Source organism: Sciurus carolinensis, chromosome 13 (assembly GCF_902686445.1).
Source record: "Sciurus carolinensis chromosome 13, mSciCar1.2, whole genome shotgun sequence".
NCBI lineage: Eukaryota > Metazoa > Chordata > Mammalia > Rodentia > Sciuridae > Sciurus > Sciurus carolinensis.
In genome coordinates, this window is record NC_062225.1 from 311,889 (window position 1) to 372,836 (window position 60,948).

Here is a 60,948-nt window from a genome sequence, read left to right on the forward strand (position 1 = left end):
GGTGTGGGGATGGTGAAGGGACTGAGCAGGCATCAGGTATGAGGACGGTGCAGGACTGAGCAGGCATCAGGTATGAGGATGGTGCAGGACTGAGCAGGCATCAGGTGTGGGGATGGTGCAGGACCGAGCAGGCATCAGGTGTGGGGATGGTGCAGGACTGAGCAGGCATCAGGTATGGGGATGGTGCAGGACTGAGCAGGAATCAGGTATGAGGATGGTGCAGGACTGAGCAGGCATCAGGTATGGGGATGGTGCAGGACTGAGCAGGCATCAGGTATGAGGATGGTGCAGGACTGAGCAGGCATCAGGTATGGGGAGGGTGCAGGACTGAGCAGGCATCAGGTATGAGGATGGTGCAGGACTGAGCAGGCATCAGGTATGGGGATGGTGCAGGGACTGAGCAGGCATCAGGTATGAGGATGGTGCAGGACTGAGCAGGCATCAGGTGTGAGGATGGTGCAGGACTGAGCAGGCATCAGGTATGAGGACGGTGCAGGACTGAGCAGGCATCAGGTATGAGGATGGTGCAGGGACTGAGCAGGCATCAGGTGTGGGGATGGTGCAGGGACTGAGCAGGCATCAGGTGTGGGGATGGTGCAGGACTGAGCAGGCATCAGGTGTGGGGATGGTGCAGGACTGAGCAGGCATCAGGTATGGGGAGGGTGCAGGACTGAGCAGGCATCAGGTGTGGGGATGGTGCAGGACTGAGCAGGCATCAGGTATGGGGATGGTGCAGGGACTGAGCAGGCATCAGGTATGAGGATGGTGCAGGACTGAGCAGGCATCAGGTGTGAGGATGGTGCAGGACTGAGCAGGCATCAGGTATGAGGACGGTGCAGGACTGAGCAGGCATCAGGTATGAGGATGGTGCAGGACTGAGCAGACATCAGGTGTGAGGATGGTGCAGGACTGAGCAGGCATCAGGTATGGGGATGGTGCAGGACTGAGCAGGAATCAGGTATGAGGATGGTGCAGGACTGAGCAGGCATCAGGTATGGGGATGGTGCAGGACTGAGCAGGCATCAGGTATGAGGATGGTGCAGGACTGAGCAGGCATCAGGTATGAGGATGGTGCAGGACTGAGCAGGCATCAGGTGTGAGGATGGTGCAGGACTGAGCAGGCATCAGGTATGAGGACGGTGCAGGACTGAGCAGGCATCAGGTATGAGGATGGTGCAGGACTGAGCAGGCATCAGGTATGGGATGGTGCAGGGACTGAGCAGGCATCAGGTATGAGGATGGTGCAGGACTGAGCAGGCATCAGGTATGAGGATGGTGCAGGACTGAGCAGGCATCAGGTGTGGGGACGGTGCAGGACTGAGCAGGCATCAGGTGTGGGGATGGTGAAGGGACTGAGCAGGCATCAGGTATGAGGACGGTGCAGGACTGAGCAGGCATCAGGTATGAGGATGGTGCAGGACTGAGCAGGCATCAGGTGTGGGGATGGTGCAGGACCGAGCAGGCATCAGGTGTGAGGATGGTGCAGGACTGAGCAGGCATCAGGTATGGGATGGTGCAGGGACTGAGCAGGCATCAGGTATGAGGATGGTGCAGGACTGAGCAGGCATCAGGTGTGGGGACGGTGCAGGACTGAGCAGGCATCAGGTGTGGGGATGGTGAAGGGACTGAGCAGGCATCAGGTATGAGGACGGTGCAGGACTGAGCAGGCATCAGGTATGAGGATGGTGCAGGACTGAGCAGGCATCAGGTGTGGGGATGGTGCAGGACCGAGCAGGCATCAGGTGTGAGGATGGTGCAGGACTGAGCAGGCATCAGGTATGGGATGGTGCAGGGACTGAGCAGGCATCAGGTGTGGGGATGGTGCAGGGACTGAGCAGGCATCAGGTGTGGGGATGGTGCAGGACCGAGCAGGCATCAGGTGTGAGGATGGTGCAGGACTGAGCAGGCATCAGGTATGGGATGGTGCAGGGACTGAGCAGGCATCAGGTGTGGGGATGGTGCAGGGACTGAGCAGGCATCAGGTGTGGGGATGGTGCAGGACTGAGCAGGCATCAGGTGTGGGGATGGTGCAGGACTGAGCAGGCATCAGGTGTGGGGATGGTGCAGGACTGAGCAGGCATCAGGTGTGGGGATGGTGCAGGACTGAGCAGGCATCAGGTGTGGGGATGGTGCAGGACTGAGCAGGCATCAGGTGTGGGGATGGTGCAGGACTGAGCAGGCATCAGGTGTGGGGATGGTGCAGGATTGAGCAGGCATCAGGTGTGGGGATGGTGCAGGACTGAGCAGGCATCAGGTGTGGGGATGGTGCAGGATTGAGCAGGAATCAGGTATGAGGACCGTGCAGGACTGAGCAGGCACTGGGTAGGTATGGGGACGGTGCAGGGACTGAGCAGGCAACAGCCCTGCCTCAAGTCTAGGTGCTCCTGAGATGTCAGACAACACACAGTAAGAAAATTACTTAAGCACGGTAGTGAAAGAAGAAAACAGTGCGCTGTACAGAAGGTAGCTTGAGACAGAGGCAGGGCAGGAAGGGAGTCCCTGCAGGCTGGCGGTGGGACGGGCCTTGGGGAGGTGGCCCTGCAGCAGAGCTGTGGAGGAGGGCAGCCAGCATGTGCTGAGTGACCTGTTGCCGCACCACAAAGGATCCCAGGCCGCAGGCCCTGTACCATCCTGCAGTCTCCGGGACCAGTGAGAGGGCGTGACCTGCTGGGTCCCGCTCAGGGTCACCTGAGCTGAGTGCCAGCTCTTGCTGGGTCCGAGACAACACAGGTCTGTGGAGGAGGAGGATGGGGGTCCGTGCTCAGTCTCAGGGTCTGGGTCAGAGCCCCAGCTCCTCGCCACGTGGGCCCCTCCACAGGGCAGAGTGAGCTGCCGAGGGGAGAAGGAGGGAGTTGCACCAGAGTGGGGCCTTCTCTTTGAATTCCGTCACCTCTATGGACCGAAAATGAGTCACTGAAGCCAAGCATGCTCAAGGTCAGTGCAAAGTGCGGCTCCCAGGAGGTGGGCTCGGTCGGGGCCATCTTGGAGCCTGTCCCTCCCAGCCAAGAATGGGAACACGTTCAAGCAGAGGCGCATGGGGGCAGGGAGAGCCTGGCGTGTTCGAGGAAGTCAGAGGAGGCTCTCATAGCAGCAGGAGGCACCGAGCGACGTTTTAAAACACTGCGAAAACCAAAGTTTAAAACGGTAAGAGACACACAGTCAGAGGACAGACCATGCAGGGCCTGGTCAGAAGTTCTGATCTTTCCTCTGCATGTGGTGTGGAACCAGGGCAGGGCTGTGGGCAAGGGAAGTAGTGATGTCATAAGACCACTTGGCGTTTTCCAGAGCTCCAAGGTAGGTGCAGGCCCACCAGGACCTGAAGGTAGAAGGTAAAGGAAAAAGATTCTCAGGCTCGAAAAGGGCACCCAAATGTCCAAAGACTTCAGGGTCTACCAGCTGCGGTGGCCATGCCTGTGAACTCAGGAGGCTGAGGCAGGAGGACTGCAAGTTCAAAGCCAGCCTCAGCAACCTAGTGAGGCCCTAAGCAACTCAGTGAGACCCTGTCTCTAAATAAAAAATAAAAAGGACTGGAGATGGGACTCAGTGGTAGAGTCCCTTGGGTTCAATCCCTAGGACCACAAAAATACATGCGACATAGACTTGAGTGTCCTTCAAAACTCGCCCCAAGCTGTCCTCTGGCCTCAGCTTCCCCCACCCCCGGCCCCAGTCCAAACGGAGTACCCAAGCATGCGCTGTGTTATCCTGTCTCCACATCGAGCTCTTTCTCTCCTCCAGCGACGCCGCTGTCTCCATCTGTCCAGTGGGAGCCCCTTTGCTGAGACCCTTCCCAAGCGTCGCCTGCAGGTGGTTGCCTCTCCCGAGGGCGTCCACTCCCTGCTGCTCTCTGTCCGTCTCCGCCTGCTCCCCAGCACCCTTGCTGTTCAGGCCCTGGAGGCAGATCTCTCGCCTTCCTTACTTCTGTGACCCTGCAGTGCCCAGGGCACGGGCTTTATAACCAGTGCTCAACCAGCCTGTGTCCTCTTAAACTGGGAACATGCTCAACCAGCCTGTGTCCTCTTAAACTGGGAACATGCTCAACCAGCCTGTGTCCTCTTAAACTGGGAACATGCTCAACCAGCCTGTGTCCTCTTAAACTGGGAACTCGACCGTTACTTAGAAGGCTTCAAGAAAGGGTCCAGAGCGCGCTGACTTTCATGAAGAAATTCACGTTGTCTTATTTATTTCACAAATAAAAGCGCTCAGTGGTAGCGCTTGCCTCGCACGTGGGAGGCAGTGGGTCCTCAGCACCACATTAAAAAATAAGCAAAGACGCCGTGTCCATCTACAACTAAAAGTATTTTTTAAACATTAAAAAAGTAAATGAATGAAGGATAAACCAGAAATTAAAGAGATTAGCTAACTGCAGGGACGAGCGGGAACGGAGGGCACGCACAGAGGCGGGCCCTGAGGCCAGGACTGGGGAGTCACACCTGTCTGCGTTCGTCTCTGGGAGTGTTTGAGAACCCTGGCGACTCCCCACACTCCAAATCCATCCAACAGAACGCTGTCTGTCCGTGCAGCGAGCTTCCTTCAGCCACGAGAGGGCCTCGGCCGGGAGAGGAAGCCCCAGACAGTGCTGGGGAGTGTCTGGACTGTGTGACTCTACTCACTTCTACCTGAGCAGACGGACCCACAGATGTACAAACACGTCCACGGTCGCCAGAGCCTGGGGTTGGAGGTAATCAGGAACGGCTGCAGCGGGGCCTGGCGCCCCTTTTGATTTTGATTTTAATTTTTTTGAGTGATGAAAGTATTTGCGAACAAGATCGTGGTGGACATGCTAATGACCCCGGTGGACCACCCTCAAGCGGCAGGCTGTGTGTTACGGGGATTGTGTCTCAAGTCTGAGAATAAATACATACTGAGCATCAGCCGGAGCGCGGAGCAACCCAAAATGGACACAAATGGTAACAAGCCAGTTTAACAGCCTGACAGACCTGCAGCGTGAAGGTGGTAGGAAAGGACGAATCAGCCCAAGAACATCCGGAAAGAGTGTGCGGGCTGAACACTGCTAAGATTGACAGCAAAAGGACCTGCAGCAAGACTCGCTGCTGGGTCATCACGATGGGCAACCGCAGAGCCTGCAGCAGGAGCATGCTCCTGTTCCCGGCGCCTGCCTCACTTCGCGCAACGCACTCGACGATGCTTGAGCAACGGCGGAATCGCCTCCGAGAGGCTTCCAGCAGCGCCTTCCCATCAAGCACTGCGTGGCGGTTCAGGATTCTAAGGAACACACTGGACTTTCACAGATGTCTGCTAACAATTCTAAAAGTACCGCGTGATTATTCTAGGATTTAAAATAATACATTAAGCGACTTGTGGATCGTGAGAGCCAGGTTTCTCACCATCAGGGGAGGAGCAGAAAGGGATCGGGAGGTAGACCTAACTTGATAGGACTGGACAGGCAGTGAGGTTTCAGACTGGACCGTGGTGGGTTTTGACACATGTGTGAGGGGCGAGCACAGGAGGAAGCAGAGGTGTGCCTGAGTGTGCACAGGGACTCTTTCTCAGTCTGTCTACTGAGAGACTAGCAGCAGTGACAACCCAGAGCAATGAGCACCTCCAGAGCCCAGACTTTGGTTTCTAAATTCTAGTCCCCATTTTAAGGAAACCAGGGCTCCTTGAAGAGAAAGAACAGGTTCCAAAGCTGGAGTAGAGAAAGTGCAAAAGGCTAGGACGTTTTCTAATACCAGAAAGCAAGGAACTGCTTACAACGATAGGGGCATGTTGAACATGCTCCCTGTGGCCAAATCCAGACAGCTTGACCAAGAAGGAGGGGTCTTGGAATGTGTTCCTTGTGGAGAAGGAGGGACCCCAGTAACCTTCTGAAGCAACTGCCTCGATGGGCATCCCTGGAGCCCCAACAAAAACAGCCAGATCCACATGTTCCTCGAGGGCACGCCAAGAGAGACCACGGCCGGGGCGTGAAACTGGTCTCGATAAATTCAAAAGACACAGGTCACAGAGAATATGTTCTTTGACTACTGTGGAGCTGAAGTGGATATTAACACAGAAATACTGTTAGGAAAATCCTGCAAATAATGAGAAAATACAGGCCCTTGTAGGTCACACATGGGCCAAAGAAGAAATCAAAAGGTCACTAAAAATTATTGTGAACTGACAAAAATGAAGACACCACACACTTATGGGATGCTGCCAAGACAGTGTGATGGGAAATCAATAGCCCCAGACCCTCACAACAGAAGAAAGTTCTGGAATCAAGGACCCCAGCTTCCAGCTGAAGGCACTAGAAAGTCCAGAACAAATCACACCCAAGCACAAGAAATCCAAAAACAGGATCAAGGCAGACTCACAGAGTAGACGAACCACAGAGACAGTCCATGGAACAAGAGCTGGTGCTTCCAGAAGTCCACTGAACCTGTGGGCCACTGCCAGACGTTGGCGCAGAGAGGACGAAGAGCGCGGGGGAGGAGAGAGCCACGCCCCAGGCACGAGCCTTCTCTGCACGCTTCACGCCGTAGAGGACCCGAGCAAGTCCCCTGCCAGACAGGGACACCCAGCTCATCAGAGGAGCCAGTCACCCGAGCAGCGGGCCATCCCCTCAGGCCCAGGACAGAAAGAAGGCAGCAGGAGGGACAGGGAGGACTGGGCCTGTGCGGGGAGCAGCAGGGTCTGAAGTGACAGCTGAGGAAGGCACGACTTGAGGCGTCTCAGGACCAGAGACCGGGCTGTGTGATCACTGGAGAGACAGACGGAGGAGGGCCGCCAGACCTCGGGCGGGCTGCGGAGCACCCCTGGACAGACGGTCACTCTCAGCCTCCTTACAGGGACAGCGTCTCCTCGGAGAGACACTCGCGGTCTCCAGAGAGACAGACGGGAGAAGACACCGGCAAAGCACGTGTCGGACGTGGACCGTGTCGAGGATACACCCTCAAAATCCACAGGTAACAGAGCAAAGCCATCGAAACAAGGAAGCAAAGGGGACAACACACTAGGGGATGTCGAAAAAAACGCACGCAAAGTACTCAGCTTCAGAGAACCTGAGTCGAACCCGAAACCACAGAATGGTGAGGCTCAGGGGTCGCCAAGCCCAGGGCTGGGCACTTTACCCTCCTGAGGACAGTATGCCCAGGGCTGGGCACTTTACCTCCTGAGGACAGTATGCCCAGGGCTGGGGACTTTACCCTCCTGAGGACAGTATGCCCAGGGCTGGGCACTTTACCTCCTGAGGACAGTATGCCCAGGGCTGGGCACTTTACCCTCCTGAGGACAGTATGCCCAGGGCTGGACACTTTACCCTCCTGAGGACAGTATGCCCAGGGCTGGGGCACTTTACCCTCCTGAGGACACTATGCCCAGGGCTGGACACTTTACCCTCCTGAGGACAGTATGCCCAGGGCTGGGCACTTTACCCTCCTGAGGACAGTATGCCCAGGGCTTGGGCACTTTACCCTCCTGAGGACAGTATGCCCAGGGCTGGGCACTTTACCCTCATGAGGACAGTATGCCCAGGGCTGGGGCACTTTGCCCTCCTGAGGACAGTATGTCCAGGGCTGGACACTTTACCCTCCTGAGGACAGTATGCCCAGGGCTGGGCACTTTACCTTCCTGAGGACAGTATGACCAGGGCTGGGGCACTTTACCCTCCTGAGGACAGTATGCCCAGGGCTGGGCACTTTACCCTCCTGAGGACAGTATGCCCAGGGCTGCGGCACTTTACCCTCCTGAGGACAGTATGCCCAGGGCTGGGCACTTTACCCTCCTGAGGACAGTATGCCCAGGGCTGGGCACTTTACCCTCCTGAGGTCAGTAAGCCCAGGGCTAGACACTTTACCGTCCTGAGGACAGTATGCCCAGGGCTGGGGCACTTTACCCTCCTGAGGACAGTAAGCCCAGGGCTGGGGCACTTTACCCTCCTGAGGACAGTATGCCCAGGGCTGGGCACTTTACCCTCCTGAGGACAGTAAGCCCAGGCCTGGGCACTTTACCCTCCTGAGGACAGTATGCCCAGGGCTGGGCACTTTACCCTCCTGAGGACAGTATGCCCAGGGCTTGGGCACTTTACCCTCCTGAGGACAGTATGCCCAGGGCTGGGCACTTTACCTTCCTGAGGACAGTATGCCCAGGGCTGGGGCACTTTACCCTCCTGAGGACAGTATGCCCAGGGCTGGACACTTTACCCTACTGAGGACAGTATGCCCAGGGCTTGGGCACTTTACCCTCCTGAGGACAGTATGCCCAGGGCTGGGCACTTTACCCTCCTGAGGACAGTATGCCCAGGGCTGGGGCACTTTACCCTCCTGAGGACAGTATGTCCAGGGCTGGACACTTTACCCTCCTGAGGACAGTATGCCCAGGGCTGGGCACTTTACCCTCCTGAGGACAGTATGCCCAGGGCTGGGGCACTTTACCCTCCTGAGGACAGTATGCCCAGGACTGGGCACTTTACCCTCCTGAGGACAGTATGCCCAGGGCTGGGGCACTTTACCCTCCTGAGGACAGTATGCCCAGGGCTGGGCACTTTACCCTCCTGAGGACAGTATGCCCAGGGCTGGGCACTTTACCCTCCTGAGGACAGTATGCCCAGGGCTAGACACTTTACCCTCCTGAGGACAGTATGCCCAGGGCTGGGCACTTTACCCTCCTGAGGACAGTATGCCCAGGGCTAGACACTTTACCCTCCTGAGGACAGTATGCCCAGGGCTGGACACTTTACCCTCCTGAGGACAGTATGCCCAGGGCTAGGCACTTTACCCTCCTGAGGACAGTATGCCCAGGGCTGGGCACTTTACCTTCCTGAGGACAGCATGCCCAGGGCTGGGGTACTTTAGCCTCCTGATGACAGTATGCCCAGGGCTGGGGCACTTTACCCTCCTGAGGACACTATGCCCAGGGCTGGGGCACTTTACCTTCCTGAGTACGGATGCCCAGGGCTGGGGCACTTTACCCTCCTGAGGACATTATGCCCAGGACTGGGCACTTTACCCTCCTGAGGACAGTATGCCCAGGGCTGGGGCACTTTACCCTCCTGAGGACAGTATGCCCAGGGCTTGGGCACTTTACCCTCCTGAGGACAGTATGCCCAGGGCTGGGCACTTTACCCTCCTGAGGACAGTATGCCCAGGGCTGGGCACTTTACCCTTCTGAGGACACTATGCCCAGGGCTGGGCACTTTACCCTCCTGAGGACAGTATGCCCAGGGCTAGACACTTTACCCTCCTGAGGACAGTATGCCCAGGGCTGGGCACTTTACCCTCCTGAGGACAGTATGCCCAGGGCTAGAAACTTTACCCTCCTGAGGACAGTATGCCCAGGGCTGGGCACTTTACCCTCCTGAGGACAGTATGCCCAGGGCTGGGGCACTTTACCCTCCTGAGGACAGTATGCCCAGGGCTGGGCACTTTACCCTCCTGAGGACAGTATGCCCAGGGCTGGACACTTTACCCTCCTGAGGACAGTATGCCCAGGGTTGGGCACTTTACCCTCCTGAGGACAGTATGCCCAGGACTGGGCACTTTACCCTCCTGAGGACAGTATTACCAGGGCTGGGCACTTTACCCTCCTGAGGACACTATGCCCAGGGCTGGGGCACTTTACCCTCCTGAGGACAGTATGTCCAGGGCTGGGGCACTTTACCCTCCTGAGGACAGTATGCCCAGGGCTGGGGCACTTTACCCTCCTGAGGACAGTATGCCCAGGGCTGGACACTTTACCCTCCTGAGGACACTATGCCCAGGGCTGGACACTTTACCCTCCTGAGGACAGTATGCCCAGGGCTGGGCACTTTACCCTCCTGAGGACAGTATGCCCACGGCTGGGGCACTTTACCCTCCTGAGGACATTATGCCCAGGGCTGGGGCACTTTACCTTCCTGAGGACACTATGCCCAGGGCTGGACACTTTACCCTCCTGAGGACAGTATGCCCAGGGCTGGGCACTTTACCCTCCTGAGGACAGTATGCCCACGGCTGGGGCACTTTACCCTCCTGAGGACAGTATGCCCAGGGCTGGGAACTTTACCCTCCTGAGGACAGTATGCCCAGGGCTGGGTACTTTACCCTCCTGAGGACAGTATGCCCAGGGCTGGGGCACTTTACCCTCCTGAGGACAGTATGCCTAGGGCTGGGCACTTTACCCTCCTGAGTACACTATGCCCAGGGCTGGACACTTTACCCTCCTGAGGACAGTATGCCCAGGGCTGGGCACTTTACCTTCCTGAGGACAGTATTACCAGGGCTGGGCACTTTACCCTCCTGAGGACACTATGCCTAGGGCTGGGGCACTTTACCCTCCTGAGGACAGTATGTCCAGGAATGGGGCACTTTACCTTCCTGAGTACACTATGCCCAGGGCTGGGCACTTTACCCTCCTGAGGACAGTATGCCCAGGGCTGGGGCACTTTACCCTCCTGAGGACAGTATGCCCAGGGCTGGACACTTTACCCTCCTGAGGACACTATGCCCAGGGCTGGAAACTTTACCCTCCTGAGGACAGTATGCCCAGGGCTGGGCACTTTACCCTCCTGAGGACAGTATGCCCAGGGCTGGGGCACTTTACCCTCCTGAGGACAGTATGCCCAGGGCTGGGGCACTTTACCTTCCTGAGGACAGTAAGCCCAGGGCTGGACACTTTACCCTCCTGGGGACAGTATGCCCAGGGCTGGGGCACTTTACCTTCCTGAGGACACTATGCCCAGGGCTGGACACTTTACCCTCCTGAGGACAGTATGCCCAGGGCTGGGCACTTTACCCTCCTGAGGACAGTATGCCCAGGGCTGTGGCACTTTACCCTCCTGAGGACAGTATGCCCAGGGCTGGGGCACTTTACCTTCCTGAGGACAGTATGCCCAGGAATGGGGCACTTTACCTTCCTGAGGACAGTATGCCCAGGGCTTGGGCACTTTACCCTCCTGAGGACAGTATGCCCAGGGCTAGACACTTTACCCTCCTGAGGACAGTAAGCCCAGGTCTGGGGCACTTTACCCTCCTGAGGACAGTATGCCCAGGGCTGGGGCACTTTACCCTCCTGAGGACAGTATGCCCAGGGCTGGACACTTTACCCTCCTGAGGACAGTATGCCCAGGGCTGGGCACTTTACCCTCCTGAGGACAGTATGCCCAGGGCTGGACACTTTACCCTCCTGAGGACAGTATGCCCAGGGCTGGGGCACTTTACCTTCCTGAGGACAGTATGCCCAGGGCTGGGGACTTTACCCTCCTGAGGACAGTATGCCCAGGGCTGGGCCCTTTACCCTCCTGAGGACAGTATGCCCAGGGCTGGGGACTTTACCCTCCTGAGGACAGTATGACCAGGACTGGGCACTTTACCTTCCTGAGGACAGTATGCCAGGGCTGGGCACTTTACCCTCCTGAGGACAGTATGCCCAGGGCTGGGGCACTTTACCCTCCTGAGGACAGTAAGCCCAGGGCTGGGGCACTTTACCCTCCTGAGGACAGTATGCCCAGGGCTGGGGACTTTACCTTCCTGAGGACAGTATGACCAGGACTGGGCACTTTACCCTCCTGAGGACAGTATGCCCAGGGCTGGGCACTTTACCTTCTTGAGGACAGTATGCCCAGGCTTGGACACTTTACTCTCCTGAGGACAGTATGCACAGGGCTGGACACTTTACCCTCCTGAGGACAGTATGCCCAGGGCTGGGGCACTTTACCCTCCTGAGGACAGTATGCCCAGGGCTGGGCACTGTACCCTCCTGAGGACAGTATGCCCAGGGCTGTGTCACTTTACCCTCCTGAGGACAGTATGCCCAGGGCTGGGGCACTTTACCCTCCTGAGGACATTATGCCCAGGGCTGGGGCACTTACCCTCCTGAGGACAGTATGCCAGGGCTGGGGCACTTTACCCTCCTGAGGACAGTAAGCCCAGGGCTGGGGCACTTTACCCTCCTGAGGACAGTATGCCCAGGGCTGGGGACTTTACCCTCCTGAGGACAGTATGCCCAGGAATGGGGCACTTTACCTTCCTGAGTACACTATGCCCAGGGTGGACACTTTACCCTCCTGAGGACAGTATGCCCAGGGCTGGGCACTTTACCCTCCTGAGGACAGTATGCCCAGGGCTTGGGCACTTTACCCTCCTGAGGACAGTATGCCCAGGGCTGGGCACTTTACCCTCCTGAGGACAGTATGCCCAGGGCTGGGGCACTTTACCCTCCTGAGGACAGTATGCCCAGGGCTGGGGCACTTTACCCTCCTGAGGACAGTATGCCAAGGGCTGGGGCACTTTACCCTCCTGAGGACAGTATGCTCAGGGCTGGACACTTTACCCTCCTGAGGACAGTATGCCCAGGGCTGGGGCACTTTACCCTCCTGAGGACAGTATGCCCAGGGCTGGGGCACTTTACCCTCCTGAGGACAGTATGCCCAGGGCTGGCCACTTTACCTTCCTGAGGACAGTATGCCCAGGGCTGGGCATTTTACCCTCCTGAGGACAGTATGCCCAGGGCTGGGCACTTTACCCTCCTGAGGACAGTATGCCCAGGGCTGGACACTTTACCCTCCTGAGGACAGTATGCCCAGGGCTGGGCACTTTACCTTCCAGAGGACAGTATGCCGAGGGCTGGGGCACTTTACCCTCCTGAGGACAGTAAGCCCAGGGCTGGGGCACTTTACCCTCCTGAGGACAGTATGCCCAGGGCTGGGCACTTTACCTTCCTGAGGACAGTATGCCCAGGGCTGGGGACTTTACCCTCCTGAGGACAGTATGCCCAGGGCTGGACACTTTACCCTCCTGAGGACAGTATGCCCAGGGCTGGGGCACTTTACCTTCCTGAGGGCACTATGCCCAGGGCTGGACACGTTACCCTCCTGAGGACAGTATGCCCAGGGCTGGGGCACTTTACCTTCCTGAGGGCACTATGCCCAGGGCTGGACACGTTACCCTCCTGAGGACAGTATGCCCAGGGCTGGGCACTTTACCCTCCTGAGGACAGTATGCCCAGGGCTTGGGCACTTTAACCTCCTGAGGACAGTATGCCCAGGGCTGGGCACTTTACCCTCCTGAGGACAGTATGCCCAGGGCTGGGGCACTTTACCCTCCTGAGGACAGTATGTCCAGGGCTGGACACTTTACCCTCCTGAGGACAGTATGCCCAGGACTGGGCACTTTACCTTCCTTAGGACAGTATGCCCAGGGCTGGACACTTTACCCTCCTGAGGACAGTATGCCCAGGGCTTGGGCACTTTACCCTCCTGAGGACAGTAAGCCCAGGGCTGGGGAACTTTACCCTCCTGAGGACAGTATGCCCAGGGCTGGGGACTTTACCCTCCTGAGGACAGTATGAACAGGACTGGGCACTTTACCCTCCTGAGGACAGTATGCCCAGGGCTGGGCACTTTAACTTCGTGAGGACAGTATGCCCAGGACTGGGGCACTTTACCCTCCTGAGGACAGTATGCCCAGGGCTGGGCACGTTACCCTCCTGAGGACAGTAAGCCCAGGGCTGGGGCACTATACCCTCCTGAGGACAATATGACCAGGACTGGGCACTTTACCCTCGTGAGGACAGAATGCCCAGGGCTGGGCACTTTACCTTCCTGAGGACAGTAGGCCCAGGGCTGGACACTTTACCCTCCTGAGCACAGTATGCCCAGGGCTGGAGCACTTTACCCTCCTGAGGACAGTATGCCCAGGGCTGGGGCACTTTACCCTCCTGAGGACAGTATGCCCAGGGCTGGGCACTTTACCCTCCTGAGGACAGTATGCCCAGGGCTGGACACTTTACCCTCCTGAGGACAGTATGCCCAGGGCTGGGGCACTTTACCCTCCTGAGGACACTATGCCCAGGGCTGGACACTTTACCCTCCTGAGGACAGTATGCCCAGGGCTGGGCACTTTACCCTCCTGAGGACAGTATGCCCAGGGCTTGGGCACTTTACCCTCCTGAGGACAGTATGCCCAGGGCTGGGCACTTTACCCTCCTGAGGACAGTATGCCCAGGGCTGGGGCACTTTGCCCTCCTGAGGACAGTATGTCCAGGGCTGGACACTTTACCCTCCTGAGGACAGTATGCCCAGGGCTGGGCACTTTACCTTCCTGAGGACAGTATGACCAGGGCTGGGGCACTTTACCCTCCTGAGGACAGTATGCCCAGGGCTGGGCACTTTACCCTCCTGAGGACAGTATGCCCAGGGCTGCGGCACTTTACCCTCCTGAGGACAGTATGCCCAGGGCTGGGCACTTTACCCTCCTGAGGACAGTATGCCCAGGGCTGGGCACTTTACCCTCCTGAGGTCAGTAAGCCCAGGGCTAGACACTTTACCGTCCTGAGGACAGTATGCCCAGGGCTGGGGCACTTTACCCTCCTGAGGACAGTAAGCCCAGGGCTGGGGCACTTTACCCTCCTGAGGACAGTATGCCCAGGGCTGGGCACTTTACCCTCCTGAGGACAGTAAGCCCAGGCCTGGGCACTTTACCCTCCTGAGGACAGTATGCCCAGGGCTGGGCACTTTACCCTCCTGAGGACAGTATGCCCAGGGCTTGGGCACTTTACCCTCCTGAGGACAGTATGCCCAGGGCTGGGCACTTTACCTTCCTGAGGACAGTATGCCCAGGGCTGGGGCACTTTACCCTCCTGAGGACAGTATGCCCAGGGCTGGACACTTTACCCTACTGAGGACAGTATGCCCAGGGCTTGGGCACTTTACCCTCCTGAGGACAGTATGCCCAGGGCTGGGCACTTTACCCTCCTGAGGACAGTATGCCCAGGGCTGGGGCACTTTACCCTCCTGAGGACAGTATGTCCAGGGCTGGACACTTTACCCTCCTGAGGACAGTATGCCCAGGGCTGGGCACTTTACCCTCCTGAGGACAGTATGCCCAGGGCTGGGGCACTTTACCCTCCTGAGGACAGTATGCCCAGGACTGGGCACTTTACCCTCCTGAGGACAGTATGCCCAGGGCTGGGGCACTTTACCCTCCTGAGGACAGTATGCCCAGGGCTGGGCACTTTACCCTCCTGAGGACAGTATGCCCAGGGCTGGGCACTTTACCCTCCTGAGGACAGTATGCCCAGGGCTAGACACTTTACCCTCCTGAGGACAGTATGCCCAGGGCTGGGCACTTTACCCTCCTGAGGACAGTATGCCCAGGGCTAGACACTTTACCCTCCTGAGGACAGTATGCCCAGGGCTGGACACTTTACCCTCCTGAGGACAGTATGCCCAGGGCTAGGCACTTTACCCTCCTGAGGACAGTATGCCCAGGGCTGGGCACTTTACCTTCCTGAGGACAGCATGCCCAGGGCTGGGGTACTTTAGCCTCCTGATGACAGTATGCCCAGGGCTGGGGCACTTTACCCTCCTGAGGACACTATGCCCAGGGCTGGGGCACTTTACCTTCCTGAGTACGGATGCCCAGGGCTGGGGCACTTTACCCTCCTGAGGACATTATGCCCAGGACTGGGCACTTTACCCTCCTGAGGACAGTATGCCCAGGGCTGGGGCACTTTACCCTCCTGAGGACAGTATGCCCAGGGCTTGGGCACTTTACCCTCCTGAGGACAGTATGCCCAGGGCTGGGCACTTTACCCTCCTGAGGACAGTATGCCCAGGGCTGGGCACTTTACCCTTCTGAGGACACTATGCCCAGGGCTGGGCACTTTACCCTCCTGAGGACAGTATGCCCAGGGCTAGACACTTTACCCTCCTGAGGACAGTATGCCCAGGGCTGGGCACTTTACCCTCCTGAGGACAGTATGCCCAGGGCTAGAAACTTTACCCTCCTGAGGACAGTATGCCCAGGGCTGGGCACTTTACCCTCCTGAGGACAGTATGCCCAGGGCTGGGGCACTTTACCCTCCTGAGGACAGTATGCCCAGGGCTGGGCACTTTACCCTCCTGAGGACAGTATGCCCAGGGCTGGACACTTTACCCTCCTGAGGACAGTATGCCCAGGGTTGGGCACTTTACCCTCCTGAGGACAGTATGCCCAGGACTGGGCACTTTACCCTCCTGAGGACAGTATTACCAGGGCTGGGCACTTTACCCTCCTGAGGACACTATGCCCAGGGCTGGGGCACTTTACCCTCCTGAGGACAGTATGTCCAGGGCTGGGGCACTTTACCCTCCTGAGGACAGTATGCCCAGGGCTGGGGCACTTTACCCTCCTGAGGACAGTATGCCCAGGGCTGGACACTTTACCCTCCTGAGGACACTATGCCCAGGGCTGGACACTTTACCCTCCTGAGGACAGTATGCCCAGGGCTGGGCACTTTACCCTCCTGAGGACAGTATGCCCACGGCTGGGGCACTTTACCCTCCTGAGGACATTATGCCCAGGGCTGGGGCACTTTACCTTCCTGAGGACACTATGCCCAGGGCTGGACACTTTACCCTCCTGAGGACAGTATGCCCAGGGCTGGGCACTTTACCCTCCTGAGGACAGTATGCCCACGGCTGGGGCACTTTACCCTCCTGAGGACAGTATGCCCAGGGCTGGGAACTTTACCCTCCTGAGGACAGTATGCCCAGGGCTGGGTACTTTACCCTCCTGAGGACAGTATGCCCAGGGCTGGGGCACTTTACCCTCCTGAGGACAGTATGCCTAGGGCTGGGCACTTTACCCTCCTGAGTACACTATGCCCAGGGCTGGACACTTTACCCTCCTGAGGACAGTATGCCCAGGGCTGGGCACTTTACCTTCCTGAGGACAGTATTACCAGGGCTGGGCACTTTACCCTCCTGAGGACACTATGCCTAGGGCTGGGGCACTTTACCCTCCTGAGGACAGTATGTCCAGGAATGGGGCACTTTACCTTCCTGAGTACACTATGCCCAGGGCTGGGCACTTTACCCTCCTGAGGACAGTATGCCCAGGGCTGGGGCACTTTACCCTCCTGAGGACAGTATGCCCAGGGCTGGGCACTTTACCCTCCTGAGGACACTATGCCCAGGGCTGGACACTTTACCCTCCTGAGGACAGTATGCCCAGGGCTGGGCACTTTACCCTCCTGAGGACAGTATGCCCAGGGCTGGGGCACTTTACCCTCCTGAGGACAGTATGCCCAGGGCTGGGGCACTTTACCTTCCTGAGGACAGTAAGCCCAGGGCTGGACACTTTACCCTCCTGGGGACAGTATGCCCAGGGCTGGGGCACTTTACCTTCCTGAGGACACTATGCCCAGGGCTGGACACTTTACCCTCCTGAGGACAGTATGCCCAGGGCTGGGCACTTTACCCTCCTGAGGACAGTATGCCCAGGGCTGTGGCACTTTACCCTCCTGAGGACAGTATGCCCAGGGCTGGGGCACTTTACCTTCCTGAGGACAGTATGCCCAGGAATGGGGCACTTTACCTTCCTGAGGACAGTATGCCCAGGGCTTGGGCACTTTACCCTCCTGAGGACAGTATGCCCAGGGCTGGGGCACTTTACCCTCCTGAGGACAGTAAGCCCAGGTCTGGGGCACTTTACCCTCCTGAGGACAGTATGCCCAGGGCTGGGGCACTTTACCCTCCTGAGGACAGTATGCCCAGGGCTGGACACTTTACCCTCCTGAGGACAGTATGCCCAGGGCTGGGCACTTTACCCTCCTGAGGACAGTATGCCCAGGGCTGGACACTTTACCCTCCTGAGGACAGTATGCCCAGGGCTGGGGCACTTTACCTTCCTGAGGACAGTATGCCCAGGGCTGGGGACTTTACCCTCCTGAGGACAGTATGCCCAGGGCTGGGCACTTTACCCTCCTGAGGACAGTATGCCCAGGGCTGGGGACTTTACCCTCCTGAGGACAGTATGACCAGGACTGGGCACTTTACCTTCCTGAGGACAGTATGCCCAGGGCTGGGCACTTTACCCTCCTGAGGACAGTATGCCCAGGGCTGGGGCACTTTACCCTCCTGAGGACAGTAAGCCCAGGGCTGGGGCACTTTACCCTCCTGAGGACAGTATGCCCAGGGCTGGGGACTTTACCTTCCTGAGGACAGTATGACCAGGACTGGGCACTTTACCCTCCTGAGGACAGTATGCCCAGGGCTGGGCACTTTACCTTCTTGAGGACAGTATGCCCAGGCTTGGACACTTTACTCTCCTGAGGACAGTATGCACAGGGCTGGACACTTTACCCTCCTGAGGACAGTATGCCCAGGGCTGGGGCACTTTACCCTCCTGAGGACAGTATGCCCAGGGCTGGGCACTGTACCCTCCTGAGGTCAGTATGCCCAGGGCTGTGTCACTTTACCCTCCTGAGGACAGTATGCCCAGGGCTGGGGCACTTTACCCTCCTGAGGACATTATGCCCAGGGCTGGGGCACTTACCCTCCTGAGGACAGTATGCCCAGGGCTGGGGCACTTTACCCTCCTGAGGACAGTAAGCCCAGGGCTGGGGCACTTTACCCTCCTGAGGACAGTATGCCCAGGGCTGGGGACTTTACCCTCCTGAGGACAGTATGCCCAGGAATGGGGCACTTTACCTTCCTGAGTACACTATGCCCAGGGTGGACACTTTACCCTCCTGAGGACAGTATGCCCAGGGCTGGGCACTTTACCCTCCTGAGGACAGTATGCCCAGGGCTTGGGCACTTTACCCTCCTGAGGACAGTATGCCCAGGGCTGGGCACTTTACCCTCCTGAGGACAGTATGCCCAGGGCTGGGGCACTTTACCCTCCTGAGGACAGTATGCCCAGGGCTGGGGCACTTTACCCTCCTGAGGACAGTATGCCAAGGGCTGGGGCACTTTACCCTCCTGAGGACAGTATGCTCAGGGCTGGACACTTTACCCTCCTGAGGACAGTATGCCCAGGGCTGGGGCACTTTACCCTCCTGAGGACAGTATGCCCAGGGCTGGGGCACTTTACCCTCCTGAGGACAGTATGCCCAGGGCTGGCCACTTTACCTTCCTGAGGACAGTATGCCCAGGGCTGGGCATTTTACCCTCCTGAGGACAGTATGCCCAGGGCTGGGCACTTTACCTTCCTGAGGACAGTATGCCCAGGGCTGGGCACTTTACCCTCCTGAGGACAGTATGCCCAGGGCTGGGCACTTTACCCTCCTGAGGACAGTATGCCCAGGGCTGGGCACTTTACCCTCCTGAGGACAGTATGCCCAGGGCTGGGCACTTTACCCTCCTAAGGACAGTAAGCCCAGGGCTGGACACTTTACCCTCCTGAGGACAGTATGCCCAGGGCTGGGCACTTTACCTTCCTGAGGACAGTATGCCCAGGGCTAGACACTTTACCCTCCTGAGGACAGTATGCCCAGGGCTGGGCACTATACCTTCCTGAGGACAGTATGCCCAGGGCTGGGCACTTTACCCTCCTGAGGACAGTAAGCCCAGGGCTTGGGACTTTACCTTCCTGAGGACACTATGCCCAGGGCTGGGGCACTTTACACTCCTGAGGACAGTATGTCCAGGGCTGGGGCACTTTACCCTCCTGAGGACAGTATGCCCAGGGCTGGGCACTTTACCCTCCTGAGGACAGTATGCCCAGGGCTGGGGCACTTTACCCTCCTGAGGACAGTATGCCCAGGGCTGGACACTTTACCCTCCTGAGGACACTATGCCCAGGGCTGGACACCTTACCCTCCTGAGGACAGTATGCCCAGGGCTGGGCACTTTACCCTCCTGAGGACAGTATGCCCAGGGCTGGGGCACTTTATCCTCCTGAGTACACTATGCCCAGGGCTGGACACTTTACCCTCCTGAGGACAGTATGCCCAGGGCTGGACACTTTACCCTCCTGAGGACAGTATGCCCAGGGCTGGGGCACTTTACCCTCCTGAGGACAGTATGCCCAGGGCTGGGCACTTTACCCTCCTGAGGACAGTATGCCCAGGGCTGGGGCACTTTACCCTCCTGAGGACAGTATGCCCAGGGCTGGGGCATTTTACCCTCCTGAGGACAGTATGCCCACGGCTGGGCACTTTACCTTCCTGAGGACAGTATGCCCAGGGCTGGACACTTTACCCTCCTGAGGACAGTATGCCCAGGGCTGGGCACTTTACCCTCCTGAGGACAGTATGCCCAGGGCTGGGCACTTTACCCTCCTGAGGACAGTAAGCCCAGGGCTGGACACTTTACCCTCCTGAGGACAGTATGCCCAGGGCTGGGCACTTTACCTTCCTGAGGACAGTATGCCCAGGGCTAGACACTTTACCCTCCTGAGGACAGTATGCCCAGGGCTGGGCACTATACCTTCCTGAGGACAGTATGCCCAGGGCTGGGCACTTTACCCTCCTGAGGACAGTATACCCAGGGCTGGGTACTTTACCCTCCTGAGTACGGATGCCCAGGGCTGGGGCACTTTACCCTCCTGAGGACAGTACGCCCAGGGCTGGGCACTTTGCCCTCCTGAGGACAGTATGCCCAGGGCTGGGGCACTTTACCCTCCTGAGGACAGTATGCCCAGGGCTGGACGCTTTACCCTCCTGAGGACAGTATGCCCAGGGCTGGGCACTTTACCCTCCTGAGGACAGTATGCCCAGGGCTGGACACTTTACCCTCCTGAGGACAGTATGCCCAGGGCTGGGGCACTTTACCTTCCTGAGGACAGTATGCCCAGGGCTGGACACTTTACCCTCCTGAGGACAGTATGCCCAGGGCTGGGCACTTTACCCTCCTGAGGACACTATGCCCAGGGCTGGAAACTTTACCCTCCTGAGGACAGTATGCCCAGGGCTGGGCACTTTACCCTCCTGAGGACAGTATGCCCAGGGCTGGGGCACTTTACCCTCCTGAGGACAGTATGCCCAGGGCTGGGCACTTTACCCTCCTGAGGACAGTATGCCCAGGGCTGGGGCAATTTACCCTCCTGAGGACAGTATGCCCAGAGCTGGGCAGTGTACCCTCCTGAGGACAGTATGCCCAGGGCTGGGGCACTTTACCCTCCTGAGGACAGTATGCCCAGGGCTGGGCACTTTACCTTCCTGAGGACAGTATGCCCAGGGCTGGGCACTTTACCCTCCTGAGGACAGTATGCCCAGGGCTGGGGCACTTTACCCTCCTGAGGACAGTATGCCCAGAGCTGGGCAGTGTACCCTCCTGAGGACAGTATGCCCAGGGCTGGGGCACTGTACCCTCCTGAGGACAGTATGCCCAGGGCTGGGCACTTTACCTTCCTGAGGACAGTATGCCCAGGGCTGGGGCACTTTACCCTCCTGAGGACAGTATGCCCAGGGCTGGGGCACTTTACCCTCCTGAGGACAGTATGCCCAGGACTGGGGCACTTTACCCTCCTGAGGACAGTATGCCCAGGTCTGGGCACTTTACCCTTCGGAGGACAGTATGCCCAGGGCTGGGCACTTTACCTCCTGAGGACAGTATGCCCAGGGCTGGGCACTTTACCCTCCTGAGGACAGTATGTCCAGGGCTGGGCACTTTACCCTCCTGAGGGCAGTATGCCCAGGGATGGGGCACTTTAACTTCCTGAGGACAGTATGCCCAGGGCTGGGCACTTTACCCTCCTGAGGACAGTATGCCCAGGGCTGGGCACTTTACCCTCCTGAGGACAGTATGCCCAGGGCTGGACACTTTACCTCCTGAGGACAGTATGCCCAGGGCTGGGCACTTCACCCTCCTGAGGACAGTATGCCCAGGGCTGGGGCACTTTACCCTCCTGAGGACAGTATGCCCAGGGCTGGGCACTTTACCTTCCTGAGGACAGTATGCCCAGGGCTGGGCACTTTACCCTCCTGAGGACAGTATGCCCAGGGCTGGGCACTTTACCCTCCTGAGGACAGTATGCCCAGGACTGGGGCACTTTACCCTCCTGAGGACAGTATGACCAGGGCTGGGGCACTTTACCCTCCTGAGGACAGTATGCCCAGGACTGGGGCACTTTACCCTCCTGAGGACAGTATGCCCAGGGCTGGGCACTTTACTCTCCGGAGGACAGTATGCCCAGGGCTGGGCACTTTACCTCCTGAGGACAGTATGCCCAGGGCTGGGCACTTTACCCTCCTGAGGACAGTATGTCCAGGGCTGGGCACTCTACCCTCCTGAGGACAGTATGCCCAGGGCTGGGGCACTTTACCCTCCTGAGGACAGTATGCCCAGGGCTGGGCACTTTACCCTCCTGAGGACAGTATGCCCAGGGCTGGGCCCTTTACCCTCCTGAGGACAGTATGCCCAGGGCTGGACACTTTACCTCCTGAGGACAGTATGCCCAGGGCTGGGGCACTTTACCCTCCTGAGGACAGTATGCCCAGTGCTGGGCACTTTACCCTCCTGAGGACAGTATGCCCAGGGTTTGGGCACTTTACCCTCCTGAGGACAGTATGCCCAGGGCTGGACACTTTACCTTCCTGAGGACAATATGCCCAGGGCTGGGCACTTTACCCTCCTGAGGACAGTATGCCCAGGGCTGGGGCACTTTACCCTCCTGAGGACAGTACGCCCAGGGCTGGGCCACTTTACCCTCCTGAGGACAGTATGCCCAGGGCTGGGCACTTTACCCTCCTGAGGACAGTATGCCCAGGGCTGGGCACTTTACCCTCCTGAGGACAGTATGCCCAGGGCTGGGTACTTACCCTCCTGAGTACGGATGCCCAGGGCTGGGGCACTTTACCCTCCTGAGGACAGTACGCCCAGGGTGGGCACTTTGCCGTCCTGAGGACAGTATGCCCAGGGCTGGGGCACTTTACCCTCCTGAGGACAGTATGTCCAGGGCTGGGCACTTTACCCTCCTGAGGACAGTATGCCCAGGAATGGGGCACTTTACCTTCCTGAGTACACTATGCCCAGGGCTGGACACTTTACCCTCCTGAGGACAGTATGCCCAGGGCTGGGCACTTTACCCTCCTGAGGACAGTATGCCCAGGGCTTGGGCACTTTACCCTCCTGAGGACAGTATGCCCAGGGCTGGGCACTTTACCCTCCTGAGGACAGTATGCCCAGGGCTGGGGCACTTTACCCTCCTGAGGACAGTATGACCAGGGCTGGACACTTTACCCTCCTGAGGACAGTATGCCCAGGGCTGGGGCACTTTACCCTCCTGAGGACAGTATGCCCAGGGCTGCGGCACTTTACCCTCCTGAGGACAGTATGCCCAGGGCTGGCCACTTTACCGTCCTGAGGACAGTGTGCCCAGGGCTGGGCATTTTACCCTCCTGAGGACAGTATGCCCAGGGCTGGGCACTTTACCTTCTGAGGACAGTATGCCCAGGGCTGGGCACTTTACCCTCCTGAGGACAGTATGCCCAGGGCTGGGCACTTTACCCTCCTGAGGACAGTATGCCCAGGGCTGGGCACTTTACCCTCCTGAGGACAGTAAGCCCAGGGCTGGACACTTTACCCTCCTGAGGACAGTATGCCCAGGGCTGGGCACTTTACCCTCCTGAGGACAGTATGCCCAGGGCTGGGCACTTTACCCTCCTGAGGACAGTAAGCCCAGGGCTGGACACTTTACCCTCCTGAGGACAGTATGCCCAGGGCTGGGCACTTTACCTTCCTGAGGACAGTATGCCCAGGGCTAGACACTTTACCCTCCTGAGGACAGTATGCCCAGGGCTGGGCACTATACCTTCCTGAGGACAGTATGCCCAGGGCTGGGCACTTTACCCTCCTGAGGACAGTAAGCCCAGGGCTTGGGACTTTACCTTCCTGAGGACACTATGCCCAGGGCTGGGCACTTTACCCTCCTGAGGACAGTATGCCCAGGGCTGGGCACTTTACCTTCCTGAGGACAATATGCCCAGGGCTGGGCACTTTACCCTCCTGAGGACAGAAAGCCCAGGGCTTGGGACTTTACCTTCCTGAGGACACTATGCCCAGGGCTGGGCACTTTACCCTCCTGAGGACAGTAAGCCCAGGGCTTGGGACTTTACCTTCCTGAGGACACTATGCCCAGGGCTGGGCACTTTACCCTCTTGAGGACAGTATGCCCAGGGCTGGGCACTTTACCTTCCTGAGGACAATATGCCCAGGGCTGGGCACTTTACCCTCCTGAGGACAGTATGCCCAGGGCTGGGGCACTTTACCTTCCTGAGGACAGTATGCCCAGGGCTGGACACTTTACCCTCCTGAGGACAGTATGCCCAGGGCTGGGCACTTTACCTTCCTGAGGACAATATGCCCAGGACTGGGCACTTTACCCTCCTGAGGACAGTATGCCCAGGGCTGGGCACTTTACCCTCCTGAGGACAGTATGCCCAGGGCTGGGTACTTTACCCTCCTGAGTACGGATGCCCAGGGCTGGGGCACTTTACCCTCCTGAGGACAGTACGCCCAGGGCTGGGCACTTTGCCCTCCTGAGGACAGTATGCCCAGGGCTGGGGCACTTTACCCTCCTGAGGACAGTATGCCCAGGGCTGGGCACTTTACCCTCCTGAGGACAGTATGCCCAGGGCTGGGGCACTTTACCCTCCTGAGGACAGTATGCCCAGGGCTGGGCACTTTACCCTCCTGAGGACAGTATGCCCAGGGCTGGGCACTTCACCCTCCTGAGGACGGATGCCCAGGGCTGGGGCACTTTACCCTCCTGAGGACGGATGTCCAGGGCTGGGTGCCCGTGGCCTCCGTGGCAGCTGGATGCCTCAGCCAACCGGGAAGGCGGGAGGCTCTGGCGCCGCTGAGCGTACAGGGACCTGTGCCGTTTCCCTCCTGGGGTTTGTTCAGGAGGGAAGGTTGTCATCCGCACACGAGGCTGGTCGGCCAGCGTTCATAGGGCCGCACTCATGAAGACTGAAACCTGGGACCGTGGGACTGTCCGTCAGGAGGTGAGTGGGGAGACCGAGGCCCGTCCATAAGATGGAGCCTGCTCAGCGATGGAGGCTGGACTACTGCTCCCCACGATGACATTTCCGATCTCAGCGTCCTGCCGAGGGGAAGAAGCCGTCCTGAGACAGGGCCGTGCAAGATGACCGAATTCACCTGCAACAGGAACCGCAGACAACCACAGACAGAGCGGCCGTGGCCACTCAGAGACGGGCGGAGCGGGGAGGCAGGGTCGCAGGTGCGGAGAGAACCTGGGGACAGGGGCCTCCCCGTGTGGACCCAGCTGACGACGTCTCGGGCGCCTAGGTTTCACAGCTGCAGGCGTAGGTGTCCATGGGCTTGGTGTGTGCACTCAGGGCGTGCGTGTGCTCACACATAGGCATTCATGTACGTGTGTGAGATGTGACCCACATGCAATCAGCTGCCCATTTCCAGACCTTTCATTTTTTTATTGCATTATAGCTACAGGTGATGGGTTTCCTCCCGCCGTGTCCTCACGCCCAGGACTGGAGTCAGGTTCCCCAGTGCCTTCTACCCCATAAGTGAAAACGGCACCTCCTTTCACATCTTGCAGGCCACTGGACGCCACGAGTCCTCGCCGTACTCCACAGAGCCAGGAAAGTGCCTCTGACCTCGGGGTTGGCAGGAGGCACCTGCGGGTCGGGGTGCGGTCCTGTTTTAATCAGTGGAACGCTTGCCCAGTCGCCACCTGGGAGCGGTCACGTTCATATGCAGAGGCACCAAACAACAGACGTGCAGCAGCTCCCAGGTCCTGAGACGCTTCAGCTGTGTGGCTCCAGACAGGGAAGGACACAGTTTAGATCAGATGGACCAAGTTATGGAGACTTTTCCCTCCCAGTTTTAGAAATGAGTGCCTCTTGGAGGCCATGTCTCTAATCCCAGCAACTGGGGAGGCTGAGGCAGGAGGACTGCAAGTCAAAGGCCAGCCTCAGTAATTTAGCAAAATCTTATCTCAAAATAAAAACACACAGGGTTGGATGAAGCTCAATGGTAGAGCACCCCTGGGTTACATCTCCAGTTTAAAAAAAAAAATGAGAAAAGAAAGAACAAAGAAATCAGTACCTCTTACAATCTAAGAAAATAGACCAAGAGAAAGCAGGCTCCACCGTCTGTCCCATCCTGTCCAACGTCAGTCACAGAGAGACGGTGTCAGAGAATTGACTCCACGATGATAAATTCCTTTCTGGGATTATTGCTCTTCATGGTCAAGAAACTGTTTCATGTCGAAATAATGTTTTTTAATTTAAACGAATTTCCTCTTGTTCTTTTCTTCGCCGTCACTTTGATGAATTGTTAGGAGACAGCGAAGCGAAAGCTCTCCAGCCCGCGGAAGGGTCAGCATCCTTGGTCTGCAGAACGCTCTGCAGGTCACATGGAAGAAGGCAGGTCGCCTGTTTTCCCAGCAACACGGCAGGTTGTCGACACACCCCGGCCCATCCCTGGCAGGCAGGCCTTCTTCCCAACACACACGGCAACGCTGCCTGCCTTATTATTCTCTGTACCGTCTAATGGTACTTCTAAATGTCGGATTTTTAGAAGAAAAAATCCTTTAAAATGGTCTAAGAAAACCTGGGAAATTTGCAAAAATGTCTATGAACAATAAACTTATGAGAAAAGAAGTAATTTATTCTTCTAAGAAGTAAGCTTAACGAGAACAGCAGTGAGATGCCATTCAGCTCTAGAATACCCTTACGTACGGAACGTCCAGCGTTGCAGAGGTCACCAGACGGACCCGCGGATGAGAACTTGCTTGTTACCTAAGGACGAGAGGAATGCACGAATCTTACGCTTTCTTCACTTGCTTGTGTGTATTTTCTAAGCTTGCCATGATGAACGAGTGTTGCTTTTTTTAAACAATTTTTTAGTTGTCAATGGACCTTTACTTTTTACTTATTTAAATGCAGTGCTGAGAATTGGACCCAGGGCCTCCCACACAACAGGCCAGCGCTGGACCACTGAGCCCCCGCCCCACGTGTTCCTTTTGTAACAAAATATACCTCGGTCCGGCTTTTAACGAAGAGCGACGTTGCCCTTCCAAGAGTCTCTTCACCCTTGTCTTCTCCGTGCCAACCAGTTCTGGTTGCTTTCATCTTTCCTGTAAAGGCCTCATTTTCATCCTGAAAGTGTATTTATCAGGTCTTTCCACTCTTTCTCAATTTTGCCATGTGATGATTAAATAGAGCTTCCTTTCTAAATTATTCTCCCATCATAGGTTAGGATTTTTTTTTTCAAAAAGACTTTTTTAGTTTCTGTTAAATAATTGTTTCATTTGCCTTACTTCTTACCTAAAACATCCATCCTATTGACACTTAAAAACATGTTCTTACTGTGTTCTTTTGTCTAATGAAATTTTGGTATTGACAGGTAATTGGATGGAGCTGGAGAATATCATGCTAAGTGAAATAAGCCCATCCCAAAATACCAAAGGCAAAATGTCTTCTCTGATACGTGGACACTAATTCACAATAAGCGGGGAGGAAAAAACAGAAGTACTTTGGATCAGGCAGAGGGGAGTGAAGGGCAGGGAGGGGCCTGGCGCAGGAAGGACGGTGGGACAGCCAGACACATTATCCCACCTGCATGTGTGATCACGCGACCAGTGCAGTTCTGCATCCTGGACAGCCACCCGGACACAGTACCCCGCCTGCATGTGTGATCACGCGACCGGTGCGGTTCTGCATCCTGGACAGCCACCCGGACACAGTACCCCGCCTGCATGTGTGATCACGCGACCGGTGCGGTTCTGCATCCTGGACGGCCACCCGGACACAGTACCCCCCCTGCATGTGTGATCACGTGACCGGTGCGGTTCTGCATCCTGGACGGCCACCCGGACACAGTACCCCGCCTGCATGTGTGATGACGCGACCGGTGCGGTTCTGCATCCTGGACGGCCACCCGGACACAGTACCCCGCCTGCATGTGTGATCACGTGACCGGTGCGGTTCTGCATCCTGCACGGCCACCCGGACACAGTATCCCCCCTGCATGTGTGATCACGTGACCGGTGCGGTTCTGCATCCTGGACAGCTACACGGACACAGTACCCCGCCTGCATGTGTGATCACGTGACCGGTGCGGTTCTGCATCCTGCACGGCCACCCGGACACAGTATCCCCCCTGCATGTGTGATCACGTGACCGGTGCGGTTCTGCATCCTGGACGGCCACCCGGACACAGTACCCCGCCTGCATGTGTGATCACGTGACCGGTGCGGTTCTGCATCCTGCACGGCCACCCGGACACAGTATCCCCCCTGCATGTGTGATCACGTGACCGGTGCGGTTCTGCATCCTGGACAGCTACACGGACACAGTACCCCGCCTGCATGTGTGATCACGTGACCGGTGCGGTTCTGCATCCTGCACGGCCACCCGGACACAGTATCCCCCCTGCATGTGTGATCACGTGACCGGTGCGGTTCTGCATCCTGGACGGCCACCCGGACACAGTACCCCGCCTGCATGTGTGATCACGTGACCGGTGCGGTTCTGCATCCTGGACAGCTACACGGACACAGTACCCCGCCTGCATGTGTGATCACGTGACCGGTGCGGTTCTGCATCCTGCACGGCCACCCGGACACAGTATCCCCCCTGCATGTGTGATCACGTGACCGGTGCGGTTCTGCATCCTGGACGGCCACCCGGACACAGTACCCCGCCTGCATGTGTGATCACGTGACCGGTGCGGTTCTGCATCCTGGACGGCCACCCGGACACAGTACCCCCCCTGCATGTGTGATCAGGCGACCGGTGCGGTTCTGCATCCTGGACGGCCACCCGGACACAGTACCCCCCCTGCGTGTGTGATCAGGCGACCGGTGCGGTTCTGCATCCTGGACGGCCACCCGGACACAGTACCCCCCCTGCATGTGTGATCACGTGACCTTTGTGGTTCTGCATCCTGGACGGCCACCCGGACACAGTACCCCGCCTGCATGTGTGATCAGGCGACCGGTGCGGTTCTGCATCCTGGACGGCCACACGGACACAGTACCCCCCCTGCATGTGTGATCACGTGACCGGTGCGGTTCTGCATCCTGGACGGCCACCCGGACACAGTACCCCCCCTGCGTGTGTGATCACGTGACCGGTGCGGTTCTGCATCCTGGACGGCCACACGGACACAGTACCCCCCCTGCGTGTGTGATCACGTGACCGGTGCGGTTCTGCATCCTGGACGGCCACAGGACTCAGGAGCAGTCCTTCATCTAAGTGTGACGTGTCCAGGAGCATCCCGTGTCACGTGTAGCTCATGAGGACAGATGAAAACAAAGGCTGGGACGCCTTCCCGGTGCTGGGACAGTGCCAGGCGTCCCAGCAGGCCTGTGTGCCACTCAGCGTGGGCAGGCACAGGTGCCCGGGCCCGGTGCGCCCCCGCCTTCCCGTGTTTGGTGCTCGCAGGGATCTTGGAGTGCATCGCTTTCGACTTTGCAGATAAGGCTTAGGGTGGGTCTAATGTGCCAGAGAACAGCGGGCGGGAGCAGGCCAGGCTGCGCCGGGCAGATGGCGTCCAGCGAGGGAGGAGTGCCCCTCCGTGACAAACGACACTCAAGGCTGTCGGCCTCGGTGCCTTCCACAGCTCTGTGCAGAGGGCTGGCTTCAGGCCCACTGTGCAGTTCCACAGGGCCCACATCCAGAAGGGCCCCGGGCACTTGGGAGCCCGTGCCCTGCGGCTGCTGTCTTGAAATTCTCCATCGCTTCATCTCTGAACCCAGTTGGCAAGTGAAGTCTGACGGCCACGGGCACACATGCCACCAGCTCACTCACATCCTGCCTGCTGCCAGCGCCCCTCCTCCCCGCGATGGGTCCTTGGCAGCCTAGGCTCCATGGCCTGGTGCCTGGGTCACCTGGACTGGCAACCCAGTCGTGTCCACAGTGGGGCAGGGGTGGCTGGTGGCTGCTGTTGCCTTCTGCCCACAGAGGGACCCGGCTCAAGCATGGCGGTGGGGCGTCGGGGCTAAGCACCTGCCCGGGGTGCATTCCCAGCAGAGCTTGGCTGCCGCAGTCTCTGCCCTGCTGGGGTGACTCACTGTGGGCAGCGTCTGGCCCACCCAACCTTGCACTGAGCTTGGCCTGGCCCTCAGGATGCAGTCTGCTGCCCTGGGCTGGCACCAGCGTCCATGCTGTGTTGGGCTGTGCTGGAGGGAGGGCAGGGCGAGGCCCTGCCAGTGTTCTCTGCCCAGAGGAGGCTGCCTTGAAAATCAAAACACCAGGACGCGTCAGGAGACGGGCCCCAGAGCGAGGAGCGCCTTCTCTCCGAGGGCTTGTAGGGGCCTTTTTCCGGCTCTGTGAACAAGGGCCTGCATGTTCCTCCTGTAGCCAGGGGCCGTCTCACGGTCAGCCCACGAGTGGAGTCGCTTCTGGAGGAAGGTGACTTCATATTTGCTTGTTCCACCCTTATTTACCTTTGGCTTCAAAGTGTTTATTCAGGGAGGCCTGCTGCCCTGTGCCGTGGCGTGGGAAGAAGCCAGCCCTGGTGATTCACGTGGGAGGAGATGAGCTGCCCACACCGATGTCATTTCTGGACTGAGTGTGGACGGGGGTGGGCAGAACTGGGGAGGAAGGGGGCATTCCTAACCGGGGTATTAAAGGGTGGCTCTGACCTCGCCTCCCCTCATGCGCTGGGTGGCTTTCTGTTTTGGCACTATGTGTTCCTGCCATCTTGGGGGGTCACACGGAAGCTGGCTGGCCGGCCAGGGAAGTGCTGTTTGCCGGAAGGATGGCCCCAGTGCCTTCCTTCCCGCTGTCTGAAGCCACGTTCTGCAGGCCTGTCTGACAAAGGCCAGTCCTTGTGAGACACCAGCCGGAGGGCCAGAGGCCTCTGAGCCCAGCCTCGCGCTCCTCCAGACCTGAGAAGGGGCAGCTGGCGCCCCCAGGGCCAGGCAGGGCAGCCAGCTCCACAGTCGCAGCAGAGTGCGTCTGCAGGGGGCATCCTGGGCCGAAGGGCTTTCTCACCCCAACGGGCACGGGGCTGTGCGCCTAAGACTCGGTCTTAGCTCTGCTTTGTTTTTATTTTTAATTTTAATGTATATTTTTTTAGTTGTAGACAGACACACCCTTTTATTTATTTTTATGTGGTGCTGAGGGATTAAACCCAGTACCTTGCAAATTCCCTACCACGTGAGCCATGACCCCAGCCCCGTAACTCTACTTTTTAATGACGGTAGCTGCCGTGATCAAATCAACTATGACTGACAATTATACCCTGCCCAATAGTGAGCTTTCAAAACGTCAATCAATCTGATAAAGAGTCACTTACCTCAATTTCCATTAACTTCGTGTCATGGTCTAGGAGGTTCCCTGGAGGGTGGGTTGTGCAGGGGTGGGGGGAGAATCTGGGGTGCTGTCAGTCACAGAGGTTGGCAGGCAGCTTCCACCTGGCACCCCATCATCCTTTTTAATATTAGTTACTAATGAAATTAAATTTACATCCCAGAAATAGGAAATAGCAACTCTGCTTTCACGCAGGAGCCAGACTGGAAAAGCGCCCCTTGCCTGCCTCCCATCTGTGCCTAGCAGCATGTCCACCAGAAAAAGATAACACCTGACCCCAGGTAGGACTAGGATTTATAGGCATTTTAAAATCATTTCCAACTACTTTTATCATTTTTTAGAAACCAAACTCTGTTCTTCATAATGGGTTGGAAAACAAGGTGAAGAGAATTTGAGACCTTCTCTTTGCTCTTGTCTGCCACTCTCCTGGCCCCACCGGGAGACACAGGAGCGAACGTCGGGCTTTTCCTTGTGCGTTACCTGCCGCCCATTCTCAGGTTCCTACAGGCTCCACCTTGCTCCCGTGGCGTGGCTCTCTGGAGCGGGTGCCTGAGCTGCAGAGAACTCTAGGAGCAGATGAGAAGGAACCAGGGCTGGGGCCAGTTCCTCAGCCCTAGTTACAGAGCTTCAGAACCTCGGGCAGTGCTCTGGGCCACCCCTCCCTGGCCACCCCTCTGGAGAGGGCTGTGGGCTCTTCCTAAGGGCCAGGCGTGAACCTTTCACTCGCCTCCCACTGGCCCTGATTCAGTCACTTACCCAAACTAACTGCAAAGAAAGCAAACCCGTGGTCTGTCCTGACCCCCGGGAAGAAGGCAGGATGTGGGAGACACATGGCATCCCCTCTGCCTCTACTCAGGGGTGCCACAGAACCAGGAGCTGCTCGGAATCTGGAGGCCCGGGTGGAGGGGCCCGAGCGCCGGAGGATCTGCTCCGCCCACCTCTACCCCAGAGGGACGGGGAGGGTCATCCTTTGGATGAAGGGATTGACTGTGGATCTGGAAACACCAGGCCAGCTCAAGGCCAAGACGGGGGGATGGGACACCCTACTCTAAATCAGAATCAAAGGTAAAGAGGGGAGAAGAGAATACAACTAGAGACACGGTGTTTCTCATTGGCGGTTCTCGACAGGTGGGGAAACAGGCAGGGGGAATCGTGGGAGAATTCCTGAGAACCCACGGTCTCCAGGTGCCCAGCTGGGGTGCTCTCCAGATGACCATGGGAAGAAAGTGCACCAGGTGCATCAGGAACAGAAGGCCCAGGGCGAAAGGCGACCCCAGGAGCCATGCACAGAGCACGCCGCCTGCAGGCTCAGCAGGCACGGGGCGGGGCCCATTGGACCACAAGGCCCGGTGCGCGCTTTACAGGGTGAGGGAGATGTCGGCCACGTCGGGATTCCACCCTTGGCCAAGCTGCCATTCCAACGTGAGGGTCGCTGCAACAACCCTCAGGTGGTTCAAGATAAAAGGCGCACATATAGTCTAGAGAAAGCCATGGCACAATGCGACCACCGGCGGGTCCTGGAGGGCACGGGAAGGTGCCTCAGACCTTCGTGCGAGTGAGTCTTAGGTGTGGGGGAAAGATCCCTCCAAAGAATGAGGGTAGAATAAAGACGATCTTAAGACTTTCTCGCTCACCATGTTGAGGGAGGCGTGGTCTGTGCAAGGCAGGAAGTGGAGGAACCGAGCACCACCGGGGGTCCGGGAAACAGGGACCAGCACAGAGGAGTGGAGGGAAGTCCTGGGGGCAGCTGCGAGGCAGGTCAGCCCCAGCAAGAGGACAAGGACAGGGCTTCATGTCCGGTGAACACAAACCGGAGGTCAGCCCGGAGAGCGTGTGGATGAATCAACGGATGAGGTGGCAGAAAACAGAACAAGACAAAATTTGAGTAAACCATGAACGTCAGGGAAAACGAACAACTGCCCAGGAAAGGAAGTAGAAACGTGGTTCAGCCACGAGTGAGAGTTCCGTGGGCACACTAACATGGAAATGGACGTAGACCGCGGGGCCGGCAGGGAGATGGTGTACGAATGGAGAGCGTAAAGGGTTGGGGTTCATCATCTTCCAAGGGCAAGCGTGTACAAAATGGAGAAAGCAAGAAAACAGCAGGAAACAACTCTTAGGGGATGTAGAAGTCGACATGAAAAAAAACTAAGATGACTGAAGCAGCAAGCTCTGAGGAAGGCAAATCAGAGTTAGCGGGATGAGCAGGGCCAGGTTTCTGAAGCCAGTCTGTCTGGGACAGCCCCGGTTGATCCTGCTCACTGCGCCCCTTTCAGGGTCAAAACTGTCCCAGTTTGGGTCATCTTGAAGTATTCCTTAGTTTCCTAAAATGTGCATGTGTAATACCTGGATGAAACAGAAAAAGAGGGATCTTTGAACCCTAAGTAATATAACCCTATTTCATCAAGGTCAACCAAAGACTGATTTTCTTTTTCCATAAAAGTAATTCCTCTGTTTAAGTATCAGCAAAGCCTGTTGCAGAGCACTTTTCCCATTGAGTGTCTCATTTAACCCTGTAACAGCCTAATAGGGCAGATATCAGATCTCACCTTATGGATGACAGAAGCGAGGTTCAGGCAGGTCTGTGGCAGGTGCTGCAGCCCCAATATCCAACGATCAGGCATTTCAGCCATCCCACATATGAACTCCGAGATGTAAAACCAAGAAACCAGGTCGAAAGCCAACTATCAGATCAACAGATTATGGAAGACAATGATTCAAACATAGATAATTCCAACATCTTTTTGCCAGCCTGATCTTTGAGGGAAATTCTAATTAGTCTGCGGCTACGGGTTGAATGTATAACCCAAAGTTCACATGTTGGAAACAACCCGATGCTGCTATGTGGACAGGTGCAACCTTCAAGAGGTGAGCAGGTCAGGAGAACTCTGCCTCCTGAATGGATGGGTGCTGCTATGGGGGGGTATTCTCTCTAGAGTGGGCTTGTTATAAAGGGGAGCTTGGTGTTCTTTTGCACATGCCCCCCACCCCCGCTTCTGCCTTCCATCCAGGGATGACAGCTAAGAGTTTTATTCGATACTGGCATCCTGTTCTGCTCTTGGACTTCCCAGCCACCAGAACCATGAGCCAAATAAACGTCCATTCATTATAAATTACCTAGTCTGAGATATCCCTGCTATTCCTACATAAAATGCATTTAGTGGAAATTACAATGACCTCAAGGGAAGACAGCCCACCCCTCCAACCCCTATCCTCCTTGGAGTCCAAGAAGATGAAGTGTTCCAGCTAAATCTCCAGATCAAAGAATTGGCTGTCTTATTTTTCAAAACATTACAAGATTATTTCAGAAAAAATAACAAAGAACAAAGGAAAAAAAATTTAACTCATATAAATCTCATCACTCAGAGATTAATACAGTTGACATTTTAGTGTATATATCTCTGCTTTTTCCCAATACAAAAATCAGTAATCTGCTGTTTTTTCACCAAACACTGAATTTTGGACATGACTTCATGTCCATAACCATATGGCTACATTTTCTTGCAGTGCCTAATAGTTCATTGTTTGGATCACGTATGCGATCAGTCCACTACTGCTAGTCATTTGGGTTCTTTGTTTTCCTTCTTCCCTTCCTTTCCCTGATTAACTTGCTGTGACAACATAACTGCACACGCATCCCATGTCCCTGTCCGATTAGCTTCTCAAGGAGAGACTACTGTGCCAGAGCGTGCATCTAGGGAAGCCTCCACCACACCTGTAAACTACCCTCCTCAAAGTTCACCCACAACCCGCAGAGCATGCCAGTGTCCACACTGCCATATCTCGACAAGCTGTGGGCTTACAGTTTTCCAAGGGTTAAACCACGAAGGCCAGGGGGCTGGCAGGGGGGCATTTGAAACAAACAGGAAACGTGGAGTCTCCCTTCCTTCTTTCTGAATCCTCGCACATGGAGACGGCTCCACCTTGGAGCACCAGTCCTGGGGGGCTCATCCCCAGCTTTCCTGCCGTCCCCCTTGTACTTTGAGTCAGACTCTCCTTACTAGAACACATCCTCTGGGGTGGAGGACATCTCTCACATGTGGAGGTTTAGTCTGCAATATCGGCCAACAACAGGGTCACCGCGATGTGCTCAAGTTCTCTATTTTGGAACCAAGCTTGCTGGAAGGAGCTGTTTAATATGCTGATCTGCCAGCCTCAGAAACAAAGCCACACCAAAGCTAGTGAAAACAGCAGCAGGGTCCAAGAGCTGTACATTCTGACACCCCTTGCTCTGGTTCTTCAGCCCTGCTCCCTGGGCCTGTCTCCTGGTTCCTCCTCCACTAGCTGAGCATTGAAATGCCTTGGTTGGCTGTGTGGTAAAGGGGTACTATTCTGAGGCTACCTTCTCACTGTCCATTCTTTGCTTTCAATTCCTCATTGGCTCCAAGATGGAGGATGATGCACTTTCTTCCTAAATCTCTCACTCCTGGTTTAGGGGAGTTGACAGATTGGCACAATGGCTACCATTTCTCCTGCATTTCCTAGGTTTGTTCCTTCCTGACCAAGGAGGCTGTTGGAAACCAACTTTGTTCAGCCCTCTCCCTGCAAACTGGCAGGAGACTGACAAAGAGTGTGCACAACTGGGTTTAAACAAATACAGAGCAGGTGCTGCATGCTTGTCCACATCTCTCATTTCATACAAACTCCTCTTGCTGGCAGTGCTAAAACACACGGAACTTTGCACCCGGACATACCAACACTCGACGGCCTTCGTCCTGCAAACTCAAGGGCTTCCACACCTGGCTTTTAACACCCCTGAGGTGAAGGCAGTGACAACTGGGCCTAGTTCTAATTCCCCTTTGGGCCCGACCTGTTCCAACGTCCAAGTGCACAAACCATACTCCCATGTTAAAGTGGAAAAACATCTGTTTTCTGGGTTTCACCTCCTACCACCTTGCACCAACGGTGCCTAAACTTTCTCAATTCACCAGGAATCGGTGTAAACGTACACCTGCACTTTTTCTGGCTTAAAACAGATAACCAACTGCCATTCTCACACACACAAAACAAACCAGAGTGCCACGGTCCAAATCCAACCTCCAAAGTCCATTACAAACATCGGCAGGGGAAGGGGGATAGAGAGGAGGACAGATTCTGGGGCGGGGACCTCGGGAGGATGCTGTCGCAGGCTTCCCCCGCTCGCGTCCTCAACCTGCCCGCGCGCTGCCAGCCGCAGACCCCGCGAGCGCCCCCTGACGCCCCGCCCCAGCCAGGCCGGGCCCCGCCCCGCCCCGCCCACCCGGAGGTTTCCCCGAGGCCCGCCCCGCCCACAGCGGCGGCGATCCCGAGGCCCCGCCCCCGGCCCCGCCCCGACGCCGACGTCAGCTGTTGTGTCTCGACTCCGCGGCGGCCGCAGCGGGTCCACTGCTCCGGGCGCCGGCCGCGGCCGGTGGAGGCGGCGGGCGTGGGGACGCGCATCGGGGCGCGTCGGCGCTGCGTGGCCGGCGGGCAGCCGGGTCGCCGCCCGGGCCGGTCTCGGGCCTGTTCCGCGCCTGCTGCGGGACCGTCGCCGGCGCTCCCACCTCGCTCTGCGGGGACCGCGGCGCCGCCTGGGCCCGCCCGCCGCCGGAGCCGCCGCGCTTCCGCCGCGCCCGGGCGGCCGCGGGGCCTGGGCCTGGCCCGGGGCGGCCCCTCCCGGCGGCCGGGCCTCCTGGACCGGGCTGTCGCGGGCCCTCCGCGGGAACGGCCCGGCCCCGCGCCGCGCGGCCGCCGGGGCCCGGGTCTCCGAGCGCTGGGCTCCGGCCTCTGAACTGCGAGGCCGCGCGAGGCCCGGCCTCCGCCGCAGCCCGGGCGCGGCCGCCGCCCGACCCTGTCCTCGCGTCCCGCCCTCGAGCGGGAGCAGGCGCCGGCGAAGATGTGGCTGAAGCTTTTCTTCCTGCTGCTCTACTTCCTGGTCCTGTTCGTCCTGGCCCGGTTTTTCGAAGCCATTGTGTGGTACGAGACGGGCATCTTCGCCACCCAGCTGGTGGACCCGGTGGCGCTGAGCTTCAGGAAGCTCAAGACCATCCTGGAGTGCCGCGGGCTGGGCTACTCGGGGCTGCCCGAGAAGAAGGATGTCCGCGAGCTGGTGGAGAAGTCAGGCGAGTCCGCGCTCCCCGGTTACCTCCACCTGGGAAGGGGCGGTCCGCACCTCCTGTACCTGGTTCCCCCCCTCCACCTGGGAAGGGAGAGCCTGCACCTCCTGTACCTGGTCCCCCCTCCTCCACCTGGAAAGGGACAGTCTGCACCTCCTGTACCTGGTTACCCCCCTCCTCCACCTGGGAAGGGACAGCCTGCACCTCCTGTACCTGGTCACCCCTCCTCCACCTGGGAAGGGACAGCCTGCACCTCCTGTACCTGGTCACCCCTCCTCCACCTGGGTTACCCCCCCTCCACCTGTACCTGGTTACCTCCCTCCTCCTCTGCAACTCCTATACCTGGTTACCCCCCCTCCACCTGGGAAGGAACAGCCTGCACCTTTGGTACCTGGTTATCTCCCTCCACCTGGGAAAGGGCGTCCTGTTCCTCCTGTACCCAGTTACTCCCCTCTACCTGGGAAGAGGTGGCCTGTACCCACTGTACCTGGTTATGTCCTCACAGCAACTGCTGGGAAAGCTGCCGGCATTCTACAATAACATACGCAAATCCTAGTTTCGTGAAGGACTGAAATTATGTGTTCGGTGGGTTGGTGTGTCTTTTTGAGGTAATTATAAAATGTCAGTTTAAAACCGTAGCTTTTTAGCATTGTTACATTGAGCCATTTTTCTTAAAATTTCAAAATGTCAGTTAAAAGCATTGTCAGTTGAAATTAATAAAACATAGGAAAAGAAAAACTCCCAAACAGAGTCTGCAGATAGCAGTGTTGTCACTTTAGCAATAACAAACCATCCGGAGGGGAAAACACTGGAGTAATCAATATCAGAGAGACATTTAAACCTGAGATTTCAGTTAGATCATAAGTTTGAATATGGGTAAACTGGACATTTTACAGTGTTTTCTTTTTATACTTGAAATTCAGTAAAAATAAGGTGAAGTTTTTGTGTGAAGCCTTCTTTGTCTTGAGGTTATTTATATTTCTCTCAAAATTAAAAACTAGAACTGGGGTTGGAGTTCAGTAGTAGAGTGAGGCACTGGGTTCGAACTTCAGCACCACATAAAAATAAATAAATAAAATTGTGCCCATCTGTAACTAAAAATGTTTTTAAAAAATTAAGAACAATTGGTTTATTAAACATCAGCTTTTCCCTGTGTGTATCACAGGCACCCTTGCTTCTTGGTGGCCTGAGGAATGGACTTGAAATAGTGCTAAGAGAGCAGTTCACACCTTAAGGAAGGTATTTTCAGTACCTGTTGGTTTGGGATAGGTTGGGTGAGAAATAGGATTAATTTATTTCTCTGCTGGACTAACTATGTCTCTATTTAGATGCACTTCTGAGAGAGGAGTGCGGTCTGAGAGGGCCACGGGAAGTCTGGATGGAAGGGGCATCTTTTGTGTTGTTTCACGGTTGTCAGCAGTGCTCTCAGGAGGCCTCCCCGCCTCCCCCTCGTGTAGGACCCCGTGGCCATGCGTTGTGACGGACGAGATGCAATTCACACAGCAGCTTAGCATGTTTGTAGCTTACGGGTCATAAAACTTGTTTGCTTCTGGGACAGAGAAAGGAAACCCTCTCGGCAATAGCGATAGTTTTCTTTAGAGAAAATAACACAATTGGGTATTATTATTGTCCCTTGTTTGCTGGCTTCTTTATGGCGACTTATGTCTATTGCAACGATGAAAATGGATAGTCTCGATGTAGAAATGAGAAGTGCCTTATCTGCTACAACCGAATCAATTTTCATAGTAAAATAATTTGAGCACATATTTTTTTCTTTTGACATTTATGGATTATTGCCTTCCTTTGGGCCTGAAATGTCACATTGAGTGTACAAGGTGTCCACATATAATTTAAAGAATATATACAGCCCACAGAAGTACAACTTAGATCACACATTTTCTAGGAAAAATGTCTTGGAATAGTAATTTTAACTGTAAAACTTAAGTAGTTGTTTTGAATGGTTTTGCTGCTGTACTTACTGTTTAATACTTAAGGCAGATGTTAAAGTCATGAGGCATAAGTATTCTCCTTTCTTTTTCATTTAATGGTACAAACTCTACATTTTAAATTAGTGCGCGAGCGTGGAATTCAGTCTAATAGATAAAGTTCTAACCTCCTCATCATGGTTTATAACCGTATGGCTATTTTAAACAGGGCTGATGGCAAATTCTGTGAAGCCTCTTTTTTAAGTCAGAGCATATAAACTATATATCATGTGAAACCTAGACACGTGGAACCTCACACTTTATGGCAATGGCAGTTGGGAATGGTCCAAGTTCACTTATTTACACTTAAAGTAGTGGCGACTCCTCTAGAACGTGCCACACTCCTCAGTTAGTGGTGACTCCTCTAGAACACGTGCCACACTCCTCAGTTAGTGGTGACTCCTCTAGAACGTGCCACACTCCTCAGTTAGTGGCGACTCCTCTAGAACATGTGCCACACTCCTCAGTTAGTGGGGACTCCTCTAGAACATGCCACACTCCTCAGTTAGTGGGGACTCCTCTAGAACACGTGCCACACTCCTCAGTTAGTGGGGACTCCTCTAGAACATGCCACACTCCTCAGTTAGTGGGGACTCCTCTAGAACACGTGCCACACTCCTCAGTTAGTGGGGACTCCATTAGAACACGTGCCACACTCCTCAGTTAGTGGGGACTCTACTAGAACGTGCCACACTCCTCAGTTAGTGGGGACTCCACTAGAACACGTGCCACACTCCTCAGTTAGTGGGGACTCTACTAGAACGTGCCACACTCCTCAGTTAGTGGCGACTCCTCTAGAACACGTGCCACACTCCTCAGTTAGTGGGGACTCCTCTAGAACGTGCCACACTCCTCAGTTAGTGGGGACTCTACTAGAACGTGCCACACTCCTCAGTTAGTGGCGACTCCTCTAGAACACGTGCCACACTCCTCAGTTAGTGGGGACTCCACTAGAACACGTGCCACACTCCTCAGTTACTGGGGACTCTACTAGAACATGTGCCACACTCCTCAGTTAGTGGGGACTCTACTAGAACGTGCCACACTCCTCAGTTACTGGGGACTCCACTAGAACATGTGCCACACTCCTCAGTTAGTGGGGACTCCACTAGAACACGTGCCACACTCCTCAGTTAGTGGGGACTCCTCTAGAACACGTGCCACACTCCTCAGTTAGTGGGGACTCCTCTAGAACGTGCCACACTCCTCAGTTAGTGGGGACTCCTCTAGAACGTGCCACACTCCTCAGTTAGTGGGGACTCCACTAGAACACGTGCCACACTCCTCAGTTAGTGGGGACTCTACTAGAACGTGCCACACTCCTCAGTTAGTGGGGACTCCACTAGAACATGTGCCACACTCCTCAGTTAGTGGGGACTCCTCTAGAACGTGCCACACTCCTTGGTTAGTGGGGACTCCTCTAGAACGTGCCACACTCCTCAGTTAGTGGGGACTCCACTAGAACACGTGCCACACTCCTCAGTTAGTGGGGACTCCACTAGAACACGTGCCACACTTCTCAGTTAGTGGGGACTCCACTAGAACACGTGCCACACTCCTCAGTTAGTGGGGACTCTACTAGAACGTGCCACACTCCTCAGTTAGTGGGGACTCCACTAGAACATGTGCCACACTCCTCAGTTAGTGGGGACTCCTCTAGAACGTGCCACACTCCTCAGTTAGTGGGGACTCCTCTAGAACGTGCCACACTCCTCAGTTAGTGGGGACTCCATTAGAACGTGCCACACTTCTCAGTTAGTGGGGACTCCTCTAGAACACGTGCCACACTCCTCAGTTAGTGGGGACTCCTCTAGAACACGTGCCACACTCCTCAGTTAGGGGGGAATCCTCTAGAACACGTGCCACACTCCTCAGTTAGTGGGGACTCCATTAGAACGTGCCACACTTCTCAGTTAGTGGGGACTCCTCTAGAACGTGCCACACTCCTCAGTTAGTGGGGACTCTACTAGAACACGTGCCACACTCCTCAGTTAGTGGGGAATCTACTAGAACATGTGCCACACTCCTCTTTTTCCCATCTGAGGATGAACCCAGGGCCTCGCACTGGCTGGACAAGCCTCTACCGCTGAGCTACACCTCCAGACCTTTTTATTTTGAGACAGTCTCAACAAGTTGTGGAGGCTGACCTTGATTTTATGACCCTCCTGCCTCAGCCTCCTGAGTTGCTGGGATTACAGGTGTGCTCCATCTTGCCTGATGAAGTCTATTCCCTGAGAGGTGGTTTGTGTCTGTCTCACTCCTCTTAGCCGTGGCAGGGTCTTACTGTGTGTTGATTGTGCTCAAGTTCTGTCGATCTTGCTGTAGAGCACAATGGGAGTACAGTAGTTGGTTCTTCACGTGTGCAGTGGGCTTGACCGTGGAAGTCAGAACCCAGGACTTAGAAATCTCCATTGTTCTTTCTTCAGGTGACTTGATGGAGGGTGAGCTCTATTCTGCTCTCAAGGAAGAGGAGGCCTCTGAGTCCATCTCCAGCACCAACTTCAGTGGTGAGATGCACTTCTACGAGCTGGTGGAGGACACGAAGGATGGCATCTGGCTGGTTCAGGTACCGCGGACGGTGGCGGCCGAGGAGCGACCTTCACGAGGGGTGCTTCTCAGTGAAGCTTCTGTGGCACGTGTCTCTTAGGCATGACTTGGTTCTCCCAGGGAGGCTGCAGTGTCCACTTCAAGGGAAAGCTGGGGAGGGGTGGACCTTTTGTCGGAATCGCCGGAGCAGATCCATTTTAGCTGTCTTCCTGGGCATGGGAAACCCACGTGTGTCCCTCTTAGTGAGCAACACGCACGGTTTCTGTTTTTATGAACTGCAGTTTTGAGTTCAGCAATCCGAACAGCGTTCGTCTCTGAAGGAGAGAGCCCTGATGTCAGCGCAGAGGGACCTGGGGGGAGAGCGTGGGCCATGCTCCCTGTAGTGCTTGGGACGGGGAGGGAGGGTTTCCAGCTGTAGTCTTTACAGTGTCAGAATTGTGAGGTTTAATTAGCATATTTGATTCCAGAGCTTGAAGGCCTTTAAAAATCATTTCTTATGCTTCCCAAAGCATGGCGTATGGTAAATGAGTGGACGTACATTATCATTATTATTTTTTAGTGTAACTTGGAATCACCTATCTTATGTTGAACATGCAACTTCATAAATGTTACTTAGGATAAAGCTGAAGTTCCATAGATTTTTGAAATGTGAGTCTCTTAAAGTAACACGTCAGGTACACGAGCAGCGTGGACATGGCTGAGACGTGAAATGTGTGTGAACGGCGGAAGCCGGGACGCCCTCTCGGCCTGACCGCTGTGAAGCCTGGCTGTGTGGCCAGTCCCTCCGGCCCGTCCCTGCCACTGCTCTTCTCGTTCCACTGGAGTGAGGGAGTTTGGTTCAGTGTAGGAAACAGAAGTAGCTTCCTCCTGTGTCCTTCTGAGAACACAGACAGCAGAAGGTGACGTGGGGAGGAAAACAGCTAGAGCTGCGATTCCTTCACTGCAGACCTGCTGGTGGCCCACTTGTTTGGAGCTGGGGGAGTCCTGTTGCCCTGGCTTCTGTGAGTGTGCGTCTGGAACAGCAGGGGTGCCCCTGTGGTCCACGGTGCTAGAGGCTGGGTTCGGCTCTCTTCTCCAGGTCGCAGAGGATATCTGCGGCCATTCCTTTCTGGTAACCTTCCCCTTGCACTTGACCTTTTACCCTCCAGAGAGTCTGATTAACTTCAGCAGCTGGAGAACCTGAGAGGGCATAGGTCTAGTTTGTTGTCCATTCAAGTTCTAGTTTATTTTTGTGTTAATTAGTTGGCATTGAAACATGATCTGCAGCTTCTCTGAAGCGTTGATCTGTAAGTCAGTTGTCGTTCGTCCTTTCCCTGGTACTCATTCTGATGGTCTGGTCAGGGAGGCGCGCTGGCTTGATGACCTTGGTACTGAGCTTGAGTTCAGTGGCCAGCCCCACGGCCCCATGTTCATGGTCTGCACGCTTGTCACCCCAAGAACACAAGTGGTGCGGATGCCGGCCGAGCACCTCTGAACTTGGAAGAGCCACGTCAAAAACCTGGACGTTCCTGTGGTTCATGGAATGCTGCCCGCAGCCAGCAGGCACATCCTGGCTCGCTCCTTAGCCTCATGTGTTTGCAAATCATGTCCAGTGACCAGGCGTGGTGGCACACACCTGCAGTCCCAGCCGCTCTGGAGGCTGAGCCAGGAGGAGCACAGGTTCAAAACCAGCCTGGGCACTTCACGAGACCATTCTCAAAGTAAATGATTGCTGTTTCGACGTCCTGATAAAGCTGTCCCTGGATAGCTCACTTGACACGTGATAGGGTTGATCATTCGGCAGATGCAGGTGTACCAGCCCATGTGTCGGGAGCACTCCCCAGGCAAGCCCTTCTTCTCCAGGCAGCTCACAGTCCAGTGGAGGACGCTGAAGTCAAGTGGACAAGGACTTAACAGAACATCAGTCAGTGGAAAGTGCCACGAAGAGAAGCACACAGGCTCCGGAGGCGGAATGGCAGAGAACCCTTCACCAGGACACTCGGGGGAAGTGAGGAGCAAGTGATGAGCGGAGTGTCGGGTTATCAATTCTGGTCTTCTCTGAAAACCTTGTAGGTTTTAGCTGTTAGAAAATACGTCCTAAGAAACATGGCGTGTGTGTGGTCGTCTCTGTGGGGTGGGGCAGCAGGGCACAGGCTGGATTTTCCCAGGGGCTAACGGGCCGCGCTGTCAGCCTGTTGGGCCTGTGTTCCGTGGGGCAGCAACTCATGTCTGCCAGGTGGCAGGCTCGGTCTGGAACCATCCCTGGCAAGACAGCTGAGAAGAGAGGCTGGGACCAGCAGGCTGATCTGCACAGAACCCTTGGGTTCAGCTCTACTGTTGTTCTCATTTTTTAAAAAATCATATTTAAAATTGAAAATGTATGCTAAAAGCAGAGAGAAATATCCTCTCAGTTCCTTGTCATTCTTTAAGTTCAGCTCAGGCTGATCCAACCTCAGAAGGGATAACTTTCAAGAATTCAATTTTTAAACTATTTTAACATGGTTCTTTTGTATTTACTTTTAAAGAAGCTTTCTTTTTTTGAATTTTCTGAAGTCTATAAGTAGTGTTTTCATAAATAAAGATGCATTTGTTCTGACCAGCTCAGTCTTCTTGGAAATGTTGAAGCTTTCCTCCTCCCTCCTGTGTTCTCCACAGTGTGACGTGAACACAGTTAACCTCGGTTCTCAAGGTAGCAGAGTGCATGTGACATCTGTGTATTCCACAGGGAACCAGGTTCTCTCTTTTTTTCTGACAATTCTTTCTGACGTGGAGTTTTTGTTCCTATCTACAATTAGCTGTTTATTCTCTTGGTTTGTGGATTCTTTGCTTCTGCTACCACATCGTCTTCTTAGCATCACAAATAAAAGATGACAATTACTTTTCTTTCAAAAGACTTGGTCCGAGTGGCAGAGGACACTGTAGATAGGTTTTGGAAGTGGAAAAGTTGACACGACCTATGGGGCCTGTGAATTTAGCCTCTTAACATTTCTATTTCTCTGTTTTGATTTTGTTGTAGTAAATGAAGGACCTGTTTGTTCCCCACTGGCCGTGTGTTACATGACAAGGAGTTTAAAGTCTCTGGAGGCAGCAGTGAAAAGCACTGAATGCCTTAGGACGCTTTGGTTAATATTTACAGAAGCTTTATGTTAGTGCAGACCCTGTTTAGCCAAAACTGTGAATGACCACTTTTAAACTTGTTTTGTTCAGGGAACTTCCAACTTATTTTTTCCTTAGTCATTCTGGAAGCAACATACATGGCAAGCTACTTTATCTTGCCTTTTGTGTTTAATCATAAAGCAAGCTAGTGAGGATACTAAAAAGCAAGAATTAAAATGCCACTAAGTTTTATCTTTGCCAGTCACTTTTAATGATTTTATATAGTTTGCATATATATACTTAGATTAGTCCTTAATTTGGAAAGTACTCTGTTGAAATGAAATATTGAGAAAAGCAGAAAATATAGCACAACACTATTGTGCCAAGGAGTTATGTTATTTAATTAATCCTCCATACTGCTGTGTGGGGTTAATAATATTGAAAGGGATATGCCAGATGTTCTGATCAGTAATAATTTTACCTCTAAAAACAGAAGCGTGTTTCTGAATGCACGAATTGGCCATCTTTGCATCTAACTGGGGTCAGGAAGGTTGACATGTCTTTGCATAGTAGGTTGCTTGTTATTCTGTCTGTACAAAAGAATCCCAGGCCACAGGTTGCTGGTGAAGGGATTTGTGTTACAACAGAAATCAAAAAGCTGGAGTCTTTCCTTTAGAGCTTGTGCAAAGTCAGGAGGAGGAGGAGGAGTCGCACAACTGTAGAAGCTGAGGTGGTTTTGGCCTGACTTTGTGTTGAGCTTCTTGCTGACCACGGGACATTTACTGCAGGGGCACCTGGGAGGCGCTGCCCGGGGGGGCACAGAGAGCTGCCTCCCTTCCCGCCCGTGCTGCCAGCTCTCCTCTGGGCCTGCAGCTCAGCCATACTCCCTCCAGTTCCTCTCTAGTCTGACGCATCCCCCCAGTGAGGGGAACACAGCCCCCGTCCTCAAGTGCCAGGAGTACGTCTCCTCTCGTTGAGGCCAGCAGTGTGGCCACTGGGAATCTCGCCGTAACTGGGGACTCCTGCTGGCGCCACACGCCGTAACAGGCTTCAGGGGTCCTGCTCTGTGGCGTGCCTCGGCAGACGCGTTATCTGGTGAAAATAGTCCTGCTTTAAACGTTTTTATTTGGAATCTCATTTGGTCCTGGGATCGAACCCAGTGGTGCTCGACCACCGAGTCACATCCGGCCTTTCTTATCTTTGAGACAAAGTGGAGTTGCCAGGCCAGCCTTGACCGCAGTCCCCCTGCCTTGGCCTCCTGCATGACTGGATCGCAGGCCCAGCACCCCAGCAACGCAGCGTTTCATAGTGGCCAGATTTGATCCGTGTTCACCTTCAGCTGGACGACGCAGCGGCGGGATGCTGGGTGGAGCCGCCCCGTTGCAGGACTGCAGCTGCAGCATGGCAGGAGGCGCTTCCAGCTGGGACCCGGGACTCCTCAGACGCAGGTGGCAGAACAGATGCCCCGTGCTGAGCATCGCCCCGTGCCCGCCCAGGAAGCCACGCTCTTCACGCCCTGTGCCGTCTTCGCGGGACCCAGCGGGGCCTGGGAGCAGCCCCTCTCCTTCCTCCTCCCCGTCCTGACTGGGCGCTCTGCCACAAGGTGCCGAAGCTGCCCAAGACCTAGTGCCACGCCACACTGGCAGAAGCACCCTCTCGGCTCCCTGAGGCCTGTCCTAGTAGACATGGACCCAGAATGCAGGGTTGTCTGCGCCTTGATCAAGAGTGGGAAGTGTCTGAACAGAAGAAGAAGGAAAAGAAGGGGTGTGGGGGCCTGTGGCCCAGAGACGTGTCAGTCTCCTGAGGAGTCTGAGAAGCGAGTCCAGGAGTGTTGTTATGTGACCAAAAGAAAGTCACCTGTGAACTCCCGAGCGGTGACAGAAAGGGGAGAGGCCTGCCTGGCTCCGTCTCCCTGGAGCTCCAGGTGCTCTGGGGCCAAGGAAGAGGTGAAAGCTGGGGTCTCACTGGGTGAGCCTGCTCGGAGGAGCTCACCCGGTGCCAGGCAGTGCGGGAGGTTTGACGGCAAGGACGGGGCGGAGCGCCGCCTCCTAATCAGTGTGTGGGCCCCTCACTGGGGACGCGCTCCCGCCTGGGGGCCTGGAGGCGGGTCAGCGGCGTAAGAGAAGCCCCTCCTTCCTCTCCCCCTCCCTCCTGGTGCCACGTCCGCCACGTCCCGGCTGCTGCCCTCTGCCACACTCTTCTCATGATGTGCCACCTCACCTCGGGCCCAAGAAGAGGAGCCAGCCCTCTGGACAGCGACCACTGAGCCCCGAGCAAAGCTGTCCTGCGCTGAAGGCGCCCTCGCCAGCCTTGGTCTCAGCAGCACAACAGCGACTGACCTGCCTACTGGACCTGCGACCTCAGAGCCCCTCCCTGCTCACCGGGCACATGTGAGAGCGCGTCTGTCCTCGTGGAGAAGTGACCGGCGAACCCCGCCCTGTGCCCAGCTGTCGCGCCTGCGTGCGTGGCTCTGAGTGAGGACCGTCACGTCCGGACAGTGCTGTGCTGGTCAGGTCCTGGTCCTGACCGGCACGTCCTCTGCTCCCGCTGCCCTCTGACGCCGGTCGGACTCCCCAGCAGAGGCCATGAGTGAGGCAGATGTGCCACCTCCTTCCAGGGACCTGAGTGGGGACTCACCCACACCACCTGGACTCGGCTCCTGGAGGCTTCGTGAGTGTGAGAAAGGCCTTCCTGCCAGAAAGGCTGGACCCCAGAGTGTGGCGCCGTCGATCTGCGTTGAGCAGTGCCAGCAGCGTGCCACCTGGAAGGACTTGGCTCTGCACCTGTGGCTCGGTCGGGTCCGTGGTGACTAGACGTTTTGACTTTCCTTTGAATTCCTTTTCTTCTTATGCTTCTGTTTTTAGCACCTCTGTCTTGTCACTGGTGTCTGCATTGACATCCTGCTGTTATTCTAGGCAGGAAGTTAGGGCATGAAGGGAAGTGGAATTAACTACTGGAAAGGCTGACGGTCGGAAATACGAGAGATTGTTAGGTACTTTGAAAGTCCATCTGGAATTTCTTTTTTTTTTTAAAGTGTATTCTTCTCTCAGTTGTAACCGTGTTTGCAGGCAGTTTGCAGATTTGAAGTCGAAGGTCGGGATTTAAAACTAACTGAATTGTTCTTTCTGTTTTGGAGTCTCTTGTGATGTCAGTGGAAACCACAGGAGATGCAGTACTGCTCTGGGCAAGGTTAGCGTGGTGGGAGCAGGCGCGTCACGCTTGGCTCCACGGGGCCGCGTTGAGGACCTGGACCCTCAGGTGCTGGCTTCCGGTTGCTGTGTCGGGTCACCGTCTGTCCTCCTTCCAGAGCAAGGAGAGGTGTCTCCAGGGCCGGTTCCTCCCCGGGCGACCGTTCCAGAGGCGAGGCTGCGGCTGGAGAGCGGGGCTGCTCACAGGTCTGACTCGCCGTCCGGCGGCCAGCACTGGGAGCGTCTCGTCCCACGCGCGGCCTTCGGGGCCTCTCTGCTTGGCGTGTGGCTCTGTGAGGATGACGTGGGGAGGCGGCAGACACGGCCGGGGAGCAGAGCACCCCTCAGAACTGCGGGCCCCCTGCGGACGGCAGTGGCTTGACTCCACATAACCCGCTCAAGTTCGGTCTTTTCTTTTTTGGGCCTAGGTCGTAGCCGACGACAGACGTCCTCTGGTGGGCAGAGTCCACTGGGAGAAAATGGTGAAAAAGGTGTCGAGATTCGGAATACGCACGGGCACTTTTAACTGTTCCAGTGACCCCAGGTGAGTGGGCCGGGCGGTTCTGAGTGCGAGTCCTGACCCATCCTGCTCTCTTACTGCAGGTGGTGCTGTCGGAAGTCCATTGACCTGCAGCTGACCGTGACGCTCACTCGCTGCTGGCCACTGTGGCACTGGCCTCACCCAGTGGGTGGCCTCTGCAGACTCTGTCTGTCTCTGCTGGGCCGTGTCCTTCCTGGGGGACGCTACTGCGCTCTTGGGGCGCCCGGCCTCCTGGCCTCTGGCTCCCGCTTCCTGCCATTCCCTCTGCTCCGCCTGGGTGTGTCCTGCTCCCCAGACGGGTCACCTTACGCCCCGCCTTCTCCCCCTTTGCCGCGTCGCCCTTTCCGCTTCCTCGAGAAGAGTCTGGGGTGTCTGGGGTTCAGGGTGTGTGCCGCCCGGCCGCCTCCAGCATTCAGTCTGCCTCGCGAGTTTCACTTCTCACTTTCTCTTTGAGATGCTCCTTTGTTGCCGCCTCTGGTGCTTTGAGTTACAGCCTGCCCTCCAGCAGTGCCTCCTGCAGAGGCAGCCAGAGCCCAGGGCCGCGTGCGGGGTCCAGCGTGAGCCTGCGCAGGTGCCTGGCTGGACTTCCCTTCCCTCCCCAAGCTCAGGGAGCCCCTCCCTGCTTACCAGTGGGCAGCACGGGTGGGGGGCAGTGGATGTGCTCGGCTCAGACCTGCGCTTCCTGCAGCCCCACTGCTCTTCCACACCCCATGTGGCTCGCTGGCCAGGGCGGGAGCTGCGCGGTGACTCCCTGGAGCTGGGGACGGGAGGGAAGGTCCTGCGTCTGAGCAGGATGGGCTGCCCTGTGTCCCCGAGGGACGGGAGGGAAGGTCCTGTGTGTCGAGCAGGATGGGCTCCGGTTGCCCCCTGCGCTCTCACATCCATGCTCACTGCAGATCTTGGGCCTGTCCAGTCGTGTTGGAATACGCAGGACAGACAGGCCCTGTGTTCCCATGGGGAGGAAATCGGTCTGCATCTGCCTTTCATTCCCCAGGTCTGAGTCTGTCATCCTCACATGGAGTCTGTCCATGGAGACTGTTTCTCCACCACCAAACCAAGACGGATGATAGTCTGATCATCCTGATTTTTTTCAGTAATGCTAAAAGTTGGTTTTAATATCACTCTTGCTGAAAGTTGGTCAGACTTCATTTTTTAAAAAATCAGTGAAGGAAACTAACCAGGCACAGTGGTGCACGCCTGTAAGGAGGCTGTGACAGGGTGTTTACAAGTTTCAGACAAGCCTCACCAACTTAGCGGCATCGTGTCAAAATCAGAAATAGGGGCTGGGACTGTTACTCAGTGCAGAGCGCTTGGCCAGCACACCTGAGGTACTGGGTTCGATTCTTGGCAGCACATTAAAATAAAACAAATAAAATAAAAAATAAAAATACACTTTTTCTCAGTGGTAGAGTGCTCCTGGGTTCAATCTCCAATTTTGCCAAATAAATTCATAAATAAATAAAACTAAACAATACATTTCAAACCCAGTAGTTTATAAATATATTAGAAAATGTCAAATTAAAATTTGTAAAATAAAAAGGTTGAACAGTTTAATATAATTCTTAGGTAACACTACAGAATTCAAAAATCAATATAAAATGTAGATACTTTACTAAATATGAAAAAGTGAAATAGTGCTAGTGTTTTTTTTGTTTTTTCCTTAAATGTAATCTTATAGAGCAAAGTATGTCTGAAGTATCGTAATTCATCCAGGGATTCTAGTACAAATTTCCCTGACTTTACTTCTTTTTTTGTTTGTTTGTTTGTTTCTTTTTGGGGGTTTTTTTTGGTACCTCTGAGCCTTATCCCTAGCTCTTTCTTTTCTTTTCTTTTCTTTTTGGTACAGGGTTTCACTAGGTTGCTTATAGTCTCCCTAAGTTGCTGAGGCTGGCTTTGAACCTGCAGTCCTCCTGCCTCAGCCTCCTGAGCTGCTGGGATCACCGGCGTGGCCCCCAGGCCTGGAACAAGCGGTTTTGATGTGCAGTGATGTGCTTCAGTTCTGGCACGGCTCTGCTCGCCTCCTCTCTGGGAGATCTGCCCACCAGAGGGAGAACTGGTTGCCATAGAGGGTCAGGGTCACTCTTTCTTATTTTAGTGACTCTGAGGACGCAGGAGCACAGCAGCAGAGATACAGAAAAAGTTGTCCAGAGTCTCAGTGCGGGGCCGACTGCTGTGTTATCGAAGTTTCGATCGTATGCTGAAGGATCCGGTCACCGTTGTGTTCTGGTTTTTGAAAGCCAGTACCCTGCACGCTGCTGTCTGGGACTAGTCTTCCTGGAGTCTCCTCCGGGGCAGGCTTCTCTCACATGCCCTCCTGCTGTGCAGCGGGACTCCCCTGAACCTGTCCAGCTGCCCTGAGACCTGCAGGACCACCACCTCCAGGCACCTCAGACCCTGTCTGTAGTTTCCTCCCAGACACCCCGCAGGGCAGGCCTGGCCTGGTTCTGACTCCTCCGGCTCCCGGCGGGAGGTCTGCCTCGGCCCTTCCTGCGGGCCCACCTCCCGCGCTCCTGATGGAGACAGCAGGGAGGGCACGGAGCTTGTGTGCATCTGCAGGGCTGGGTGCTGCCGAAGACCGCAGCTCAGGCCAGAGGGACAGGAGGGGAGGCCAGTCGGAGCCACGGCCAGCGGCCTCGCCCCAGAGGCGGCGTCCTACCAACAGAACACCAGGGTTTCTTTTGAAAAACAGCATGCACCCCAGAAACTAGCCATGTTTTCCTATCATTTTTAGCCTCGATGTTCTCCAAGAGATCTCAGAAGGTCTCTAAGAGCCCCAAAAGATTTACCTTAAGAAGTAGAGTGTTTTCTCAGTGTTTTCATTGAATTCATTCTGACCTTTAAAAGCTCTTACTTGAATTGGTCAGTTAAAGTTTATTTTCATATAAAGTGATGCAACATCCTTAAAAAGACAGTATGTGCCCTTAGACTTCATTTTTGTTTAGCAGTGGGGTTTAAGATTATTGGTGTTTTGGATCTCTTTAGACTAACTTTATTTTTTGTGTGTTTTTTGTTGTTGTGGGTGGACACAGTACCTTCATATTATTTATTTTATGTGGAGCTGAGGATTGAACCCAGGGCCTCATGTGTGCTAGGCAAACACGCTACCACTGAGCCACAACCCAGCTCCTAGACTAATTTTAGATAAATATAAGTAGCCTCGCATTTGTAAATGTTAGAGATTCCCCCCACAAATCTGGAAAGTAAGATTTAATTTGAAAGATACGTGATAACGTGGAATTTTCTTTCCTTGAGTAGTCTCACATTCTATCTAGAATAAACTTTAAAGCTGTCATTTAGCTCTTATGGAAAAGAAAGCACACAGAACACTTGCACTGCTTATCTTGCCTGTCCTAAGAGTGAGGCTTTCTGTGGAAAACACCCCACTAAACGGGACACCTCAGCAGGGAGGTCCTGACGGGAAGCCCACAAGAAGGTCCTGGAGTGGAAGCCGGGCGGGCAGGGCTCGGGGAGTGAGGCCAAATAAAACACTGTTGTGTCCATATGCAACTAAAAAAATACTGAAAGGAATGAAGCATGCCTTCAGAACCAGCTTCGTATGCAGTCGGACGTTAAAAGGTGCTTGATAACATGTAAGAGGTAAATAAAGCAGTCATCTGTGCGCATTTGACTTGCTGCTTTTGGGGCAAGGGTAAAAATAGAATTTGTGTTAATGAGTTATTACTTTGCGTTGAACAAATAGTGTTCAGCGATTAAAGATATTTTTATTTTTTAGGAGTAGATACTTTTGAAACCATTTCTTTTAAAATTATTTTCGTATGTATTTCTAGTTGTTGATGTACCTTTATTTTATGCATTCATATGCAGTGCTGAGAATTGAACCCAGTGCCTGCCACGTGCTAGGCGAGTGCTCCACCACGAGCCCAGCCCAGCCCAGCCCCAAACCTTCCTCTTACAACAACACTGGTGCTCATGGACTCCACCTTGCCAGGGAAGTGTGTCACTCAACGAGAAGCTGAGTCAGTCGGTCGTTACTAAGCCCGTCTTTAAGATGTGACATATTGTCTTCATCTTAAATCGTATCACAGAATTAGTTGTATTGCCATAAAGCCATCTGCCACACGTCAAGACTTTCTCAGTCTGATCCTGCGAATGTGTAGTGTGTTAATTTAATTTAATAAAATAAAATCCTTGTTTGCTAAGTCAGCACAACACCAGTGATTTTTATGTCCGTGTTCTGGGTAGCAAAATAAAGGCTCAGACGTCACCATTCACAAATCTGTATCAAAACAGTGTAGCCATGTGGTGGATTTTCTTTTTTACAACTTTACCAGAAATTTTATACATCAGTTCTTGGAAACGAATGCTTTTTTAGAACAAAGGAGACGGTCCTCACCGTCCCCTCCACACAGCTCCGCGACAGTGTTTCTTCCTGGTGTGTTCCTGGAGTCCGTGTGGAGGGAGAGGGCTCTGCTTCCCCAGGAGCAGCGCTGTGGCGGGGAGCCTCTGGCCCAGCGGCTTGATCCAGTTGAAGTCTTCGTCCTGCTCTGCTGTAACAGGACGGCTCTGGCTGCGCGGTCTCGATGCTCTGTTCCCGCTGTCAAGGGACCCTCACCTGGCTTCACTGAAGAGCGGAGAGGCGATAGTAAACGTAGGGATGTGGCAGTGTTTTGGGTCACTGTGTGTGTACGCGCCCAGCATCGGTACCATGGAGTTGGTAGACGTGGGTGGGGCTTCAGCCTCTCGCAGCTCGGCTTGTCCCAAATCCGGGCTCTGCGTGTGAGTGATCCGTCTGTTTCCTTTGACTTGAGGGCTTTTCAAGATACACTTTTTTAAATTATGAATTTAAAGATAGAAACAAACTAGAAAAAAGAGCTTGCTTTTCTTTGCTTTTCTGGTACAAAGGATTGAACCCAGAGGTGCTCTATCACTGAGCTACATCCCCAGTCCTTTTTATTTTTTATTTTGAGTCAGGGTCTTGCTAAATTGCCCAGACTGACCTCAAACTTACGATCCTCCTGCCTCAGCCTCCAGAATCACTGGGAACACAGGTGTGGCCACCATACCTGGCAAAAGCTTGCTCTTTCTCACACAACTTGCAATTATCCTTCCTGCTTCTAGATTATTTGGGAGTCGTTTGGCTTGGGGGAGGGTGTCTTTCAGATGCTGAAGAAACTTACCAAGGGAAAACCACCCAGCCACTGACTTCTTGTTCTCCTCTCACAGATACTGCAGGAGACGAGGCTGGGTGCGATCCACTCTCATCATGTCCGTTCCCCAGACCAGTACTTCTAAAGGGAAAGTCATGCTCAAGGAGTACAGTGGACGCAGGATCGAAGTAGAGCACATTTTTAAGTGGATAACTGCCCACGCAGCTTCTCGGATCAAAACTATTTATAATGCTGACCATTTGAAAGAAGAGTGGAATAAAAGTGACCAGTACTGGGTGAAAATATACCTGTTTGCAAACCTCGACCAGCCGCCAGCCTTCTTCTCTGCACTGAGTATAAAATTCACTGGAAGAGTTGAGTTTATTTTTGTGAATGTGGAAAATTGGGTCAACAAGAGTTACATGACAGACATCGGTGTGCACAACATGCCGTCCTACATACTTAGGACTCCCGAAGGGATCTACAGGTACGGAAACCACACGGGGGAGTTCATATCCCTTCAGGCCATGGATTCCTTTTTGCGCTCATTGCAGCCCGAAGTCAATGATCTCTTTGTTCTGAGCCTGGTTCTTGTTAACCTTATGGCTTGGATGGATCTATTCATTACACAAGGAGCTACCATAAAGCGGTTTGTGGTTCTCATAAGCACGCTAGGGACGTACAATTCCCTGTTGATAATCTCCTGGCTGCCTGTCCTGGGCTTCTTGCAGCTCCCTTACTTAGATAGCTTTTACGAATACAGCCTGAAATTGCTGCGATACTCCAACACAACCACCCTGGCGTCCTGGGTGCGGGCGGACTGGGTGTTCTACTCCTCACACCCAGCGCTGTTCCTGGGCACCTACCTTGGACACGGTCTGCTAATCGATTACTTTGAGAAGAAGCGCCGGCGAAGCAACGCGGACGAAGTCAACGCCAACAACCTGGAGTGGCTGTCCAGCCTGTGGGACTGGTACACCAGCTGCCTCCTGCACCCGATCGCCGCCTTGCAGAACTTCCCGGCAGACTCGGACTGGGACGAGGACCCGGACCTGTTCCTGGAGCGCCTGGCCTTCCCCGACCTCTGGCTTCACCCGCTGATCCCCACTGACTACATAAAGAGCCTGCCCATGTGGCGGTTCAGGTGCCTCGGCGGCCCCTCGGACGAGGAGCTGTCGGAGGGCTCTGCGGACACGGAGAGCGAGTCGGACGGGGAGGGTGGCCTGCAGGGCGGCGCGGGCCTGAGCGCTGGGGGCTGCCGGCCCAGCGGCCCCGGGGCTGGGCCGTGCGCAGAGCCCGACTGGGGTGCCTGGCCCGCCGGCCTGCTGCGCTGCACCGAGTGCGTGGTCTGCCTGGAGAACTTCGGGGGCGGCTGCCTGCTGACCGGGCTGCCCTGCGGCCACGTGTTTCACCAGGGCTGCATCATGATGTGGCTGGCCGGGGGCCGGCACTGCTGCCCCGTGTGCCGCTGGCCCCCCTATAAGAAGAAGCCGCCCCGCGCGCCCCGCCAGCCTGCGCCGGGCCACCTCCCGCCCTGAGCGCCACCCGCGCCTCGCTCGGTACCTTGGTGCCTGGCGCCTGCTGCCTCAGGGCCATCGGCCTGTTTGTTCCTAGTTCAGTTTTCCCGTTTCTGCTTCGTGCGGGCGGGAAGTTCGCGTTATGCTAATGCTGGTGACAGAATTTACTTGGTTGCCTTGTGTGTCAATTGAATGCGTACTTAATTGTAAAGACTTATTTACAACTTTGGAAACTCAGAAGTTAATGTTTTTTGTAAGCACAAGAGAAATATGATAGAAATTTATCCTAGCAAGACTTTACAAGGTAGATCAGATTCTACTGGAATTGAGCTGGTTTCTTATCCTAAATGTCTCCTCCCTTTTTACAAAGATCTCTGTCCAGCACCTCTTGGTTCAATAATGTATGCTCTGAGACATGAAATTAAAACAGACCTATGAAATAAATTATTTTAAAACCAGAAGGTTGTAGATTTCCAATGTGAAATTGTTATTGATAAGGTGGTCGATTTTTGCAGGTATGTTGCTAAATTTCACAGGTAAGGCAAGCGTGACTCTTGTGGGGAAATGGATAGCAATTGTGTTGCTGAGGCTGGCCAGAGCAGGCGTCAGCCACCGGTTAGCCGGTTGTGTGATGGGAAGGAGTTTCATGGGGGCTGCTTTATAAGGATTAAATAAATAATTTATCAGGATTTAGCATACGTGTCTTAAGAACATGAGCTACGGCATATCCACCACACAGAAAGTACCTTGTTTTGACTTTTTATCTTGAAAAACTTTAAGACTGGAGAGAATCTGGATCATAGTGCAGTTAGCATCATTTCTCTAAGTCACCAGCTCGCATTTTTACCTTGGCTTCATCGACTCGATGTGCATTTGAGCAGTTTCCCCTCATCCTCTCTGTCTGCTGCTGATCCTTTCAGAAATAAGCGTGAGCCTCCTGGAGCCTCCCTCCCGTGCGCCGCCCTTGCTCCTGAGAGGTCGGTGTAGGAGCTGCTCCCCAGCTGCTCCCAGGAGGGCCTCCCTGGGGTCCCTGTTATGTTTGCATTGTGAACTCAGAGGCCGGGGCACTGGGTGTGCCCTGCAGCCGCCTCCCGTGCCCTCTGATGTGCACGCCAGGCCGGCGCTCACACCAGCACACCTCCAGCCCGGTCGGCCCTTCCTGACACCAGCGTTTTTGAGGAGGATCAGCCAGTGAGGGGAAGCTGCACATTCTGGTTTCTCTGTTTGTCACGGGTAGATTGGGGCTGGGTGAGGCGTACCTCCCAGGTGTGGTACGGAGGCTGGTGTCAGCTGGTCCCGCTGCCCACGCTGTTTGGTGCACGTGCTCTGCGCCTTGGCTTCCCACGTGAGCTATGAAGTCTTGTGAGAAGGAGCCTGAGGCCGTCTGCACGTCCCTTCCTCTGTCCGGGTCTGACACCCGCGGGTGATGCCGCCTGAGGCGTGCGTGGAGAGGGCTCCCCACTCAGCCCGCTGTCACTGCTGTGCTCACTGGCGTTTCTTCGTGAAGAGCTTTTCTTCGTCCTGCACGTTGACTGACGTGGGCTCACAGACCCTGTACCTCCTGTGTTTAGGTCAAGACTGCTCACTCTCCGAACTGCAGATGCACGCTGGGCAGGTGGGACTCCGCGGCTCAGAGGTCCGCTGCCGCGCTCCCCCCAGCCCTGGGGCGCTTCCCTGCTATTTCACGGGAGATGTTCCAGACTCACTTTGCACTTCCCTGGCTCTTTTCTTCAAAGTACCCAGGTTTCATGGTTGACTTTTTAGATCCTTAATTGACTGCTGTCCAAATGGTAAGAAAATAAAACCTTACTCTGAATTGCCGCTAAGGTACCAACATTTTTTTCTTGCATGATACATTGTACCTCATCTTCCAATCCAAATAGGAAAGCATTTTAAGTTGCCCCTCAACCTAAAATGGTGTTGCCCAATAACCAACCCCATCATAAATGGGAAACACCACAGGTGACGCGTGCACTCAGCCCAACAACCCGCTGGACATCGCGGCCACAGCGCCCTGCCGACCGCCGGTCGCGTCCCCTCGGGCTCGGGTGCCTGGCATTGGAGAACGCACGCTGCCGTGCGGCAGCTGGGAGAAGAGCGGGCCGGAAGTTCAGCTCCTGCTCTCCTAGTACAGCATGTCTTCTGCACCACCGAACGTCGGCCTGTGAGTCAGGGTCCACCGCTAGGAATGCCTAGCAGTTACCGCGGCATGCGGCTCGTGCCTGGGTGGCACGCGGGTTCCCGGGAGTCTTCCCCAGTCCACATGTCCAGCAGTGGCCCTCCTGGGTGTCGGTTTTACATCCACCCCTCTGCTGGGCAGCGCCTTCCAGATGCCCCTTGGTACTCCGCTTTCCACTCCTGCCACGCCCGGTCCTCCTGTACGCAGATACACACGCGCGTGAAATATGAACATCAGAAGCCGGGAGCGGCCGCCTTGGTGCTGGGCCAGGAGAGGGCAAAGGGACACATCAGCCAGGCCCCCGTGTGAATGTGCACGTGTGTACACGGGTGGAGGCTTTCCTAGATCCCCCGAGGCAGAGGACTGGAGTTCTTCAGTCTGACTTCATTCTGTTTGGAGAGGACGTCTGGTTTCCTGGAACGGCCAGCGTGTTGGATGAAGCGTCGATCCCCAGGGCGAGGGCCTGGGGGTTGCTGAACTGCCCACGGACTGACGGCAGGACACACGGTTCTGTTCCCATTAGACCGTCGTGTTCCTTCGCATCTCCCAGAGGACCTAGGCAGACAGCAGTCAGCTGTTGGTCCCTTCTGCTGCTGGACGTGATCTACCACATGGAGGAAAACACCAAGACTGACTTGTCAGATGTTGATTTTGATCATCGTCTGAATTGTTCTGTCCCATTCTTCATCAGTACTGCGTATTGGTTTGTGATCAGTGGTGATCTCTGCTCAGTGTTGGCTGCCTTCCTACCGCAGGCTTCCCTGGTTCTGTGTCAAGACCCGTTGAGCTGGTAGTCCCTCGCGGTGGGTGGAGTCCTGCAAGAGCTGCCCGAGACGGACAGCGAGGGAGGCTGGGACACGGCCTCCGAGTCCACGGAGGGAGGCCCAGCAGGGCCTGGCCAGGGCACAGCGTGGGCTGCCTACTGTGTTGGTGAAAAGATGTGTCAGCCAGTCCCACGGGTGCCAGCCTCTTTGTGACCACTTGATAGGATTCCATCTTGTTCACATTCTACTCTCAGAAATAAATGTGTTGGTGAAAAGGCAACTGTAGGAAGCTCTTTTGTCAAACCTCACCTTTATGCCAGCACAAAATTGCGTGCTCCTCGCTGTCAGGTGTGCCTGGTTGGGTGTGGGACGGGGTCCCGGGACCCCGGCCTGGATGGCGGTCGGGTGCGCCTGGTTGGGTGTGGGACGGGGTCCCAGGACCTCGACCTGACGGCAGACCGTGGTGCTTGAGCAGGGCCCAGGAGCACGGCCCGCTGGGCACTCTGCCGAGGTGCATCGGCCTCAGTCCTCCTCTTGACAGTCTGTTAGAACTCTTCGCATGGCCACTGAGGCCCCCGCGGGAATGCAGAGCGTGTTCTCCCTGAGCAGAGGAGGCTCAGACACGGGCCGCAGACGTCAGCCAGGCACGCGCGCCTTCTCCGTCCAGAGCCTCTCTGAGTGGAGGCGGAGCCTGGCGGAGCTCACAGCTTCCACTCGGAACAGAGCTGGTGCCAGCAGGTCTGCACAAGAGGCTGAGGGGAGTCCCGGAGCAGGCACTCGGCCACAGGAGGGCTGCCTCCTGAAGCAAAGGGAGCCGAGAGCCAGGTGCACCACCTCGCCAGGCAGGTGTCTTGAACTCAGCACCACCTGACAGAGGGCCAGCCAGCTGGACTAAGCTGGACTCAGCACCACCTGACAGAGGGTCAGCCACCTGGACTTAACTGGACTCAGCACCACCTGACAGAGGGTCAGCCAGCTGGACTAAGCTGGACTCAGCACCACCTGACAGAGGGCCAGCCAGCTGGACTAAGCTGGACTCAGCACCACCCCGACAGAGGTGGGAGTTCACTAATTTTGACAAAGGGATGTTTTCCTATTTTCTGGAAACTCATTTTGTGGATGGTAGAGGACAGAAGTCCCATTCCTTGATTTCCTTGATTTTTCCTCCAGTACTGGGCGTTAAACCCAGGGGCAGTTTATCACCGGCCACACCCCAGCACTTTGTTTTTTGTTTTGAGAGGGCCTTGCTAAATGACCCAGGCTGGCCTTGAACTTGGGCTTTCCAGCCTCAGCCTCCATAGTCGCTGGGATCACAGGATGCGCCACCAGCTGGCTGATGTCCGCAGCCTCAGCAGCCTGGCGGTCAGCTGTGCGAGGCAGAAGCGGCTTTCCCGTAGGTACACACCGTCACCGCTGCCCCACGTTCCGTGAGCTCTGCGTTTGGGGAAGTGTTTTGCGCATGCCATGTATTGGCTGCTAAGCAGGTTCTGGTGACATTTCCAGGGTAACTTGTCGGAGTTTTGTGAAGATCTTTCACAAAGAAGGTCGCAGGGTTCGGACAGCCAGGGAGGCGAGGACTGGGCTCCTCAGGAAGGACCCTTTTGTTCCGTCACTGAAGTGCTCTGCACTTGTTTTCTCGTCTGAGCCAAGTGGCTGAGCAGTAGGCTTCTGGAATACGGTTCCTCACGCTGGCTCCTGGCTCCGTGCCAACCCCGGCAGGAAACGCGGCTCGAATCTCAGGCTTTACACAGCATTGTTCAAGTCACTTGGTGGTATTGAACATGGCGCACCATAACCAATCTTGATGGCTATTGTTTTTTTTCACATTTCCTGTTTAAAATAATAGGACATGAATATCAGATGCGAATGTGAAGGTCATTTGTCTGACCTCCTGCCTTTGTTTAGATCACCCACATTCCTGGTAGGAACTGGCACACGCTCATCTAACAAAAGGTGCGGCGTGTTTACAAAACCCATCATCACAGGCTGGGCCGTGCTCGGTGGGAGAGCACCTGCCTCGCACACTCGAGGCACTGGGTTTGATCCCCAGCACCACATAAAAATAAACAAACAAAACAAGGTATCGTGTCATCTACAACTGAAACATTTTTTAAAAAACAACAAACGTCCCACCTGCCAGGATCCACAGGAAAGCAGGAAGCTCGCTGGCTACGCAGCAGCAGCCAGCGCTTAAGTCCAGATCTGGGCAGCGGCTGCACAGCTCCCCACCACCACCTTGGTGAGGGTCGGTCAGCAGCCCCTGTGAGCAGGCCAGTCCTGACATACGCTGCTTCTCTGGAATATGACCTCTCCGTTACTTAGCTAAGCGGGACCCCTGTAACCAGGACTTTCACCTAGATGTTGACCTGACTCGGGAGCTGCCCTGAACATCTCCAAAACAGGCAGTGGGAGGCCGGAGAGCGGCTTGCTCTGCCTCAGCTCAGCGGACTCCAGCCTCTGCTGCATTTCTGAGGCTGTGGAAAGGACTGGATCTTGGTGCAGGATGCTCAGATTGGGCCACACCGAGTCGGGGAAAGGACACCGCAATATCTACGGCGGGGGGGGGGCTCCAATAACCCAGGCAGTTCTGTTTCTCAGAGTCTCAGCAGCGGCGCCCTCCGGTACCCACTCTGGGGAAATGCGTGGTCTGATTTGGGCTCTGGCAGTCAGAGACCTAGAGCTGGTTCAGACGGCTGGGGGTATTTTTCCCGAGGAGGATGTGGGGGTGAGAATGGGCTGCATCGTGTGCCTGGGAACTAACGCAGTCTGAAGGCGGCCCTGGTGTTTTCTGAAGTGCTGCTTCGCAGGGAGAACCCTGGGAGGTGGAGAGGGTCTCTGAGGCGTCACGCTGTGGGTCAGCTGGAGAAGAGGGCCGGGCAAGGAGGGAGAGCAGGAACGGCCGGCCCCGCGCTCCTCCAACCACTTCCTCCCTCTCCCCACGCTGCAGGCCTGCGGGTCGATCTTCAGACTCTGCCGCTGCTCAGGCCAGGAACAGCAGCTGCCGCCCAGTGCCGTCTCCGGGAGAGATCTGACGCGCCTCGGT

The 60,948-nt window shown here is 55.4% G+C and overlaps 1 protein-coding gene across 7 annotated transcripts; it reads left to right on the forward strand.

The window, feature by feature from the left end:
• The first annotated feature begins 36,342 nt into the window (after positions 1–36,342).
• On the forward strand, positions 36,343–58,154 carry Rnf103 (ring finger protein 103). Of its 7 annotated transcripts, none has more exons than XR_007104599.1 (5): positions 36,343–37,007; positions 41,413–41,618; positions 48,225–48,340; positions 50,184–51,934; positions 52,163–52,579. XR_007104599.1 is itself a non-coding variant. In XM_047522065.1 (5 exons), the coding sequence occupies exons 3-5, from the start codon at positions 41,421–41,423 to the stop codon at positions 54,981–54,983; spliced, it is 1,776 nt and encodes a 591-aa protein (XP_047378021.1). In that variant the 5' UTR covers positions 37,532–37,609; positions 38,167–38,240; positions 41,413–41,420; the 3' UTR covers positions 54,984–58,154. The 7 variants fall into 7 exon arrangements, 6 of the variants coding, with proteins under 6 accessions (XP_047378019.1, XP_047378020.1, XP_047378023.1 ...); XM_047522065.1 differs by lacking the exons at positions 36,343–37,007; positions 50,184–51,934; positions 52,163–52,579 and adding exons at positions 37,532–37,609; positions 38,167–38,240; positions 53,522–58,154; XM_047522063.1 differs by lacking the exons at positions 50,184–51,934; positions 52,163–52,579 and adding an exon at positions 53,522–58,154.
• The last annotated feature ends 2,794 nt before the right edge of the window (positions 58,155–60,948 follow it).

Coding starts and splice junctions, on each gene's coding strand:
- Rnf103 (XM_047522063.1), top strand. CDS start 36,782: ATGTGGCTGAAGCTTTTCTTCCTGCTGCTCTACTTCCTGGTCCTGTTC. Junction 37,008..41,412: donor CGAGCTGGTGGAGAAGTCAG/GCGAGTCCGCGC, acceptor TTCTTTCTTCAG/GTGACTTGATGGAGGGTGAG. Junction 41,619..48,224: donor TTCTCAGTGAAGCTTCTGTG/GCACGTGTCTCT, acceptor TTTTGGGCCTAG/GTCGTAGCCGACGACAGACG.